This window comes from Lissotriton vulgaris, chromosome 4_1 (assembly GCF_964263255.1).
Source record: "Lissotriton vulgaris chromosome 4_1, aLisVul1.2, whole genome shotgun sequence".
Taxonomy (NCBI): Eukaryota; Metazoa; Chordata; class Amphibia; order Caudata; family Salamandridae; genus Lissotriton; species Lissotriton vulgaris.
This window is the reverse complement of record NC_141691.1, coordinates 1019331773-1019403861: the sequence shown is the minus strand read 5'-3', so window position 1 is coordinate 1019403861 and position 72089 is coordinate 1019331773.

Below are 72089 nucleotides of genomic sequence, written 5' to 3'. Positions count from 1 at the left end.
TTAGTAGAAACTATCCTTACAGATCTATTTGGTAAGGAGGCTTTCACTACCGGCTTCGTGGTGGAGCGCACCCACAGGTCATTTGGCCCCCGACCCAACCTGGGTTGCCCACCCAGACCCATCATAGCAAGCATAATGAACTTTTGGGACAGAGACACATCACTTCGACTGGCACGAGAACATGGTGAACTCTCTTGGCAGGGTACCAGACTGTCACTGTACCCAGATTTTACCACCATGGTTCAAGATGCTCTGAGGAAATAGCTGGGGGTGAAGGCGACTCTGAAGAACTTAGGGCTGATATACAGCATGATTTACCCAGCAAGACTGATGGTGGAGGTGCATGGCATGGTACGTTTCTTCGAAAATCCTACAGAAGTTCAAGAATTTTGCTGTACTTATAAGCAGAATAACAAATGCCCCGCAGAAACGGACACCACCTCGCCTCCACACAGTGGCTCAGCGGTCAGTTTGGATTTGTTTTCGAACTCTGGGCATGGTTTACTGTTGATGGCGGACCTCCTTCCACTATGCCGCACGTTTACTAGTTTACTATGTGGCAAGAACAGCCAGGACTATATGTTAAGTATATTGTTCATTTGTTTTACCAGGCCGTAGAGGGCAAACGCCCCCCCACTTTGGTGAACACCTCGAGATTATAATGGTGATATCAAACTGTACCTCGATTGTTACACTGATTTCTAGTTTTGGAATCTCGCTGGTACTGTTGCATGTTGTTATGCAGTTGGTATTGCCTCTCCTGATGGGCGGGCAGGCTGGGTGAGGGGAGGAGGGTGGGGTATTGTTCACATTGCATTGCACTGTAGCTTTAGTTCTTTTTTCTCATTTCACAACAGAGTGGCAATATACTTGGTTTTGTACTAAGCATAACTGGTACTTTTTGAAATGGCACAGTTAGGTTACAATGCTGGTGCTTCAAGTGTCACATTAGGTTCATTACTTGCTCAGACATGGGGAGGATGTGGCCTGCTTGCAGGAAATATGAATACTGGGGTTGTACTGCGCACTCGATTTTCTCTAGGTAATCTGAAGTTAAGTAATTGTTTTCAATTTTTTGACTACGCGTGCATGGTTGGGAGGAGGGGGCTAGCCTCCTATTAATCAAATGAAAGGTATAAGTGTTAGATAATCACTTAACCCAGCCTGCACTGCAAATTGCTAACCTGTCGGATTATCTCCTTTTTGTGACCTGTTTATATATTATTCCTGGATTAATATATAAACAGGTCACAAAATGGAGCTAATCCGACAGGTTAGCAATTTGCAGTGCAGGCTGGGTTAAGTGATTATCTAACACTTATACCTTTCATTTTCTTGCAGGAAACACACCTCCCTACTAGCGACCACGCCAGGTTCGCCTCCTCTTCGGGCTCGAATAGGTTTTTTCGCAAACTTCAGTAACTACGCAAGGGGGCACTGCCATACTTATACACAAGCGGCTAAAATGTCATTCGGTTACTACTGACCCTGATGGCAGATATGTGATAGTGGTGGGCACGCTAATCAACCAAAAGATAGCGTTAGTTTGCGTGTATGGCCCAAACACTGACTCCCCTGATTTTTATTATGCATTATTATTCAAAATGCCCCATCCGACTCCTACTGGGAGGTGACTCAATATCACCATGCACCCTCCCACTGACAGTACCTCGACTGCCCCTGACGCTAAACCCCGAGCCCATAAAGCTTTGCGATCATTATGTGAGCATTTTTCACCCCGAGACCCGGGACATACCACTTACACCCACTACACAAGTCCACACGATACCTGGACTAGACTTGATTACTGGTTGGTTACTCCTGACATTTCCAAGTGGTTTCATGGACTTCTCATGCTGCCCAGAACGTACTTTGACCACTCCCCTGTTTTGTTGACCCTGCGGATCCCACGACCCGAGGGGTTTGAGAGGATTAGAGGACAAGGTGTTTAGGCAAGAGATCCAGGATGCAATAGAGGAATATTTTACACTTAACACAGGTTCGGTAGACACAGAGGCAGTGCTGTGGGAGGGCTTTAAGGCCTATCTTAGAGGAGTATGCATGGCTAAATGTTCAGGGGTACTTCGTGACATTCGCAGCACTCTTACTCGGGTTGAGAGAGAGATTGGGGTCTTGGATTCTGCACAAATGATAGCTTTTGACCAGGTAACGAGAGCTGCCTTGCTCCTAGAATACAGAGAGACCCCTGAGCTGGAAATTCTATACATGGAGAAGTACCATAACGCAAGGGTGTATGGGGAGGGAGACCGCCCTGGTAGGGTTCTGGCACAAATGGTTAGACTTCCCTACACTAAGGATTACATCACTGAGTTACGCTCAGAGGCAGGGCAACAGCTCACTGATCCTTTGGAAATACAGCAGGAATTTCTCTCTTATTTCAAGACACTGTACTCCTCAAGGCTGGGTTCAGACCACACGGCGCAGGAAACCTATTTATCGGAAATTGCACTGGTGTTCCTTGCAAAATGTATGCAGGACTTCCTAGCAATTCCAATCACAGTGGAAAGCATAGATGAAGCAATTACATCTATGAAATCCTCCTCTGACCCTGGCCTGGGTGGGTATACTGGGAAATTTTCCAAAGCTTACAAGGGACTATTGATTCCTCGTCTGCTAGATATGTATGCTGAAGCGTTGGAAAAACAGGTCCTCCCGCCCACACTCCGCGAAGCAGTTATTATATTACTCTTCAAACCCGGGAAAGACCCCTTACTATATGGCTCCTATCGTCCTCTATCCCTCCTTAACCTTGACTACAAAATACTTGCTAAGGCATTATCATGCCGCCTGTCATTATTCATGGAATCCATTGTCTCCCCGGTTCAGTCGGATTTTATACCCCATAGATCCACTACATTTAATCTACGTACTTTATTCAACACCCTGCATAGAATAGGCCCTGACACCCCTGCAGCTGATGTCCTGTTAGACACCGAAAAGGCCTTTGATTCCCTGGAATGGCCCTTTTTCCTCTCTATAATGCAGCGAATGGGCATGCAGCAAAACTTTATAGCCACTGCAGCCCTACTATATTCTTTGCCCACGGCTAGGCTCCGCCTTAATGGTACGCTGTCTTCGCCCTTCTCGCTATCTCGGGGTACAAGGCAGGGATGCCCTCTGTCGCCCCTGTTGTTCATTTTGGCTATGGACCCACTAGTGAGGCACTTCCAGGAAAAACATCTTTACAGGGGCCTGGTGTTCCGAACGGGCCCATTATTGGTCTCGCTGTATGCGGATGATACAATCCTTTATGTCCATGATCCCAAGTCTAACTTAGATCCACTTGTTTGAGAAATCATACGCTTTGGCACCTACTCCGGCCAGGGGATCAATTGGCATAAATCTGTAATCTTCCCCCTTACGAAGAGAACCACCCTGTGGGCACTAGAATTGCCAATGGAATAGTGCTCTGACTCGGAAGATACTTGGGGTTGCATATCCATAGCGATCCGGACCAAATTATTTGCCTCAATTACGGGGTAGTGATCTTCAGGCTTGAATCACAAATAGATCACTGGCAGAAACTGCCTCTGTAAATGGCAGGATGCGTGGCGCTCATCAAAATGATAGTCCTTCCCAAATTTCTATATTTATTCCATAATATCCCAATCCCCCTGTCTAAGAAGTTTTTTAGCACGCTTCGCACACAATTGCTTAGATGGGTGTGGGGAACAGAAGACCAAGTGTAGGGTGGCAGGTCATGACACTCCCATACTGCAAAGGGGAATATGGCGTCCCTGATATGCAGATCTATTATCTGACTGCACAGTGCAGCTTTGCACAGGCATGGTACAACCCGGACGCCAGAATAACCTTTCTGAGGCCTGAGTCAGACTTTGTTCTACTGGACACTTTGGCTGCAGTCCTGCCTATGGGAATCCCACAAGATCGCACAGATATTCAACCTGTCTCCACTACCAGCTGGGCGTGGGCCACACTAGGGTGTCTCACAAACACACAAATGTTCTACTCATCAGCCATACCTCTTCCAAATCCCAAATTGCTTCCCATACTCGGAGAAAATACCTGCACGAAGTTTGGCATCGTCAAAATGGGAGACTTTTTTCCTGCGGACCACATATTTGATATGGAGGATGCGTCCCTATTTCCTGAAGCATCGTTTATGGACAGATTTGTGTTGGCCAGGCTCAGGGCTGCGCTTCGAGCCCAGCTCCCTGACTTCCCTCTGGAGCCCCCATCATTCGCTCCACTGACATTGGTTATTGACAGTAGCAGAGGGGAGCATTTGATTTCACAACTTCATAGGGCGGGTGCAGATCTGGCTGCACTAGACGATACTAGGGTGCGGAGTGCTTGGGAGGCAGACTTAGGCAATCCGATATCGGATGAGCTGTGGGCTGGGTGCTGCTTTGAGACCAAACTAGTGTCCATTAACAGCAGGCACAGATTGATTCATTTTAAGTTCTTACGCCGAATGTATGTTATCCCTCTCAGGGCACACAGGATTGACCCCAATAGGTCACATCAATGTCAACTGTGCCAGTCCCCCCAGGCAGACTTTGCATACCTGGCTTGGACCTGCCCACAAATTCACACATTCTGGATGGGAGTGCTTAGCACACTCAGCAGGATTATACTGATAGAGGGGAATCTCCTGCCTGAGATTCCTTTATCTGGATATGTGGTACAATTACCCATTAAGATCAGGCGGTTCACGGCCGTCGCCCTGCTGTTGGCAAAGAGAGATGTAGCGATCCACTGGGGGGTAGGAGAGCTCCTACAGTGCAGTCATGGCTCCAAAGCTTAGTGTCCTGCTCTATGAGGTGTGAGAACTACGCAGACACAACTCCCTCAGCCTCCAGACCTAGAGATATATGCGACCCCTTCAAGACTTATCTTATGGCTCAACAGCAGGAACACTCTACACAACAAGAGCAAGGTCTGGTGCCAACTGGTGTGAGCTAGAGCACTGGCCAGTGTGATGATGGGAGTGGTTGGTGGGTTGGACGGAGTGCGCGATGTTCAGGCAGCATAACTGGCAGCTATGTTTAACATGGGCTAGATATGGTCATCTTATGACTTGTGATGTTTACATGTGACCTATTGTGCAGTTAAGAGAATTACTGTGAAGTATCATAAATGTGTAACCAAGATGCCCCTTCACTGTGCTCAGTGCATTGCTTTGTTTTTGCTTAAAATGCTAAATAAAGTTAAAAAAAGGTTTTAAAATAATATCACAAGATTCAAGAGTTCAGCTGTTTCCAGTTCTTATGAAAGATAATCTGCCCCTGATTTAAGACATACCGTCAAAGAAGGTGTAGGGGATTTCACATGAAAAGAGATGGGATTGATAGAAAGTGGGAAACTAGTCAGGATTCAGGTCAAACCTAATGTTGTTTATTCCACACAATATATGTTTTCAAATCAAACAGAAGAAAGAATGAAGCTCATCATAGAAAAAATGGTAGATCTAGCTATTCTACAGAAGGGGCTGGTTAGTCCTAATTCACTTGCGATAGACATTAAAAAAACAAGTGATAAGTAAAGCACAGTGCATGATCTGCAGAAGATAAACCACATTGTTATCCCATGTTGACCAGGTGTACCAAATCCAGCTGTAATATTGTTTCAGATTATTGTATATGCTGAATAATATAGTAATTGACTTATGCCAAGTATTTTTCTCTATTCCTCTACATGAGTATATTCAATATAATTTTGCATTTTGGTTGTAAAATACAATCCTCATTTGGTGCAGAATTCCCCAGGGGTATATTGAAAGTCCCTCAATTTTCAGTCAGATCTTAAAGAAATATTTGGAATATTTGCAGCAACGTTGTAACAATTTCTTTGCCCAATTCATTCATGACCTATTGGTGGTATCAGGAACAAAAGAACACTGCAAACTTGATGCTATTGCACTGTTGAGTCATGTTGCTGACAGTGGTCATGAAGCCTCACCTACAAAGATTCAGTATTGTTAAACTGAGGTGATTTATCTTGGTCATCACATTGAAAAAGTAATAAGGAGCGTACCAAAGGAACATGTTTCTGCAATCCCGAAGATGAATCCACCAACCGCTCAGATGGAGGTAGGGATGATCTTGGGAATAGCTGCCTAGTGTTGTGAGTGAGTTAAAAACTTTTGGCTGACTGTGTAGCTTTGAATAATGCTTACTCACAGTAATATCAAGGGTCAGCTGCCCTTTATTGAAGAATGCATGTTTATCGTAAAGCATCTTTACTTTATTGTCATGAGAAGACTGGGTGCTCATTTCAATCCTCACCCCAAACCATGGAGGGGTAATGAGGATTGAAGCTTATTTTTCAGCTGTTCTGTAGTTCTATTTCTTCTTGGCTGCCTGAAGTCAGTTGCAGCTGTTTAGATTGCAATTGAACAAAATTAGTTGATTGTTTTGGGACATACACTCATCGTGATTGTTCCTCATTCCGTTGAAATTCTGCTGACCTGTGCCATAACTCAGCACAGCTGCCTCACAAGATATGAGAAAATCACATTGGCAGCTTAACACTTCTCAGTCAGGAGCAGTGGCGGCTCACTGAGGGAGTGCTGCGGGACGGGGAAGGGATAGGGTGGGGGGTAGTAAACTAAGACATATGGCGAAATGGAGTTAAGTAAGAAACTAAATTAATAAAGAATTTAAATTGCATGCGCTGCATCCCTGAGTTGGCCACTTCACATAACCATTCCAGAATCTTCTCCCACCTCCCAGAAGAAGGGCACCACAGTATAAAAATAGGACCTTAAGACCTATTCAACAGTTCACTTTTGGACCTGCGGAGGGACTCTCAGAGGACTACTTGCTGCAGTACCTAGCTGTGCCCTCTGCCAGATTGCTAATTTACCTAGAAAGACTGCTGTGCTGCCTGGAGCCTGCCTTGAACCCTCAGAGACCTGCCCTGCTGCTGAGCCCTGTATTTTCATCTGCTTCCAGGACTACCAGAGGTTACTCAAAAGGCTAGTAGACTGGCCTCCTGGTCACAGTCACAGGGACCCAACAACCTCTCACCATCTTGAACCCACCCCTGGACTTGGTCAGACTGAGTCCTGAATACCCAAGAGGTGTCCCACCAGTCCTGGACCTTTAGTTATAGTGCTAAAGGTGCCCAGATGGCCAAATTCCAAAGCTGAGAACTTAGACAAAATGTAGTCAAAAATTGCTCTAAGAACCAGAAGGAGACCAAGACGAACCTGCTCACCTATCTGCCAAAACTGCCTCGCTGGTCAGGTTGACTTTGTGATTTTTTTCCACAACGTCCTTCTCCACAGAAGAAATTTTAGCGGTCCTTTGCCAAAGGTCCGATTGGAGATTATCAACTTCCATGTTGATGACTAAGTCCAAGTGTAGAAATCTTCACCACAGCTTTTACCCAAGACCATCCAACAACGTAATCCCTCCTCAGACACCTCCTGCAGCCTTGCCTGACCTTTTCCTTCTCAGGCATTTTTCTTCAAAACATTTTCAGGTCTGAAAGTAAGCGCTGACCGGGCCCAATCCACTTCTTAAATCAGAACCATGCTGCATTGAGGTGGTCCTTAACTATTTACTGTGACCTGGTCTTGAGCAAATGCATGTTCACGGTTGGCACTTTGATCTTTAACACCATGGCTGCTAAGGGTTTTCCCCCCCGGTGCTGGGATCCCAGATTTCCCATTGTTCATGACGAGCTCAGCTCGTCATGAGTGCAGCTCCGCTGTGCCTCATGACGAGCTGAGCTCGTCATGAGCATGGAAGGAGTTAAGGTGCTATTTTTAACCATAAATGTTAAAAATGTATGACTCCGGTCCTACTAATTGGATTCTTGTAATTTTGGTGTCAAATAATTTACTAAAATGTACTCTTGTTTTAAAAATTGGTTTGGGATTTTTCTTGTGATGTTCTGACACTTTATTGCTGTTGTGTGCTGCATAAATACTTTACACATTGGTTCTAAGTCAAGCCTGACTGCATTGTGTGCCAAGCTACCCAGGGTAAGCACAGGTTAATTTAGTAACTTTTTGTGGTTCAAACTGCAAGGGATTGCTGCTGTTGCTTGACCAAGACTTACATCACAGTCAACAAACAACTACATTTCTCACAGTTCCATTTCTGAAATCATTCAAACATCATATCTGCTTAAACTAATTTCAGCACAGGTGGAAGAGTTGAATGCACTAACATAGGGTTACTGTCCGAATTGTTTTAATGTGATTAATGAAATGTGACCACCAGTATTGAATTGGCGTGGTACTTGATTTGGAAGGTTTTATGGCACCCTCTGGTACTCCCATCAGGAATGGTTCCTATATTCTCGATCTTTTGTAAGCAATACCACAACCTAGGAAAATTGTGGATGTCAAATGCACAGCTCATAAGGCTGGTGGCGTCTTTGTCACAATGGACAAATAAAATATGTTGATCAAGTGGCACTTGACAAAGCAACTGGTGCAAGAGTAAGAACAGAATGAATGTAGTGCAAGAGCTACTGAAAATGAAAATTACACAAATAGTTTATTACCCAAATGCAGACCATATTGCATGAATTAAAGGATCTTCCCTTCCTGAACATAAACACTCAATGGCGTTTTGCTGTTTCTATGTGTGCTGAACAAGCATTTCTCCTTATTTCTCCATGTTAAGACCAGGTTTTCCCTGCTCTTATTGTTGTCACTGCCCCATATTTATGCCACTCTTGTAAATATGGGGCAGCATCAAAATCAATGGGGGTTGTCAAAGGCCACGCCCCCTTTCTCTACCACTCTGCAAATGCACCTCCTGGCGCACTACTGGTTGAAGGAAGTAGCCCACTTTAGTCCTGAGGCCATCAGGAGTAAAGTGGAATTCATTCCTCAACCAGAAGCATGCCAGAAGGAGCGTTTGCAGAGTAATTGAGAAAGGGGGCGTGGCCTTCAAGTCCTCTCAGTAATCCCACTGCCTAGAACTTACTGAAGGTAACAAAAGGGCTTGTTAGCCCCCAAAAACCCTCAGACTTCAAGGAGATTTTATTACCCAACCACCACTGCGCCAGGAGGCACATGTCTAAAAAGGTGGCGAAGGTGGCTAAGAAGCCGTGCCCTCCGGTGCCTTGCCCCTTTCTCTGGGCCGATTTCAGTCCCAAGAACCCCATCCCCCGGGGCCATTCTTTTATGAAATGGGGGAGGGGCAGAACGGCCTTAATCTCCAGGCCCATTACGGCACCGGGGACCCCATTCCTCAAAGCCTGTCCTTTTTCTTTTTTCTAACACTTTTTTTAAAATAAAAGAATGGGGGCTGCGTATCCTCCCTTCCTTAGGCCAATTTTGGCCCGAGGACCCCACCCCCGGAGCCTCCCCTTAAGTTTATCTTTTTACATGGTTGGTTGGGGGGCATTCCTTTATTTCTATTTTTTGTATTTAAAGGAAGGGGGCTGAGTGGCCCAGGACAATTTCCACCCGGGAAACCCATGTCCCTGGGCCAGATTTTTTATTTTATTTAAAGGGAGGAGGGCCAAACTGCCTCCTCCCGAGCAATTTTTAGCCCTAGAGATCCCATCCCTAACCCTGGGTGGTGAACTACCCTCCGCTCATAGAGCTTGCAGAGTTTCCCGCACTCCGCATTACGCGGAGCTCGAGGATTTCTGAAAAACTCTGCTTCGTGTAGCGGAGCAGGGTTTTTTCCCTTGCTTGCAATCATCAACGTCAACTTGGCGACCGCGAGTGAGGAAAGTCAAACTTTCAGCATCAACATCAAGTTGGCGAGCTCAAGCATGAAAAATAAACATCCCGGTGAGATTTCTCAATGCGGGGTCGTCAGGTTTCTCATTGCGAGTGGTCGCGTATTCTTGCGACAGCTCGCAATGAGAAACTGCTTGTTCGCGTTGAGAAAGCTGCTGCTTGAGTAAAAAGCTACTCGGGCGGCAGAAAAGGGAAACAAGCATTGGAAATGCAATAGGTCTCGCATTAGGAAAGTTTGAGCTATTGGTATTGTAAATGACACTTTTTTTATTTATGTGTTGGTTTTGAAAGTAGCAAAATTAATAGCTTTGTCAGTTACAATGTCAATAGTTTTAACTTTTGCAAATGTGACACCTATAGCATTTGTAATGCAATGTGTGTTGTATTTACGTGACTTAGATGTCTTTTTTTTTTTGTTTAAGAAATTTTTATTAAGCATTAAAACAATGATACAAGAAACATGTCATGAAAAATTAGGATAAAGTACATATGAGAGTAATAATAATTGAAAGACATCAATCTACAGAAATTTATATAGAGAAAGGAAAGGCATAAAAGATAGAAAGGAGAAAGAAGAAAGAAAAGGAGTGAAAAGGAGAAAAGAAAAGGAGGAAAGCAGAAGACAAGGAGAGAGAAGAGGAGGGAAAGAGGAAGATAAGGAAGTAAAACTAAGGGATCATAAGGGACAAGGAGCACGCGGTAAGGGAGAAGGATTAGAGGAGAGATAGGAAGTAAAGGGAAGCCATAGTAAGTCAGATTTAATTTTCAAAGGGATAGAGGTAGAAGAGGCAATAGAAATTCTATGTTCATCACATATATAATTCCACCATGTGTGGACCGATAGTTTAGAATTATCTTTCCAGCACGATAAAATGACTTTAAATGCAAGTGCAATAAAAAGGTCAAACAACTTAGCAGAGGAAGGTGTACTAATATCTATATCATCAGCTAAAGAACCTAAAAATATGTGTATAAACGACAATTGCGAAGTAAGAGATAACATTTTCATACAAATATTCCAAACTTCAGTCCAGAAGGATAAAACTGGTGAACAATAATAAAGTTGGTGTTGTAGAGTACCAGGGTCTTTAGAACAGGACCAACATAAAGGAGAGGAGGATGGGGAAAATTTATGGATAGTAACCGGTGTAATAACAACTCTGTGATAAATAAAAAATAGGGATTGGGTAATGCGTGCAGCAATAGAAACTTTAAAGAGTCGAGACCATATACGATCCCACAATGCAGTGTCAAAGGAGACATCCAAATCAGTTTCCCAAGCAGTCTCCACTATAGACTTAAAACGGACAGAGCAATTAGACAATAAGAGTGAATATACAAGGGCAGCTTTAGGTTGTTGGGTGGAAAAAAGAGGATAAAGTGGGGTGACAGGAGTAAAAGAAGAAAAAGAGTCAGAGGAAGAGGGTAACGAGGATAAATGAGATTGAATAGCAGAGATTATAATAGAGTATTCAGCAAGAAAAGAGGAGGGTAAGTTGAACTTATTTTGTAGATCCACAAAAGAAAGAAGATTAGAATCAAGAAAAAATTGATGTACAAACATTATATTCTTTTCTTTCCAGTGTTTAAAGTAAAATGATTTACCTTTATATCTAAGAAATTTGTTGTACCAAACTACAGATGATAGAAAACATTGTAGAGGGGAAAGGGAAGAGGAAAAAACTTTTTGCAAGGTAGATTGGCAATGTTTTAAAATAGGATACTTGGATATAAAGGTACAATTGGACATGAAAGGAACGTGTTGAAATAAGAAATCTTTCAAAAAGGAGCGTTCCAGGAGCACCCATTTAGGAACAGGAGTATCAAGAAAATCATATGCCAAGGAGAAGGATTGTTTGATAAGAAAGGCAGAATGATAGGAGCCAAAATCAGGGAAGCGAACACCACCTTCATTTTTAGGGCGAACCAACTTTTGTAATCCAATGCGGGGATGTTTATTGTTCCACAAAAATTTTGTGCATATTGAATTGATACGGGAAAAATAGGATTTAGGGATTTTGAAGGGGAGCATAGAGACTGTATATAAAACATGAGGGGTAATCATCATTTTGATAGTATCTAATCTACCCCACCAAGAAAGAAATAGGGGAGACCAAATCTGCAGAAGGGATTGAATTTTCTTAAATAACGAATCAAATGTTATTTTGAGAGTATCTTTTAGAGAGGAAGAAAACCATATGCCGAGGTATTTAATTTTAGAAGGGCACCATGCAAAATCAGTATTGTTGAACATATATTGAAAACACAAAGAATTAAGGGGAAGCACTTCAGTTTTAGATAAATTGAGCTTATATCCTGATATTGAGGAGTATAACTGAACTTCATCTAGAAAGGGAGGGAGGGAAGATTCAGGATTGGACATGTAAATGAGGACATCATCAGCGTATGCTGAAAGTTTGGTTTCAACAGAGGGGAATTTTAAACCCGTGATGTGAGGGTTAGAACGAATACGCTGTAAAAAGGGTTCAAGGCAAAGGATAAATAATAACGGGGAAAGGGGACAGCCTTGTCTTGTACCTCTTGTCAAAGAAAAAAATCTGGAGAATTGGTTGTTAACAAAAATACTGGCACGGGGAGAGGAATAAAGGAGTTTGACTAACGCAATAAACTTTGGTCCAAAGCCAAACCAGGTGAGAGTTCGAAACATGTATTGCCAATTAATACGATCAAAAGCTTTTTCAGCGTCTAGGGAAAGGGCTGCTAACGGGGTTTTGACATTTTTGCTGTGAGAAAGGACATTGGAAAAAAGACGGGCATTATCCGCAGCAAGTCTGCCCTTAACAAATCCCACTTGGTCAGTGTTGATTAGGCGAGGGATAATGGAATCAAGGCGAGAGGCAAGGATTTTAGCGAAAATTTTACAATCATAATTTATTAAGGAAATGGGGCGGAAATTCTTACATTGGGAATGATCCTTATCAGGTTTCGGGATGATGACAATGAGGGCTTCCAAAAAAGACCCAGAGGCCTTCGCTTCAGAAATAAAAGAATTAAATAAAAGAAGGAGTTTGGGAGCAAAAAACGAATGAAAAGAGGAGTAAAATTCAATCGGAAGGCCATCAGGACCAGGAGCTTTTGATTTCTTAAGGGATTGAATAGCTGAGGTGATCTCTTGGAGGGTAATATCACGTTCTAGGTGTGAAAATTCAACAGGGAGGGCTGGTGGGGATGGGAGGCCGTCAAAAAAAGTCGTTAAGTTAGCATCAGAAGGGTGAGTATCATCAGTATATAATGCTTGGTAATAGTTGTGAAAAACTTCGGCAATGTCTTCATCGGAAGTAACTAACTTGTTGAGTGAATCATTAAAAATTGGACCGATGGCTTTGCGTTCAGATTTGATTTTCAAGTAGTTGGCCAACATTTTACCTGCTTTGTTCTGACCCCCATGGTATTTAGATTTTATTTTAAGGAGGGTATGACAAGCTTCATTAGTTATAATTTTATTAAGGTCTGATTTGGCATGTATCAAGTCCTTAAGGGCAGATGGGGATTTGGAGGAAAAGTAAGTGTGTTCAAGTGATTTAATGTGTTTGAGTTGATCTTCATATTTTTGCTTATTAAGCTTCTTCTTGGCAGAGACATATGAAATCGTAAAAGCACGAAAGGAAGCTTTAAAAGCATCCCAAGTGTTAGGAATGGAAGTATCCACAGGGTCATTTAGGGAGAAATATTCATGAAAAAATTCAGTACATTTTTTCACAAAAGTGGCATCAGATAAAAGAAAAGAGTTAAATTTCCAACGACTAAAACTGGAGGGACTAATGGATAGATCCAGGGTAGTATAAACCGGAGCATGGTCAGAAATAAAAATAGAGCCAATAACAGATTTTTGAAGGGAGGGAAGGAGAGACTTACTAAGCATAATGTAATCAATCCTTGAGCGTGTATGATGGACATTAGAGAAAAAAGTATATTCTAGTAAATCAGGATTACACACTTTCCACGAGTCATATAGAGGACGAGAGGCAATGGCAGATTGGAAGGCCTTATGGGTTTTGTCAGGTTGGAATTTACTTGAAGACAAACGATCAGAAAAAGGGTCTAACCACTGGTTAAAATCACCAGCAACGATGAAATTAGGGCAGTCAATGGATGCAATAAGCAGTTTAATGTCTTTCCAAAATTTGGGATCTGGACGAACAGGACCATAAATATTCAATAGGACCATTGTTTTGTTATGAATAACCACTTTTGCCATTGCCCAACGACCTTCATCATCATTTTGGGAGGAGATAATTTGTGCATTTAAAGACTTATGAAATAATATAGCAACCCCTCCTTTTTTGTTGACCGCAGGAGAAAATACAACCTGACCCACCCATTGTCTTTTCAATTTAAGAGAATCAATGTCCGAGCAATGAGTTTCTTGAAGAAAGACAACCTGTGAATGAAATTTGGTTAAATGAGACAATACCTTCTGACGCTTGACAGGATGACCAAGACCACGAACATTCCAAGAGACAAAATTACACATGTCGGAAGGAGGAGGGAATTGACGAAGGGCGGAGGCAACACACAGCAGGGAGATCACTATATAGGGGAAGACAAAAAATAACGGTTAAACATTGAAGTGGAAGAACGCTCATTTCAAGAAGAGAATGAGAGACGAAATAGCATGGAAGAGAAAGACGGAAAAGTAAATAAAACAGCAGAGTTAGCTTGAGAAGAAGGAAGGAAGGAAAGAAAGAGAAGCGAAAGAGAGAGGAAAGACACAAAAAAGAAGGAGATAGGATTAGAAAACAGGTCAAGGCACAAAGGCTTGATCTGAAAGGAGAACAGTAACCAAAATTCATGAGACGCGGGTACACCAGGGAGAGGACAGGACCCACGAGCAAACCATAAACGGACATATTAGAAAGGCTAAACACAAGGATGTGAGAGGAAAGTGTAGAACAAAATAGAAGGAGGAGATATGATAAGTGAAGATAGATAAATTAAAGCAATAAACGGTGGAAGAGGAAAAACATTGATAGGAGAAAAGGCATTAGCTGGCAGTTTCCATGGTGGACGGTGTGATGCTCATCAGGTAGTCTCGAAGTTTCTGCGGATCATCATATGACTTGGTGCGACCGTTGTGTGTGATCTTACAGAAACAGGGATGAAGAATTCCATATTGAATATTAAGTTGTCTCATCGTGGGGCGAAGGTTCAGGAATTCCTTACGTCGAGCATTTGTAGCAGAAGAGAGATCTTGGGAAATGAAGATGTTGTGGCCAGACCACTGTAGACGACGTTTGGTCCTGGCAGCTTTTAGAACAGCCATGAGTTCTGTGAATTCCAAGAATAGCATAATGATTCCACGTGGTTTGGATGCGTTGGAATTGATACGCCCAAGGCGATGCGCTCTCTGGATGTTGAGAGGATGAGTCGATGGGGAGAGTTCCAAAAGTTCTTGAAGAAGCTTCCGAATAAAAGAGACCATGTCAGACCCCTCCAAATTTTCCGGAACACCATAAACGCGTAGGTTGTTGCGTCTATTTCTATTTTCCAAATCCTCGGTGTGTAATTTGAGTTTGTGGATTTCTTGTTCCAAAAGTGGAATCTTGTTTGAGAGGTCTTGTACATCGCTGACACGTTGCTCTAAGTTCAAAACCTTATTTTCCATGACCACCCAGCGCTCCTCAATCTGCTGAAGTTTAGCATTAGTAGCAGACATAAACGGTTGAAGACCACGTACCTCGTCAAGGATGGAATCCAAAACAGGATTAGTCGAAGAGTTTATGGGGGAGGGTGGATCATTCTTATGTCTTTTGGGTTTTGTACCTGTTTGCGCTAACTTCGGTGAAGTGGAGATATTTGCCATGATGCTGGATGAAACAAAAAAGCTTTGTCCAGTAATGCTGTTGACTATGAAATAGAGCGTGAACGCCCAAACGTGAAAAGGGGCACACCTTGTGGCAAAAAAGAATGTACTGAGACACACTATTTATCAGTGTGCGAGTGAGGAAGTAGCCACACGAGGACAAACAGGAAGCATCCACTAATTCCGAGGCTTGATATTGTGGCAAACCGACATGGCGATATGGAGTATCAGATTAAAAGAAGCACAACGCCAAGACATTCATATGTAAACATATATAGCGCATTAAGGAATTGAAGGAGACTGGTGGTCACTAGAGGTGAGAAGAGCAAAAAACCTGTAGAGGCGCTGAGGCATTCATCACAATCGTCGAGCAAGAGGAGGAGGTCAGGCATCCAGAGGCACAAAATGGCGGTCGTTCCACCTCAGAGAGAAAATTGCGCTTATAAAATGAAAAGCGGCAGTAGCATCGATAGTGAAAAACAGATCACAGCAATTCAATAATGAAGTAGGGTAATGTACAAAAATGTTGCCAAAGTAGCGTCAGAGCGAAGGGGGAAAGAACAGGAACATTGCAGAGAAAATATCCGGATCGACAGCATACAAAATGGCGGCCATTCACGTTGCGCAGTGAAGGAATATTTACCCAAGCAAATTGTCACTGATAACAAGGTCTCTCCGGTCGGTAAATAGCTTCATTGCGGAGTCCCCACCTTCCGATGATGATAGTTGTGAAGAAAACCGCTCGACAAGCGGTTTTGCTGATTTCTCACGGCATCCGCGGAAAGTCCGTAGCGGAGCTCACGGAGAACACGTCCTCTATCGCCGGCGCGCAAGCCACGCGCCCCGTGACTTAGATGTCTTGATATTACAAATAACAATGGCTTTTAATTTTGTAAATAATTAATACTTAAATAAAAGTTATTGTAATTTATAATGGCAATAGCTTAAACGTTTGTAAATAACTTTTGTGAAGATTATGTTCAGTGTATTTTATTGTGACGAAAATCCAAGAACATTGCATTTGCACCTACACACACACAGAGCCACACACATATAGATGTGGTGGTGGTGGATCTGGGGGATATGGTGGTGGTGGATGTGGTGGTGGTGGTGGTGGTAATGGTGGATGTGGTGGTGATGGTGGTGGATGTGGGGTGGATGTGGTGGTGATGTGGTGAAAGTGGTGGTGGATGTGGTGGTGGATGTGGTGATGGGTGTGGTGATGGGTGTGGTGGATGTGGTGGTGGTGGATGCGGTGGTGGATGCGGTGGTGGATGTGCTGGTGGATGCGGTGGTGGATGTGGTGGTGGTGGTGGATGTGGTGGTGGTGGATGCGGTGGAAGTGGTGGTGGATGTGGTGGTGGATGTGGTGGTGGATGTGGTGGTGGTGGTGGATGTGGTGGTGGTGGATGTGGTGGTGGATGTGGTGGTGGATGTGGTGGTGGATGTGGTGGTAGATGTGGTGGTGGATGTGGTGGTGGATGTGGTGGTGGATGTGGTGGTGGATGTGGTGGTGGATGTGGTGGTGGATGTGGTGATGGATGTGGTGGTGGATTTCATGGTGGATGTGGAGGTGATGGTGGAGGTGATGGTGGAGGTGATGGTGGAGGTGATGGTGGATGTGGTGGTGGATGTGGTGGTGGATGTGGTGGTGGATGTGGTGGTGGATGTGGTGGTGGATGTGGTGGTGGATGTGATGGTGGATGTGATGGTGGATGCGGTGGTGGTGGAAGTGATGGTGGATGCGGTGGTGGTGGAAGTGATGGTGGTGGGTGTGGTGGATGAGGTGGTGGATAAGGGTGTGGTGGATGCGGTGGTGGTGGATGCGGTGGTGGTGGATGTGGTGGTGGTGGATGCGGTGGTGGTGGATGCGGTGGTGGTGGATGCGGTGGTGGTGGATGCGGTGGTGGATGTGGTGGTGGATGTGGTGGTGGATGTGGTGGTGGATGTGGTGGTGATGGTGGATGTGGTGGTGGTGGATGTGGTGGTGGTGGATGTGGTGGTGGTGGTGGATGCGGTGGTGGTGGTGGATGCGGTGGTGGATGAGGTGGTGGTGGATGTGGTGGTGGATGCAGTGGTGGATGTGGTGGTGGATGCGGTGGTGGATGTGGTGGTGGATGTGGGGACGGTGGATGTAGTGGTGGTGGATGAGGTGGTGGATGCGGTGGTGGTGGATGCGGTGGTGGTGGATGCGGTGGTGGTGGATGCGGTGGTGGTGGATGCGGTGGTGGATGCGGTGGTGGATGCGGTGGTGGATGCGGTGGTGGATGCGGTGGTGGATGCGGTGGTGGATGTGGTGGTGGATGTGGTGGTGGATGTGATGGTGGATGTGATGGTGGATGTGATGGTGGATGTGGTGGTGGATGTGGTGGTGGTGGATGCGGTGGTGGTGGTGGATGCGGTGGTGGTGGTGGATGCGGTGGTGGTGGTGGATGCGGTGGTGGATGTGGTGGATGCGGTGGTGGTGGATGCGGTGGATGTGGATGCGGTGGAAGTGGTGGATGTGGTGGTGGTGGATGTGGTGGTGGTGGATGTGGTGGTGGTGGATGTGGTGGTGGTGGATGTGGTGGTGGTGGATGTGGTGGTGGATTTGGTGGTGGATGTGGTGGTGGATGTGGTGGTGGGTGTGGTGGTGGATGTGGTGGTGGTGGTGGATGTGATGGTGGATGTGGTGGTGATGGTGGATGTGGTGGTGGTGGAAGTGATGGTGGTGGGTGTGGTGGATGTAGTGGTGGTGGATGAGGTGGTGGTGGATGTGGTGGTGGATGTGGTGGTGGATGTGGTGGTGGTGGATGCGGTGGTGGATGTGGTGGTGGTGGAAGTGGTGGATGTGGTGGTGGATGTGGTGGTGGATGTGGTGGTGGATGTGGTGGATGTGGTGGTGGTGGTGGATGTGATGGTGGATGTGATGGTGATGGTGGATGTGGTGGTGGATGCAGTGGTGGATGCGGTGGTGGATGCGGTGGTGGTGGTGAATGCGGTGGTGGTGGTGGATGCGGTGGTGGTGGTTGTAGTGGATGTGGTGGTGGATGTAGTGGTGGTGGGTGTGGTGGTGGTGGTGCATGCGGTGGTGGTAGATGCGGTGGTGGTGGATGTGGTGGTGGATGTGGTGGATGTGGTGGTGGATGTGGCGGTGGATGTCATGGTGGATGAGGAGGTGATGGTGGATGTGATGGTGGATGTGGTGGTGGTGGGGGTGGTGAATGTGATGGTGGATGTGGTGGTGATGGTGGATGTGGTGGTGATGTGGTGGATGTGGTGGTGGTGGATGTGGTGGTGGTGGATGTGGTGAAAGTGGTGGTGGATGAGGTGGTGGAAGTGATGGATGTGGTGGTGGTGGATGCGGTGGTGGATGCGGTGGTGGATGCGGTGATGGATGAGGTGGTGGATGTGGTGGTGGATGTGGTGGTGGATGTGGTGGTAGATGAGGTGGTGGATGTGGTGGTGGATGTGGTGGTGGATGTGGTGGTGGTGGATGTGGTGGTGGTGGATGTGGTGGTGGTGGATGTGGTGGTGGTGGATGTGGTGGTGGTGGATGCGGTGGTGGGTGTGGTGGTGGTGGTGGATGTGGTGGTGGTGGATGCGGTGGAAGTGGTGGTGGATGTGGTGGTGGATGTGGTGGTGGATGTGGTGGTGGATGTGGATGTGGTGGTGGATGTGGTGGTGGATGCAGTGGTGGATGCAGTGGTGGTGGATGTGGCGGTGGTGGATGTGGTGGTGGTGGATGTGGTGGTGGATGCGGTGGTGGATGCGGTGGTGGATGCGGTGGTGGATGCGGTGGTGGATGCGGTGGTGGATGTGGCGGTGGATGTCATGGTGGATGTGGGTGAAGTGGTGGTGAAGTGGTGGTGGATGCGGTGGTGGATGTGGTGGTGGATGTGGTGGTGGATGTGGTGGTGGATGTGGTGGTGGATGAGGTGGATGTGGTGGTGGTGGATGCGGTGGATGTGGTGGATGCGGTGGTGGTGGATGCGGTGGTGGTGGTGGATGCGGTGGTGGTGGATGGGGGGGTGGTTGTAGTGGATGTGGTGGTGGATGTGGTGGTGATGGTGGATGTGGTGGTGGATGTGGTGGATGTGGTGGTGGTGGATGCGGTGGATGTGGTGGTGGTGGATGTGGTGGATGCGGTGGTGGTGGTGGATGCTGTGGTGGTGGATGGGGTGGTGGTTGTAGTGGATGTGGTGGTGGGTGTGGTGGTGGATGCGGTGGTGGTGGATGTGGTGGTGGTGGTGGATGCGGTGGTGGATGAGGTAGTGGATGAGGTGGTGGATGAGGTGGTGGATGAGGTGGTGGATGAGGTGGTGGATGAGGTGGTGGATGAGGTGGTGGATGTGGTGGTGGATGTGGTGGTGGTGGATGTGGTGGTGGTGGATGTGGTGGAAGTGGTGGATGTGGTGGTGGATGTGGTGGTGGTGGTGGATGCGGTGGTGGATGTGGTGGTGGATGTGGTGGTGGATGCGGTGGATGTGGTGGTGGTGGATGTGATGGTGGATGTGATGGTGATGGTGGATGTGGTGGTGGATGTGGTGGTGGATGTGGTGGTGGTGGCGGATGTGGTGTTGGTGGTGGATGTGGTGGTGGATGCGGTGGTGGATGCGGTGGTGGTGGATGCGGTGGTGGTGGTTGTAGTGCATGTGGTGGTGGATGTAGTGGTGGTGGGTGTGGTGGTGGTGGTGGTGCATGTGGTGGTGGTAGATGTGGTGGTGGTGGATGTGGTGGATGTGGTGGTGGATGTGGGTGGATGTGGTGGTGGATATGGTGGTGGATGTCATGGTGGATGTGGAGGTGATGGTGGATGTGATGGTGGATGTGGTGGTGGTGGGGGTTGTGGATGTGATGGTGGATGTGGTGGTGATGTGGTGGTTGTGGATGTGGTGAAAGTGGTGGTGGAAGTGATGGTGGTGGGTGTGGTGGATGTGGTGGTGGTGGATGCGGTGGTGGATGCGGCGTGGATGTGGTGGTGGATGTGGTGGTGGATGTGGTGGTGGATGTGGTGGTGGATGTGGTGGTGGATGTGGTGGTGGTGGATGCGGTGGTGGATGTGGTGGTGGTGGCGGTGGATGTGGTGGTGGTTGATGCGGTGGAAGTGGTGGATGTGGTTGTGGATGTGGTGGTGGATGTGGTGGTGGATGTGGTGGTGGTGGAGGTGGCGGTGGTGAATGTGGCGGTGGTGGATGTGGCGGTGGTGGATGTGGTGGTGGTGGATGTGGTGGTGGATGCGGTGGTGGATGTGGCGGTGGATGTGGTGATGGTGGATGTGGGTGTGATGGTGGATGTGGTGGTGGTGGATGTGGATGTGGTGGTGGATATGGTGGTGGATGTGGTGGTGGATGTGGTGGTGGATGTGGTGGTGGATGTGGTGGTGGATGTGGTGGTGGATGTGGTGGTGGATGTGGTGGATGTGGTGGTGGTGGATGCGGTGGTGGTGGATGCGGTGGTGGTGGATGCGGTGGTGGTGAATGGGGTGGTGGTTGTAGTGGATGTGGTGGTGGATGTGGTGGTGATGGTGGATGTGGTGGTGGATGCGGTGGATGTGGTGGTGGTGGATGCGGTGGATGTGTTGGATGCAGTGGTGGTAGTGGATGCGGTGGTGGTGGATGGGGTGGTGGTTGTAGTGGATGTGGTGGTGGGTGTGGTGGTGGTGGATGCAGTGGTGGTGGATGTGGTGGTGGATGAGGTGGTGGATGAGGTGGTGGATGAGGTGGTGGATGAGGTGGTGGATGAGGTGGTGGATGTGGTGGTGGATGTGGTGGTGGTGGATGCGGTGGTGGTGGATGCGGTGGTGGTGGATGCGGTGGTGGTGGATGCGGTGGTGGTGGATGCGGTGGAAGTGGTGGATGTGGTGGTGGATGTGGTGGTGGAAGTGGTGGTGGAAGTGGTGGTGGATGCGGTGGTGGTGGTGGATGTGGTGGTGGTGGATGTGGTGGTGGATGTGGCGGTGGTGGATGTGGCGGTGGTGGATGTGGTGGTGGTGGATGTGGTGGTGGTGGATGTGGTGGTGGATGTGGCGGTGGATGTCATGGTGGATGTGGTGGTGGTGGATGCGGTGGTGAAGTGGTGGTGGATGTGGTGATTTAAAAATTCTTTTTAAACCAATATAGTTGAGAAACATGTACAGTAAAAGGATTTTCCCATTAAAAAAATATATATACATATGTTCTTGAGTTAAGAACCTTCAAAAATCTTTATGGGTAGAGTTAAAATTTCCTGCTGAACTCACTCGTTTGGTGGTTTATGTGGCTGACATAAAACATTTTGCAGGGCTGCTTTTCGCTCCCTGTTCAGGTCTGACAACCTGTCACACTTTCTACACTCACCTTGACTCAGATTTAAATCAGATTTATAAAAACTATTTGCACATTTTCACTACCACTCCAATAAGCATTATTTTACAATTTAAGCATGCAATACACGAAAATAGACTACAGAAAAACTAAAGATTGATTGAGAAGTTGTATTAAGCGAATTACCCAGAAGGGTGTTCTGGCACGAAGAGAAAACAAAAATGGAGAAGAGAGAACAGAAATCATAGTTTGCTGCCCTATGGAAACAGATGGACTTTCAGGTTGTATCAGAACACTGATAAACTACTTTCCTCGTGAAAAACAGAAGGGAGTTCATTCCATAATTTGGGGGTCCAAGAAGAATTAGTCACAACCTCTTACTCTAGTCCTGAGAATTTCAAGGAATAGATGAAAATTCTCAGCAGGTAAGCGTAATAATGCACACGGAAGAGTACATCTGAAGTTTGTCTGGAATGTAATTCGGTCTAGTGCCATAGAAATCTCGATGAGAGAATCAGAGGCCTTTAAATACAAACAGCAGCTAAAGCGGAAGCCAATGTAAGCAAGAAAAGACGTGCAGATGCTGGAGAATAACAAGGAAGTTTAAGCAGAAAGGCTGTTGTGCTCTGCGCAATTTGAAACTGTTTTACAACATAAGGAAGAGCACCCAAGTAAAGAGTTGCCATAGTCCAGGCCACGTGATAAACTAAGTGCGTTGACCACTGTTTTCTGACAGCTGTGAGGAAGGAGATGAGGGTTTTCGGAGGACCTGAACACAATAACAAGAATGGCAAAGAATAAAGCAAAAAACAAAACTGACCCGACCAAGCTAAGATTTATGGAGGTAAATCTTTTGCGTCGTCAGTGCTGAGGGAGGGAGGCGAGGGAGGGAGGAGAAATACGAGACGGCCTGCCGGCCGTGAGACGTGTGAAGGAGGGGGCGGGGGGAACGGATACCTTTGAAGTGAAGCTAAGCTTAACTTCAAAGGAGTGGGAGGAGTGCGGCTGAGGGAACAGACGGCGATTTGGTGATGTGCACGCGCATTTTAGGTCAATGCGCTTGCGCATTGACCTAAAAGCCACGGGCACAGCACCAAATCGCCCAGTTCGTTAAAGTTTGTTTAAAGCCCTATAGTCTCGCTTCTCTATCAATGCGCATGCGCATTGATAGGTCACGAGACCTAAAAATGACCGATCAATGTAATCTACAGATTCAGTCATTTCCGCCAATTAAATTAATCGAAGCATAACTACCCCAGACCTCATATTACATGAGCGTATGGCGCAGCAGATTCAAGCGGTTGGTAGAGCCATTGATGGTGTATAGAGAAAGAAGGTGAGGTGCTTTATAGGGCAAGGTTAATATAATTTAACACTTTCCTAGAGCAATGCACATTGTCTTTCGGTCCATTTATTAAAGGGACAAATAGCCTTGAAATGCAGCTCCTTAAGGAAGGCCAGATACGCTCCAGGCAGAAGAACCACATCAGTAGATTCTTCCTGTAGCACATGGAATTTTTCATGAGTATAGTGCTACATGCACTTGCAGAGTAAAGAATTTAGGCTTTATGCATTTAAGATAGTATGGACCTGACTTCCAGGATAAACTAAGCACTATACAGCGACCATTTATATTTGTTACAATGTGGCGTAATTCTGTAATTTGTAAGAAAATGTTAATAGCAGCAGGGCTGTGTTGCCGGCAGCCCTTATATGTAGTACATTATGGCAGGGATGACAACCTTTGCAGCTACCATTTTCAGGCTCTGGTTGCTGCATTGTACACTATGCTGCAATGAACCTAGCCCAGTTACATGAGGAGCTTTCCAATATTAAACCACTGGGATACGTTTTGTAGAGTGCAGCTCTATACAGCACCAACAATAGAGTCCAGCACCCACACATTTAGTAAGCAAACAACTTCAACATTAGACTCAGTTGCTCTACCCATATTTAAGTTATGCAGGGCGATAGAGATTTGCCCAGAAACACAATTTTGTCATGCATTAAGGGAATAAATGGAACAGGACTGCAGCAAAGCCCTTTGATCACTGATCATATAGTGAGAGGGGAAAAATACAATTCTAAGAGGTATTTGGGCTTTAAATCCTAAACTTCTGTTCAAATATTTATGCAGCCAATTGCAAATTGTGTAGACAATTCACTGCACTTAAGTGTAAACTGTAGAGACCATTTAGAACGCTGGTTCCACAAGAACCAGGACAATATTGGACAGTTCCAGGGTTTCCTTGTTTCAGGGTTAGTTGTGGGTGATGTTAATCTGGAGGAAGGGGGTGGTGCAAGGCCGTTTGATACAGAGTAATTTTAGAGAGAAGGGTATGGGACAGTGGGTTATATTTACTTTAAGTCAGAACGGGGCAGCTGTTAAGAAGTCCGACAGTGTAAGTCATCAAAACAGTGAAGGTCAGTATAGGGTCAACAGTACGGAGGAGATTTAGATTTTTTTAACGTGAGGGATTCAGAGTAGGTCTGTTCAGAACTAGAATATGGATTTGTCAGCCAACCGTGTCTGATAGGAATACATTGTGTTACCAGGAGAATTAAGTTTGACTAAGTAAACTTTATTCAGCATTTGAGATTATGCAATTAAAATGCAAAAAGCTAAATTTGGTCCCAAACGATGATTGCCACTAGTATCGATGGCATGTTCTGCAGAGGTCAGAGTTCCCCTCCACACATCTGCATAGAAAGTAGAGTTGCAATAACAGCCTGGAGTGTATTAGTGTAGCAACTCTGAAGCGAGCTAAAGCAATGGTTAAAGTTTGCTTAGATATAGAGTATTCTAGTATGGAACTACCCAAAAGGCAAGCATACACTGAACTGTAGCAACAAGTCCCGGGCACACATAGACAAGGTGTCAATCAAATGAAAGTTCATAAAAAGTTCCAAACATAAAAGTCTCAAAGTTCAATCCTCTGTAAATTCTTGTTGTTTATTCAAAGCAGCACACGAAACCAGCCGACCTGTGTTTCGTCGCCAATGGGAGTTATCCCGCGACTTCCTCAGGGCTGGGAAAGATACAAACAATACTGTCACCATTTGAAGACAGTAATAAATTACACACACCGGTCAGTTAAGTGTCTAAAGCAGAGTGACTCACCTATAAGTGGAAACCCTTATAATGCCAATTGTAGCCAAATATCACACATGACTCAATGATTTTGAGTAACAGGAAGGAAAAACACAAACAAAATGGAAGTCAATCATGCACAAATTGTGTGTCTACAGAGTGTCTTACAATAAAATTTAGTGACATTGTGAATTCATCCAAGATAAACCATATAAAGGGGAAGATGCGCCTCGCACTATTTGTGAACGTCTCCCTAGTCACCAGAACCTAAGAGCCTTATGGTGTGAAAGAGAATAAAATAGAAATTATACAACCATGAAAGTTATTTCCAGAGAACTTAGGCCAGCTGAATGGGTGTAAGTACCTTAAAGAAAGTGGTGATGGTACCGTAGAAACTGAAAGAGTAAAAAGGTTTATAGCAAATGTATCAGCATCTATAGGTAGGGGCACAAGAACTAGGAATAACTGTCAAAGATAGACGAGCATTTACTGCTCTGCCGGTAATAATTCCAACCCGTCTGGTCAAAGATGATCCCAATTATCAAACAACAATATCCGTGTTCTTCAAAAGAAATAGTTAGCACATAATGCCGCCCTCGTATGGATTGAAGAGAATGTGGTGTATAAGTGGCTATAGTTATACACTAAGCATAGTCAATAAAGTCCCCTCAGTTCCAAGCACTTATCTAATGACGAACCGCTCACCAAACTCTTGGTGTGGAAATCACTAGTCTATGTTGCTTAATGTTTAATAGTGTGAAAAACCCACAAGTGTGTGTATATATATATATATATATATACAAACTGTGGGATAAGAAAAATATAACATCAAATTTTGGTCCCAGAGAGAACCATGACAGTATAACTTAAGTCTACAGTAATTTGGAGAGACCCTATATAGTCCGCACAGTCTTTCTGCCGTCAAGGTTCTGTGATATATATATATCACAGAACCTTGACGGCAGAAAGACTGTGCGGACTATATAGGGTCTCTCCATATTACTGTAGACTTAAGTTATACTGTCATGGTTCTCTCTGGGACCAAAATATGATGTTATATTTTGCTTATCCCACAGAATATATTATAATATATATATATATATATTATAATATATATATATTATAATATATATATATATCAGCGTGAACAAGGGCTTTCCGCCCGAAACGCGTCGCTGGTTCTGTTCTGTTCTGTTGAATAAAAATACCATCTTGCTGACTCTGCTGGTCCGGTCCTCATTCTTTGCTGGCGTGGAGGCGGTGTCTGCGAGCGCAGAGCAAGCTGAGGAGGAACTTCCCTTTTTCATATATATATATATATATATATATATATATATATATATATATATATATATATATATATATATATATATATATATGATCCATCACCTCTGCCACCGCCAAAAGTGAAGAGGCCACAGCAGGGGAACAAGTGAGAACAGCCTTTATTCAACTGCAGCAGGTAGGAAAGCAGTACACCCGCTGTCAGGGCGAATGCATTTCAGCTAAGGGTTAGCCTTCATCAGCGCCACGGGTGTAGGTGCATCAGGTGGCGGCAAGATTTCTTAACATACTGTCCCGCCTCTTCTGATTATTCCAGCTTTGCTCCACCCCCATCGGCACAAATGCCTAACGCAAATGTCTCTAAGGAAGTCGTATTGAGTGTAACGACTACCGGTCCCAGAATGCAGTTCCTAGTGCCTTATACTGGAAAACGTTGCGTGGGGATGACAAAGCGCTGATATGGTGAAAACTGTTTCCACACCTGTTTGCCGAAGAACATGCCGTCCCCTCCGGTCCCCAACTGTCTCTCCCTTCGTGTACAAAATGTCCATTGAGTGGGGGCAAGGCAGACATGCTGAACCTCACCAACGTGAAGCCAAATGACTTCAACTCCGCCATAATTTCCACATGACCAGAAGGTGAGCTTTGATAAATCCCGGCACCCCGGGCCGAATCCAAACGCTGCCGAAACAGCAACCAGTAATTTCAGAGCCAACTTTAGTGAGACGGAAGCCTCTTTGCGCGGTACTGGAATCCGCTCTGAAATGTACGATCCATCACCTCTGCCACCGCCGAAAGTGAAGAGGCCACAGCAGGGGAACAAGTGAGAACAGCCTTTATTCAACTGCAGCAGGTAGGAAAGCAGTACACACCCGCTGTCAGGGTGAATGCATTTCGGCTAAGGGTTAGCCTTCATCAGCGCCACGGGTGTAGGTGCATCAGGTGGCGGCAAGATTTCTTAACATAGTGTCCCGCCTCTTCTGATTATTACTAGATAACAACACAAGAGCCAATGCTGAGAAATTCCTTTGGCCAACACGGCTTGATAGACATGGAAGTTTAGATTCAATCATAAACAACCTGCTCCACTTTTTAGCAACTAAAGAAATTTATTATTTTTCAATATTTTTACCTTTTTCGAGACACAATATTTTAGTGCATGGAAAAAAAACAATTTTTATGTACAATATATACAACAATATCGTGAATAACAAAGAAAGCATTTACACACTTCAAACATACATGGCCTTTCAGTCATACACAACACATTCATACACAATGGTCAAACCAACAAAAAACGTGAGTCCACGTATCGGTCATGAGTACATTGAAGGAATCCTTTGTGATTTCACTATTTTAAAGTCTTTAAACAATTCAAGACGAGAATCCACTTCTCTTGAAGATGGTGAAGGGACTTGTTTTAACGCAAAGCGTGTAGACCAGATACGGGGATTGGGTGGTCGACGCGTTTCGAACCCCTATGAATAATGGGGTTCTCCTCAGGACCTATATTGGGTCTGTAAAAATAACAGAAAAGAGTGCTTAGGGCGGTGTTTTTTAAAAAACAAGGGAGAGAGGTGAGAGACATTGCCCGGGTCAGACAAAAGCCTACCTTAGCCACTGATCCAAACGTCACAGTAATTGCAGACGGAGAATCAAGAAATTCAAATGCGGAGATTCAAAAGATTTCCAAAGTGAAGTGCACACAGGGGCTGTAAACAAAAGAAATAAACAAGCGCGCTGCACTTTGTCTCCTAAACTTTGTCTAAATCGGTGAGTCTAGTCTAGTGTGTGACGGGGGGGGGCTGTTACCTGCAGTCGCGTTGCCTGCTAACTTGCCATCAGTTCCATGCTTCTCCTTAATCACGAAGGGAAGGGCTGCTTCGCCGCTGAAAAATGAAGCGCACAGTGGCAGTCAGTATGTCAGTTACACGGGGCTGGCACTTAGCACCGTAGCGGGAACCGCGATTAGCTTGACACGTACCGGTGAAAAGAAAGGCATCCGTCCTTGATTCCAGAGTGCGGGAAGAATCACATTTGTTAGTCGTTGGGACTTGTACTTCCTGGTTTAAATACCTCCCGAGTATTTCTGGGACTTGTAGTTCATTGTTGTTGGAAAGCCGGAGACCGGTGAGATGGAGTGCCAGGGGGTGTGTCCACTGAGAGCTTGTATTCACACACTGGCCTGGGCTGTTCAGGTGTTAGATTTATACATTTCTGAAATTTCATTCAAACCTCGTAATGCAGTGTTAAATTTCATTATTAACAATGCCTCACGCTGAGCTAGTTTCGCATCCAAGTCGCCTCCCCTTGGATCTTTTTCAATCTTGGAAAGCACTGTCCATTTTAAGTCAGTCTGCTCGTGTTTTAAATTCGCCCAATGATTGACTAGCGGAGCATTTTCAACTCCTCTCCGAATTCGGGATTTGTGCTGTGTAATCCTACTCCTCACTTCTTGCGTGGTTTTTCCTATATACACCAAAGGACACGGGCAAACGATGGCGTACACCACATTTTTGGTTTTGCAGTTCGTAAATGTGTCATGCTTCCAATAAATATTTTCAAAAGTAAACACAGTCCTCAATGGCTTCATTGCAACAAGTACATGTTCCACACTTATGGTGACCTTTGGTGGGAGGTAGTCCAAATAAGCTTTTCAATGTTGGTGCCTTGACCGTCGGGAGTGCAGCTCTTACGATGTGATTGGCTATACTTTTTTCTTTTTTGTATGCAAACAGTGGGGGTGCAGACAAGTCTTCATGAAGGTCTTTCAATAGATGCCAGTTGGACAAAATCAATTTTTTATGTTGGTTTCCTGCTGGACAAAAAGTGGTGACACACACCATTCTTCTCAGATCTTGTTTGACTTTCTTTTCGAGTAAGGTCTCTCTGGGGGTCCACCAAGCTCGTTTAAGGGAATTCTTTAATAGTTTTTTAGGGTAGCCTCTTTGTATGAGACGGTCTTTTAGGTGGCCAGCATGTTTGAAATATTCCTCTTTATCCGAACAGTTTCGACGGATCCTAAGGAATTGTCCGTAGGGTAGATTTTGTTTCAGATTGCGCGGATGGTTGCTGGTAAAGTGCAGCGCTTTATTTCTGTCAGATGGTTTACGAAACAAAGTGGTACTTAATCCCTGTGCATGGGATTCTACTTTCACGTCCAGAAATGTAATAGATTCGTTGGATGCTGTGGCTGAAAATTGGATATCCACAGTTCTTGAATTCAGCCACTCCACGAATTGGTTCAGTTCCTCATGGCTTCCTGTCCAGATTAGGAACACGTCATCTATATAACGCATATAGTTGGAAATGCAGTGACTATGTGGATTATCATTGTGTATGAATTTCTCTTCGAACAGTCCCATGAACTTCTGATTATTACAGCTTTGCTCCACCCCCATCGGCCCAAATGCCTAACACAAATGTCTCTAAGGAATTCGTATCTAGTGTAACGACTATCGGTCCCAGAATGCAGTTCCTTGTGCCTTATACTGGAAAACGTTGAGTGGGGATGACAAAGCGCTGATATGGTGAAAACTGCACACACACACACACACACACACGATTGTCTAAGGTAATCGAAAATAATATGCGGGAAAGTAAGTTGGGTTAATATCACTCAATTGTTGTGGAGATCCCTCGTATTTGGAGAACTAAAATAGAGAAAAAAAAACTCTTGTCAATGTCCGCAGTGGGTTTAGATTGCGGAGCAGTCAAAACACTCTATACAAATGTACTTACCTTCAGTGGATACGCTGAGGTTCTGTGTTAGAGATATCATGAAGGACGGCTGAAGCGTTGGAAGCGGTTAGCTGCTGTGATTGAAACGGAGGGTGATCCATAGTTCTGAGGTAAAAAGGAGACTTCGTTTTCAGCTGAAAATGACCAGGACATCGTAATGGACCCAAAGTGGTGTCCAGAGGGTTAATACACTAATCTACTGGGACACAAATCTTACCTAGAAGCAGGTGTGCTCTATTGTTGAAACAGCAAATCGCAGTAGGGCAGTGTCCGGGTCTCGGCAAAAGCTGAACCCGTAAGTTGATTTATACGTAATGCTTAAAGGAACACTAGAGAGGTAACTTCACCGTGTTTGAAGGGAAAAGAAAAAAACTGTATTGAACATACAGCCCCTGTGCCTCAACAAACGATCGTTCTTACTGAGAATGATGCAAGTTAACATACACGAAAGTAACTGAAATTATGAATAGACAGACTATAGTACTCGACTACTCAGTCTGTCAAAACCGGAGTATAATAAGCACATTTATTTCGCAAGTGCAAGGTGCCGGGGCAGACGCATAGTCAGTAGGAAAAAAAAGACGCTTTACTATGGGCACGTCTGATCATGCTGCAACAATAAAGAACAATTTCGGTTGGGAAGAGATATCCGGACAGCGAACACATCTATTGTTAAAAAGCCACATATTCGGGTCAATGTGATACTAAGACAAACATTGCTACTTTTCTAGTCAGCTAATCTACCAAGTTGAGGCAAGCATAAAAGGTCAAAGGTAATCATGTCTTATGAGCCCCCCAGTCGATGCGCACATAGCGGTCAGGGGTAAATTTCAAGAGTAAGAATGTATCTAGTGTGTGTCAAACATCTATACACATTTGTGACTTAGAATTTCATTCCAGTATTTCGCACTCTATGGGCCACAATAAGAGAAAAAATAAATAAGGTTCGCAAAGTAATACAGGTTGTCATAAATGTCACAGACATGTATATACAATCTATTGATCTGCTATGTCTAAATCCCCCACTTATAGGTGAGAGTCACTCTGCTTTAGACACTTACCTGACCGGAGTGTGTAATTTATTACGGTCTTCAAATGGTGACAGTATTGTTTGCATCTTTCCCAGCCCTGAGGAAGTCGCGGTATAACTCCCATTGGTGACGAAACACGTGTCGACTGGTTTTGTGTGTGGCTTTGAATAAAGAAGAATTTACAGAGGATTGAACTTTGAGACTTCTATGTGTGGAACTTTTCATGAAATCTCATTTGATTGACACCTTGCCTACGTGTGCCCGGGACTTGTTGCTATGGACTCGGTGTAGGGATTCCTTACACACACATAGGGGTTTTAGGGAATTATCCCCTTACCTAGTGGCACCATACACACACCATCTTCTAACCCTACCGCGGATAGAGCAGTGTGCCTTTTTTGCCTGAATTACTTAAAAACCCTCCGCATACATTATAATTACACTGATCTGTAGATGGGTTTGGCGTAAACTTGTATAGATGTGTACTCATGCCCTGGTATGGTATACAGATGCGCAGTGAGGGAAACCATCATACATAAGCATTGATCGGGCCTCAATCATGTAAGCAGATTCAGGAACTATTGCAGGAGAGGATCATGTTGGCGAAATAACATTTTCCACCCCCTACGTAGCTACTCCACTCATACACACTACGCAACCAGAACACACAGAGCCCTTCTGGCTCATCCCAAATACGGTGAGTCAATGTTGCTTCCCTCTTCCACCACATGCAACGGGACCTATACCATTGCTGCACCTAACCCTAACCCACAGCAATTACATTTCCTCAGAAGAAATGTAGATTCTTGGAGCAATAGCTAGCAGATTTCAACACAACAGTCGTCTCTGCAAGTAACAACGTTTTAATACAACAGAAAATATTAAAAGTCGGAAAACTTGGCCTAATGGAAGAGGTCTTGCATAGTACGTCATGGAGAAGTGATTGCTTGTGAACCATGAGAATTTCACCTCAGAGAGTACTTTTACACAGTACTGAAAAACTGCCTCAGATATTTAAGTTGCAATGAGACTTTTTTTTTGTGTTTTTTTAATCAATTACATTTTAAAAAGAGGTCTGCAGATTGCAGTAACTGCAGTGTCTTGCATAAACGTCCCAAATAGAGCACACGCATAAAAAGCTTCTGCCACAAATAGGTTTTATGTTTACTTAAAAAACAAAATTATACCATTGACAGAAACATCTGGGTCATTTTTGGTGTGCATTAGGCTATCAGCTGCACTGCTCTTCGTCTCATGCGGCAATAAGGGTGCAAGTAAAACTGAAACCCAAATCCTGTTTTGCGAGCTTGTGACAGAATTTGTTGCGGAATGGTAAATGATTTTCTGTGAAGGTGATACAGTTTGATGCCATAGTTATTTCACTGAAAACCCACCTTGCGGACAGATCCTGTAGACATGCTCCAGAAAGGGTTCATTACTTGCTCTCCCAGCTTGGAAAAAGATTTTTCCCTACCCACGCTTCTGCCAGCTTCTCAGGTCCACTTATTCTAAAAAAAGGTAATGGAAAGAAAGCAAAATACATCACACCTATTACTTTAACTCCACTGTAGATAATTTTTCCTATTCATAGTACTACTTCGAGAGGTAGTAAGGGGACCGTAACATTTCTCCTTCAATCTTTTCAGAGACAGAAAATTCCATTCACTTCTAACAGCAGATCTTTGTTTTGCTGCACAAGTTTTCCTCTAAACTGGAAAGACATTGTGAAGTATTTGCCATTCAACACAAATGTACAGAATTTCACAATTGAAAAGAAACTCCAATGTCAACTCTGCAGAGCAGCCATCTAGTGAGACTAAACAGCTTTATTTGCCAGCACTGCAAAGTCTAACAAACGGCCAACTCCATTCTATGGATGGCTACAACAGAATTCTGAATACGAAAAGAGACGTACCCCTTAAACTAATCAAGGGAAGTAGGGTTACACAACCAGAGAAATGAAAATTCCCTTGAACAGCACTATATAAAATATGGCAGAAGCAATCAAGGCCTAAATAACAAAAATTCATAAACGAAAGAACAAATAACATTTTTGTAAAAAAAGAAAATTACAGTTTATTATGTATACATACAAGAATAAAATTCACGTTGAGTTATTACATTACACACCAATAAGACATAATTAAAAAACCATATCCACACAAATGTATAAAAGTTATATCATTCAATTATGACCCGCATAATTGGCACAAGAAAAGACAGAAACAGTAATACATGAGAAATTGTGCAATACTACAAGTATATTCAGACTCCTAGATTATCACATCGATGTCGGGTATGCAAAGATCAATATATCTACAACGATGAGGAAGTCATGAATTATACAAATTTAGGAAAGCGTCGACGCGTTTCGGTGGAATTCCTTGATTCTTTCTACCTTTTTCAAGACGACATACAATGTCTGTCAAAACCAGGGGGTCATACAGTTTCCCCTAATATATGCTACAAACACGCTGTGTCCAGAGTCGCATTTCTTTGTTGTCACGGTTTAACAAGATGCACGAGGTTAGAGCTTATAGCCCGAAATACAATCTTTAGATTGGTCAGAAATGACGAGCTAAAGCTTTGGCTCCTTAGAAACGGTGTTGGAGGCACAGCTCATAGCAAATAGAGTCTTGGCGCCGAAATTTCTCTCTTGTGCGTGGCATTACCCATGGGTAACGCCACGCACAAGAGAAATTTCGGCGCCAAGACTATTTACCAGGGGTCCACTCACGCGGTTGAGAACCACAGACTCGAATGAGCTGTGCCTCCAACACCGTTTCTAAGGAGCCGAAGCTTTAGCTCGTCATTTCTTTACCTTTGTAACAACTATAATCAGAATACAGGGCTACATCCCAATCAGGAGAAGGTGTTAAGCATCCTATAAAAGGCGGAGGGTGCATTGTTTCACTCGTAAGACATTACAAGATAAGAGAAAAATAGAAAAAAAACCTTGACCAATCTAAAGATTGTATTTTGGGCTAGAAGCTCTGACCTTGTGCATCTTGTTTAACCGTGACAACAAAGAAATGCGACTCTGGACACAACGTGCTTGTAGCATATATTAGGGGAAACTGTATGACCCCCCCTGGTTTTGACAAACATTGTATATAGTCTTGAATAAGGTGGCAAGAATCAAGGAATTCCACCGAAACGCGTCGACGCTTTCCTAAATTTGTATAATTCATGACTTCCTCATCGTTGTAGATATATTGATCTTTGCATACACGACATCTATGTGATAATCTAGGAGTCTGCATATACTTGGAGTATTCCACAATTTCTCATGTCTTACTGTTTCTGTCTTTTCTTGTGCCAATTATGCGGGTCATAATTGAATGATATAACTTTTATACATTTGTGTGGATATGGTTTTTTAATTGTATGTCTTATTGGTGTGTAATGTAATACCTCAACGTGAATTTTATTCTTGTATGTATACATAATAAATTGTAATTTTCTTTTTTTACAAAATTTTTATTTGTTCTTTTGTTTATGAATTTTTGTTATTTAGGCCTTGATTGCTTCTGCCATATTTTATATAGTGCTGTTCAAGGGAATTTTCATTTGCTCTACAACAGAATTCTAACAAGTGCGCACCGTATTCAAGAGAGGAAGAAACTTAGTCAACCAATATTTCCAAGGTCCAGGTCAAACGAAACTTCATTTCAATGAGGGTTTATGAATCATGTGTGATTCTACTCATCAACTCAGCGTCATAATGCTAACCCAAATATTAAATAGAAGCTTCTTACAATCTCAATTGAAATTGTGGGGTCTGCCACCTACCACAGCCTTTGGCAGGCAAAAAGGAAACCACAATGCCTACCCCTTAGGCTTTCAATATCTTCAAGGGGACTTGTTTTTTGAGAAAATGATCACCTCATGTCGACGGTGCATGCTAAGAGTAAGGACATCACAAAAATGGAAACAAAGGAATGTAGGAAGACAAAGGCAAGGATTAAGCCTTTTATGTGCACATGATCTGCAGCATTCCCAATGACATTCGAACTATTCTGCCACTCTTGCAACTCGGAAAGAAACTTAAGACATCTCATTAAAAACAAATCCGCCACACACAAAACAAACTTGTAACCTACCTCATTATGAATGAGCCAGTCATACCAACAGGCCCTTCAGTGTTTCATTGCTTTGTACCTAGGTTTGTCATTCACAAATGCCATTTTATACAAACACAATGAACCTAGGTGCAAAAGCTCAAAGACGGATGAAGTCAGGTGTTATTCCAGTTCGACAATATGTATATAATCCCAAATAATAAAAAACAAATTCATAGCATCATGACAGTTTACTCCGTAAAATAAAAATAACTTAGGTAATTTTAGAATAAGGTGGTCTTAGCAGCACTCTAGTTTTGAATCATGTGATGCAGTGTAACCTGGTTCACTAGTTAAAAACAAAATTGAAAGTGGATGATACCCAACAAGTACAGTCAAATTAATGTGCCCCTGTGCAAATATCTGCCATTTTGTACTGGTCTAAAGTTGAAGCCCTGCTCTCAACCCATCAGTGTAATAAGAGATCCTGTGAAAGCTGCTCCAGCTTTGTTGGAAAAATACAATTGACACTGCTTGGCGATCATTCGAATTACTAGTCCTGCAAGTCTATGAACATTTAGGATTGCTTCTGAATTACTTTATTTAATGTGCTTTTCCTTATTTTATCTGCAATCTACTTTTCTTTCCCATTGTACCAAGCTCTCTGTAAAATACTTTTGTATTTAATGTGCAGAGATTTAGGATAGAAAAGTTAAGGCTGGCCATTGTGATTTGGTCGTGCTACCATAGGATTCGGTAGATAGGAAACTTCGGATTTAGATTTAGCTTCCCTTTACACCCACAAGAACTCTATTATCAGTAGGTAATCTAAAGTACCGCAATCACCAGATAACATCTTTAGAGTAGTTAGGTTATAACTTTCAGTACTCCATGACAATCTTTTTCAAATGAGGGCTCATCACCGGTAGTTCGCAATCATCTTGGCATTGGTACAACAGGAATTCAATGCCTCAACTGTTTTATAACTAAAGTGGACTTGTATGTGGCCCATGTTGTGCAACTTCTGCAACATAACGGACTAAGATATGTGCATGGATTACCCACTTTCACAAGCAAAATCAATACAAACTGCACAACTTTGCGAGTGGTCAGAATTACACAGCTGGGGACATGGTTGAAAGGCCCAAGGGCCAAAAGTGCAGTTTGAGAGTTTGAGAACTAGTTAAGACACCATGAGAACTGACTGTTTGCTACCTATATCCCAAAAGAACACAGGTTAGCTCCAACAGCTAGCAAAAAACAGGCATCACACAAGTCATTTTGTAACTCAAATAATATATATATATATATATATATATATATATATATATATATATATATATATATATATATATATATATATATATATATATATATATATATATATATATATATATATATATATATATATATATATATATATATATATATATATATTACCTACTGGCTATCGCCAGTAGGTATATATAGTTAGAATTTTTTCTCTATGGGACTTTTGAAAATTCTATGTCTAATAACTTTGGCGTTTGTGGACGGAATCGGCTGAAATTTTCAGGAAAATGGCACATTTTGTTTCTGAGCAGCCCCTAAAAATTTGGGGGGGTTTCGTCAAGGGGGGGCCGAGAAAAAAGGGGGGTCCCAAAACGCGTTTTTCCCATGTTAATTTCCATAGGGCGGTTGGACTCACTTTTAGCTCGAACGGCTGAATGGATTTGCACGAAACTTGGCAAAATTGTAGGGACTGTTAGCCCGATGTGCCTTTGCTAGGTCTCAATATATGTGCTCCAGTAGTTTTTGAGAAATTAACGTTCAAACCAAGATATATATCTGTAACAGCGCTCTGGGCAGCGATCCGGTCCGCTTACTTTTCGCTTATCGGAACTTTGCGCGCAGAAAGCTGATTGGCTCTCCGGTGTCTGTCAACATTCTAAACAGTCCGGTGCGGCCGCCATCTTGTCTCTCGGTAGGATCGAGAGACAAGAGGAGGAGAAAAACGAAGGGGGAATTTAATGAAAGGGGGCAAGGTATCCCCCTCTTGACCCCCTAGGATTGTTGTTGGGGTTATTAAAGGGTCCCGTGGGGAAAATAAAAAAAAATGATTTTTCACGGTAGAAGCGCGGCCGCGAACTGGTAGCGAAACGGGAATTCGCCATTTTCTGCTTCGTTAATTAAATTACTAGTTATAAGTGGGTGCGGGAGACGTATCCTAATCCCCTATGTTTTCTGAGGGTGGCTGAGGAGGCTGATATATGTTGATACATCTCTTCCAGCGGCTGTGCGTGAGCTTTTTTTTTTTTTTGCTGCGTGACAGTCCGGAGCGGCCGCCATCTTGTCTCTCGGTAGGATCGAGAGAGAAGAAAAGGTGAAAAACTAAGGGGGAATTTAATGAAAGGGGGCAAGGTATCCCCCTCTTGACCCCCTAGGAATGTTGTTGGGGTTATTAAAGGGTCTCGTGGGGAAAATAAAAAAAAATGATTTTTCACGGTAGAAGCGCTTCACGGGCCGCGAACTGGGCCGCAAACTGGTAGCGAAACGGGAATTCGCCATTTTGTGCTTCGTTAATTAAAGTACTAGGTATAAGGGGGTGCGGGAGACGTATCCTAATCCCCTATGTTTCCTGAGGGTGGCTGAGGAGGCTGATATATGTTGATACATCTCTTCCAGCGGCTGCGCCATCTTGCCTTTTTTCGAATGCCACAATTTTGTCGTGCACGGCAGCCATTTTAGATGCCAGGCTGGTCCCAGGCTATCACCTAACCCTGCGGATGTAGTTTATGGCCCCAGCTGTAGAGAATTCAGACATGCCAATCCTCCTGATTCAGGCGTGTGAGTACTGATTTCAGTGCTAGTCTCCCGCCTCCCGATTTCTGCAAGCAAAAACCCGGGGGCATATTATGAACAACTAGCGATAATTTTTGTCTCTAACTTGTTTAGAGACAAAAATTATCGCCGCACATCGGCGATTTTTATCGCAGATAAACCTTGCTATTATCGCAGAAAAGTCAGCGATATTCATGTATTATCGACCTAATGCTCTTAGCCATGTTATCCACCTCCCATTGGATAACATGGCTAAGAACTGCTCAGGGCAGGTGTTAGATTTTGGAGATATTCGCGCTTAGCGCGAATATCTCCAAAAGTTGGTAATAGAAGGTAGCGATGTTAGGGACTGTTTCCAGTCGCTAACATCTTGGCACGCCACTTTGCATGTCATTAGTGATAAGTATCACTGACATGCAAAGCGGGGCCCAAGATGGTCGCTATCTCCTTTTAGCTGTCACTAACTGGTGTTAGCGACAGCTTGGTAATAGGGAAATAATTTTATCTCCGCTTTCATGGCTTTTAAAGCCAAAAAAGCGGAGATAAACCCCCTTGATAATATGCCCCATGATTCCTTGGGGGTTTCAGCTGACAGGGCTTGGTATTGTGTTACAAGGTAATTTTATATAAGACAGGGTAAGTGGCCCTGTAATTTTAAATAAGACAGGGTAAGTGGCCCTGTCTTATTTTAATTACAAAATGTACGTCCACCGATTCCGCAACTGTTAGACACCTTAGTTCTTGCAACCTAATGGCCCGCTCGTTACGTTCCTCTACAGTGTAAATGTCTCCTCATCATATACGATTTCAGTTTGCTCCGTGGCCGGCCCACGTGGTTATAGGCCCGTATTTGTATACTGATATTTTCACAATAAAGGTTTTTAAAACAAAACACGGTAGTAGTATTTACATTGGTAAAGTTTTTACTTTTAGTCACTGTTTTCGAATCAGTAAAAGGCAAGTGAAATAAAGCAGTCCAATTACATGACGGATAAAAGGTATAATATGTAGGAACGCAGTAAAGATAAATGGTCAAGGGCAGTTGTGTTTTTCATTTCTGCAACATAAAGTGATCGATAAGAATCTGATAATCAGGCGTATCGGCGACTAAGACAGCAGGCCGAGTCTCTCTTACTCAACGGCTCCGTCATGGAACGAAGAAACGCCCTTTTTCTCGAAAAAGGAATATATTTTACTTGCAGGACAGTTGTAAATTTTCCGGGAAAGTACATTAGCCTGGAATATTATAACATATGTTTGAAAAAAAAATAATGTTCGAAAAAAATAAAAAGCGTAATTTTTAGGTCATATGACCAAGCTTTTCATCATTAAATTAACAAAAGTAAAATGAACCAATGAAAAGTTTTATTAACAAGTCACATGACCTGTTATGCTTACGTTACGCGCTGCGCGCCGCGCCTCGGATCACTTCCGGGTGCGCTAACGCGGCGTGTCATAAAACGCATTACGCGACAACGTAGGTCAAGAATATAGTCTAAATGTCTCCACCAACCAGCGTTCAGAACACAACCCCTTTCAGCAGTCCAAAAAGTTCTGTTAAATGACAACAGAGGGGACAGGCAACAAGAACCATCAGTCAAAGAGGGGAGGGCAAATTCTTCTCTTCCGGGTCATGTTGGGGCGCTACCGGAACTGATCGAATTGGTAGTCTATAGTGTTTCTGGATGTTTCAGACTAAAGCTGGCGTCAGCATGAGACCACTACCATCTCGTAGCTCCGTCGTGGCCATTCCACGAGCAATCATGGCAGCCGCTCCCCACCAGAAGCCTGCGGGAGTCGGAGGCCCCCAAGACTTTTGTAGAATCTTCACGGCTGAGGGGATGCTTTTCGAGAATGGGACCCAAGCCTTATCAGGGAAGCGTCCGAGTTCCAAGGTGTCCCAGGGCCATTTTAGTGGACCAGGCCCAAAACCGAAGAGCCGGCCGCCATTTTGAGAGTCCTGTGGCAGCCGCCTATCGCTGCACCGCAAGAGCGGGAGCAACTTAACTACATGGTGAGCGAGACGCTGTAGTCGCAAGAGCGGGCGGTAAACAGCTGAATGGCGGAAGAGGCACAGTGTAGCAAAAGCGGGCGGAATGGCAACTAAAACGGTAAAGGGGCGCCCCACTACAGCGTGTCTTCAGGTCAAACGGATTGTGGGACAAAGTCCAGAATAGAAGAGTCATCAAAAGGTAAAAAGTTCCGCCGGACCCCGGGAGCCGGCCGCCTATGTCGGGGGCGATCTCAGGCTACACCAGTGCTATAAGACTTGGGGAGGGGGTCGGAGCCAAGCGTCTTCTCCGAGTCCGTGTCATCACACCGCCCATCGGGGGCCTCCGTCAAGCGGTTTAGGGAGGTACCATATAACATTGTTTTCAAATGCAGTCAGATCCACAAACGACCCTCACTTACTTTGGAATAGTGAAGCTGCAGTAGGTGGAAATAAGCTTCAGACAGTCTTACAAGCACTGCTTTTGTAAACATTTTTTGTTTTTTTTGTATTTTTGCACAGTTTTATATATTTTTTTTGTTTTTGATGGAGGGGAAACAACAAAGCACAGGCATTGAAAAAGGCTCAAACTCAGAACTCTGAACTATGGCACCCAATATCCAGGACTTTCCATCCGGATCTTGGCGCCTTGTGCTGCTTCCGACCTATTCACACATCGGTCCACTACTGACATCATCTTATAAACCAACGTTATGTAAATAGTTATTTAATAAAATGTTTTACCCTGTTTCTTTGCTGGTGTGTTGTCTATATTTTTAATATTTGCATAGGGTTTGTCGTTATTTTGGGCGGGGTGGGTGACGGAGCCGAGCTGTCTTGCAGCCCTCATGGTGTGGAGCTCAGTTCATCTCACTATTTTCGTATTTCTCATGAAGGGTTGTTTATAATATTTCTATTTTAGCGAGGTCAAAAAGAGATCCAATTAGTGGCCTACTGATTTTGCTCGATTACTTTTATTTTTTTACACGATTTTTCACGATCTGCAAAGACTAAACAGAGTATTGCGACTTTGTGCTTGTTTGTAAATAGAGAATGAACCAAAGAGAATCAATTGAAAAACAGTAAATGCTTGGATAATAATCAATCAAATGGAGAGACAAGCAGGCACGACGGATTACAACGGGGGTAAAGGCCTGCGTTAACTACCCTTCAGTATCTGCAAAGAGAGAGTACTATTAAGACAAAAGATGGGAGGGGGGGGGGGTGCAGCGTTCAAAGCACATCAGCGTGCATAAATACGAAAATGTTTTTATCTATCACGTACTTGACATTTTAAAGCTTTTCATATTTGCTATTAAAAAACCAATGAAATTCACAGAAAAAACCATAGGTTATAGTCCATATATAGTTAGGAATTTGCATTTACAAAACCTTGAAAATTCAATGAAAAAACCATAGGTTATAGTCCATATATAGTTAGGAATTAGCATTTACAAAACCTTATTTTACTCGCATAAAACCATTGAAATTCCATATATAGTTAGAAGCGCTAACTATATATCGCGCACCCGCAATCCACTGCTGATGATGTCACATATTACATCATTCATGACATGGTCAGTGACATCACTGATGACATCACTGATGACATCTCAAATGACATCACTGATGACATCACTGATGACAACTCAAATGACATCACTGATGACATCTCAAATGACATCACTGATGACATCACTGATGACAACTCAAATGACATCACTGATGACATCTCATTTGTCATCACTGATCACATCACTCATGTGATAATACAATGAACCTCTTCAGACTCTAATATAACCTTACATACACTCAGTATAAACAGACACTCACAGACTGTCACTCATCCATGGAGTTACTCACACACCTAGTCAGTCATGCAAAGAATCAATCACACCTCCATTTCCTCAACTATACAGTTATACACATCTTACTTATTCAAACATATAATAACACATATTTACTCTCTTATATAATCCCTGATACAAGCTCACAGTGATCGATACAGCCACTCACACATTCACTGGCTCTTATGTTCAGTTATTTATATATGTCAACTCTCACATGTATTGTGTTTTACATACGTACTTACTTGCACATGTAGCAATGAGAAATCCATTCACTCACCAACACACCCATGCACAGTCAACCGCCCATATAGCTGTTTCCACATGCACTCTTGAACTCATACTCCTAGTGAATCAACTGCTTACACATCTATGCACAGAGTCACGCACCTCCCAGCCACCCACACACACACTCAGCCTCCCATTCAAATACTTGGGCAACCAATCAATAACCCATATGGCCACTCTTATAGCTAATGATCAACACATGCAGCAGCTTACACAACAACAAACATACTGATGCACAAATTAAGACAGTTTAGTCACTAACCCATGCACTCAGTGAGACACATTTAATCACTCTTTCATACAGTCAGTCATGCACCTACTAAATTCTTCATCCAGACATTTATACATCCACTCATTCTTCAAAATGTAAGACATATTTTAACTTTACAGAAACATACAGTCACTGGATGTTGTCATCAGTGATGTCATCAGTGATGTCATTTGAGATGTCATCAGTGATGTCATCAGTGATGTCACTGACCATGTCATGAATGATGTAATATGTGACATCATCAGCAGTGGATTGCGGGTGCGCGATATATAGTTAGCACTTCTAACTATATATGGAATTTCAATGGTTTTATGCGAGTAAAATAAGGTTTTGTAAATGCTAATTCCTAACTATATATGGACTATAACCTATGGTTTTTTCATTGAATATATATATATATATATATATATATATATATATATATATATATATATATATATATATATATATATTCATTATTTAAAGTCTTAATCCAAGTCGTGGTCATAGCACATAAGTTTAATATCAAGACATGTACACAACTTGCTTTTCCTACCAAACATTTGCCATTAATCTAACTACTGCACATTGTACTATCAGGCTAGGACTAAGAAGTGTACAGAAACTACAGAGGACCTTATCCCACTTTACAAAACAAGGGTCTTACTTGCTGCCTTAGGTTAAGCTTTGCTGTCTGACAGAAATTAAAAGTTCCTTCCTTCAACCACAGTGCCCTGCGTTATTGTGGATAGACGTTCATTTTTCTTCAGCTGAAATAGTGGAATTAAGCCAACTCTGGGGGCAAGAATGTAATCTCTCATGGAAAGCTTCAAATTATCTGATAAGTAATCCTACTCCCCCTTCATTGGCTATGGGAGGACACAGTGGACATGTCTCCCTAGGGCAAATTAGTTTAAGTTCAAAATCCTAGTGTTAAATTAACGGCTTCCCAGCCACCCTTTCGAAAGAAAAACAGGACCACCCCTTACTAATTTCATTTCATAACAAAGCAGGTAGTGTGCCATAATTCGCAAGTCTCCAATGGTAGCATAGTTTCACAAGAACAACCTCAATGGCTAAGAATTGTTTGAGACAGACACTAGCCTTAGTTGTGACAGACTGAGTTAAGTAAACAAAAGACTTTCATATAAAACTAGAATTATCTAGGCATTCCCCACTCTGCCCACATGCAACATTTTAAAAAAGGTAATGTGAAATGTGTGACTTCTAATATTGGTTTCTCAAAAATGTCAATCTATGCTAAACACAGGACAACAAAAGAAACTGCAATTTCGTTTTTAAGTGGGTAAAAATATATCAGACCGTTCAGCCAGACCCCCAAAACAACCATTTAAATATGAGAACCGTCAAACCTCGGCTGAGTCAGGCGTTGCATTCTTGTTTTAAATTCTAATTGAAATGGCCTCAACTATGATTTTCCATTCATCTATAAGGGTTTGGGTAAAATTACATAGTACAGGCTGTTAGTATAGGTCAAAATGCAGGACAAACAGGAGTCATCTGGCCTTTCTTGAGCAAGTGGATTCCGAAAAAGTTAATTTAGATCAGATCATAGGCCAGAATAAGACCAAAAGTGCCGCTTTCTGGCCTTTGTACCTATATACTAAAACACCCAAGAATAATAGACAAGTGGATTACAGTTTAGTAGTCAGAAAAATAGGAGAAAAAAATGCTAAAGAGGACAAGAAAGAAAGGGTTTCAAGATTATGGGTGTTCCGGTTGTAGGAAGAGGCAGAGTGCTCCGTAATTGCTCTGATGGGGATTGACCCCAACCAAACAGTAGGACAACCACACAGCCACCTCTCCAATACACCAAACAAAAAATTAAAGCTATCTGGGAAATCAACATAAGAATATTTGTGATTAAAAACTTACATTTTCTTCCATCCTGCCTTTTCCAGATCAGTGGGCACTCAGCTCCCGCTTTAACTCACTCCTTAGCAATCAATTTACAGCCCCTGAAACTCCCATGGGGGACACCAAAGTGTACAAAACCTGCTGAGAACATAAGGGGGGGGGGGGGTTCTAAAGGAAGGATAAACTACTGAAGAACAGATCGTGAAGATGTCGAAAAAGAGATGTTGGTTTAACGTGGGCACGATTAGCATCATCCTTAGCAAAGATAAAGGATTTGCCGAAGATGGCTAGGACTGAACTTAAATGAATTGTTGCCACTCTGATGAGAACCCACAAGCGTGGGGGGGGGGGGAGGCACATCATGGGGAGAGACTAACACTAATGAATTAATCTTATCATGAAATATTGCGTGGTTGGAATATAGACAGTTTGATGGAGATAAACTAATGTTTGTTAGTAACTGTAGGAGATCTTGTTTGCAGGAAACATGGAGTTTACAGTTTTATGGCTGGCTACACTAAATCCTATTATCTAACTAATCGCTTAAAATAGGTAAGACCAAGAGTGTCTCCCAATCTGGAGATAATACAAACGGAATTGCAAACTGCAGCAAATTGATGTAGGACACAAACGAAGTCTCGTGGATGTCAGTCATGAGACTGGTACCACTGACTTCTTAATGTATAACCCCTCAGAGGGTTAACACGTTTGGTCAAGTCCAGAGAAATATGTGCCCTCAGAGAGAATGGATCAAAGGAAACTGATTGAAGGGCGTGCTCCCTCTAGATCTGTGGTTAGCAGAGATATTTGTTATTCATTAGTCCATATTCCACACAACTCAAGCCGACAGATCGTTGCTCCTTGTTTTGCCTCATTTCACTTCTTACCGTGGAAGTTAAGATCAGGGCAAAAGTGCTCGCAAATTAGTTCATGAAATGTTGGCTCCATGATACATCTAGATCAGTTGAGCTTCATGCCCCAATGAGCTACAAGACATAACATGAGATGTGTTTAGAACACTAAGCTCTGGCCGACAAGAATGCGTGGGCCCCCTGTAGCCTGTTGGCTGACTTTCATAAGGCCTTTGATTGAGTTGGCAGATTCATTAACTATATGCACCTTTTATGGGGACATGCCTGTGAGGGGCAGAATAGGATGCACATTGTCCCACACTTTTCAGGTGTCGCAAAGCACCCATTAGAAGTGTCAACTCTCTATTTCACTCTTTGCATTTGCTATTGAATCCCTGGACGTTTGGTTACAGATTTATGCCTTTGTTAAAGGATTTCAGTGGACTTTGGGTTGGATGACAAAGGGTGGTGCTCTATGCAGATTAAGTCCTGAGCCTCCTGGAGTACCCGCAGGTGTCGGGCCAAGGGTACCAAAAATTATTCAAATCTTCAAGAGATTCTCTTTGTGGACTATTAACTAATTTATATCTGCTGTATACAACATTAAATGCCCCCCGCTCACTATTGGAATGGGCTGGAGACCTACAGACCCTGACTGAGTGATTTAAGTACTTTGGCGTGTATGTTACAGGGGACAAACAGCAGGCATAGACATAGAACATTCAGTGTCAGATAGAACACTCAACCTGGAAATAGGGGTTCAGGTCATCACTACCTTTGTCCTTTCAGGAGTGGTCCTTGATACACAAAATGGTAGTCCTGCCTAAATTGACATACAACTAAACAATTACACATTATCTTGTTCCTCGCCCCTCCGACAAGATTGAACAATTACTCTAGAAATTTCTTTGGCATGATAGACCTTCCCAATCACCTTCTAGAAATATTTTAAATCCACCTACAAGGGTGGCATAGCTGCCCCAGACATAACTTCCTACTATAGATCAGCCGGCTTACTAATCTTAAATGAATGGCAACTTGGCCTTAGGGATCTGCCTGAGCCTCTAAGAGGTAGGAGGCTCAAGATTTCACTTGATTTGCGATGTGATGACTATTACATTTCTTCCACCTACCACAAGAGTGGTGCTTCCTGCCTGAAGAGACTCCTCTTGGGCTCTGGGTTGGACCAAGTATCCCACTAGGCTGATTCTACTGTGGATAGGATGTTTGCTCAGGGACGTAACCACGCTGTAGGGATTTAGGGAGTGGGATGCCACTGCATTGGCATTTCAAAGCTGGGAGATGTTGGCGTGTACATTCAGGAATTAACCCCTAGATTCTTCAAAGTCCCGTTTTGCGAGTCCTTAATAGCGATTATTAAGGAATTGCTATTAAGGACTTGCAAAACGGGATTCATGTAGGAATCGCTAAATAAATTGAGATTCCTACACATTCCTTATTTGCGATTAGCAAATTGCTAATCGCAAATAAGGAATACCTCCCCATTCATTGCTATGGGCCTAAAGGCCCATAGGAATGAATGGGAAGTTATTCCTTATTTGCGATTAGCAATTTGCTAATCGCAATTAAGGATGCGATTTCAAGGGTGCTAGGGGTGTCCAAAGGACACCCTGTAGCACCCTTGAAATGCAAATTTAGACTTATGTTGCGCGCACACACATGTCCAAAGGACATGTGTGTGTGTAACATACAACTGAGAAAAATGCACAAAGGTGCATTTTCCTCAGTTTTCGCCATTTACCACCAAGTCAGACTTCGTGGTAAATAGCGGCAAAAAATAGCGAAATCGCAATTTATTAATGGTTCATGAATAGCATTTAAGGAATCTCAAATTGAGATTCCTTAAATGCGATCGCAATTTGAAAAATCGCAAATTTTTGCGATTTTACAAATTGCGAGTTCATGACCCATTGATTAATTCCAAATACCATTTTTGCGGGCGCAAACGGCCGAATTCTGCGATTCGCACCGTTTGCGCCCGAAAAATGCTTCATGAATATAGCTGCAAATCTTCACAAAAGCCAGTTCTTTAGAGATTTACACCTCAAACACGCGCCCCTGCCACATATTACAAACCTGGTCGAGCTCCCCGACTGCAGCCCAATGAAGGAGAGGCGGACTTGTTGTCCACTATTGTAATTTTAGGGATACAACATGTCTGATGCCATTATTTTGAAAACATTTACAGACCAGAGCCATAGAGTTGCTCATAAAAACAAATATGCAATATTTTACAGTGCTCTGGCTGTGATAAGGAAGGAAGGAAATCGGGGTAAAGTGTTCACGTGTTGGCAGGGGACAGGGAAAGGTGATTTTATATATATATATAGATATATACACACACACACACACACACACACACACACCAACATTATTTGTTTTATACGTTTTCGTGAATGATCAAATGTTCCCAATATCATACATAACTCAAGAGCGCCCAAAATTAATCCTTTATGGTGTCGCAGGAGTTTGTATTGCGGTGTTGCCAACATTTCGACCCCTCAAGTTGGGACCAGTTTTAGTCCTAGGGGTGGGGGCTTCATCAGGGCAATGGGAGCACTGGTATATCGGACGGGGGACAAGATCCGCTGTGCTCAATGTGATAGTAGGGCTTGAAACGCTCTTCAGTAGGAATGGTAGCAGTCCTTAATGACTGGTACATAACATTGAATGAAGTAATATATGGCAAATCTGTAGCATGGTCCGCTTACAGATCTCCGGAAACAAATTCCCTTGGTGCCTCTAAAGACTGTCTCAGCTCGAGCACGGCGGATCTTGTCCCCCGTCCGATATACCAGTGCTCCCATTGCCCTGATGAAGACCCCACCCCAAGGACAACAAGCATTAGAAATGCAATCGGGCTCGGATTTTTTTGAGTTTGAGCTAATGGCATTGTAAATGCCAATGCATTGTTGTTATGTGTTATGGAGTGTGTTCATGTGGTGTGTACTGCCAGTGATCTCCTTGTGAGTGTGCGAATATTGCACCACTTGCCTGTGATGTTCTTCTTGTGAGTATGAGAAGCTTGCACCTCTGCTGCCTGTGGTCTCCTTGTGAGTGTAAGAAGCTTGCACTGCTGCTGCCTGTGATGTCGTTCTTGTGAGTGGGAGAAGATTGCACCTCAGCTGGCTGTGGTCTCCTTGTGAGTGTATGCACTGTCATCGCTAGCCTGTAGATATGCACTGTCATCGCTAGCCTGTAGATATGCATTGGCTTCACTAGCCTGTAGATATGCACCGTCATCGCTAGCCTGTAGATATGCACTGTCATCGCTAGCCTGTAGATATGCGCTGTCATTGCTATCCTGTAGATATGCGCTGTCGTCGCCAGCCTGTAGATATGCATTATCATCACTAGCCTGTAGATATGCACTGTCATCGCTAGCCTGTAGATATGCTCTGTCATCGCTAGCCTGTAGATATGCATTGGCTTCACTAGCCTGTAGATATGCACTGTCATCGCTAGCCTGTAGATATGCATTGGCTTCAGTAGCCTGTAGATATGTGCTGTCATTGCTATCCTGTAGATATGCACTGTCATCGCTAGCCTGTAGATATGCGCTGTCATTGCTAGCCTGTAGATATGCACTGTCATCGCTAGCCTGTAGATATGCATTGGCTTCACTAGCCTGTAGATATGCGCTGTCATTGCTATCCTGTAGATATGCTCTGTCATCGCTAGCCTGTAGATATGCGCTGTCATTGCTATCCTGTAGATATGCGCTGTTGTCGCTAGCCTGTAGATATGCATTATCGTCGCTAGCTTGTAGATATGCACTGTCATCGCTAGCCTGTAGATATGCACTGTCATCGCTAGCCTGTCGATATGCACTGTCATCGCTAGCCTGTAGATATGCTCTGTCATCGCTAGCCTGTAGATATGCACTGTCATCGCTAGCCTGTAGATATGCATTGGCTTCACTAGACTGTAGATATGCACTGTCATCGCTAGCCTGTAGATATGCATTGTCATCGCAAGCCTGTAGATATGCACTGTCATCGCAAGCCTGTAGATATGCACTGTCATCGCTAGCCTGTAGATATGCTCTGTCATCACTAGCCTGTAGATATGCACTGTCATCGCTAGCCTGTAGATATGCATTGGCTTCACTAGCCTGTAGATATGCACTGTCATCGCTAGCCTGTACATATGCTCTGTCATTGCTAGTCTGTAGATATGCGCTGTCATTGCTATCCTGTAGATATGCGCTGTCGTCGCTAGCCTGTAGATATGCATTATCATCGCTAGCCTGTAGATATGCACTGTCATCGCTAGCCTGTAGATATGCACTGTCATCGCTAGCCTGTAGATATGCATTGGCTTCCCTAGCCTGTAGATATGCATTGGCTTCACTAGCCTGTAGATATGCACGTCATCGCTAGCCTGTAGATATGCACTGTCATCGCTATCCTATAGATATGCACTGTCATTGCTATGGCTTCACTAGCCTGTAGATATGCATTGGCTTCACTAGCCTGTAGATATGCACTGTCATCGCTAGCCTGTAGATATGCTCTGTCATCGCTAGCCTGTAGATATGCACTGTCATCGCTAGCCTGTAGATATGCATTGGCTTCACTAGCCTGTAGATATGCACTGTCATCGCTAGCCTGTAGATATGCATTGGCTTCACTAGCCTGTAGATATGCGCTGTCATTGCTATCCTGTAGATATGCACTGTCATCGCTAGCCTGTAGATATGCTCTGTCATCGCTAGCCTGTAGATATGCACTGTCATCGCTAGCCTGTAGATATGCATTGGCTTCACCAGCCTGTAGATATACACTGTCATCGCTAGCCTGTAGATATGCTCTGTCATCGCTAGCCTGTAGATATGCGCTGTCATTGCTATCCTGTAGATATGCGCTGTCGTCGCTAGCCTGTAGATATGCATTATCATCGCTAGCCTGTAGATATGCACTGTCATTGCTAGCCTGTAGATATGCACTGTCATCGCTAGCCTGTAGATATGCACTGTCATCGCTATCCTATAGATATGCACTGTCATTGCTATGGCTTCACTAGCCTGTAGATATGCATTGGCTTCACTAGCCTGTAGATATGCACTGTCATCGCTAGCCTGTAGATATGCTCTGTCATCGCTAGCCTGTAGATATGCACTGTCATCGCTAGCCTGTAGATATGCATTGGCTTCACTAGCCTGTAGATATGCACTGTCATCGCTAGCCTGTAGATATGCATTGGCTTCACTAGCCTGTAGATATGCGCTGTCATTGCTATCCTGTAGATATGCACTGTCATCGCTAGCCTGTAGATATGCTCTGTCATCGCTAGCCTGTAGATATGCACTGTCATCGCTAGCCTGTAGATATGCATTGGCTTCACCAGCCTGTAGATATACACTGTCATCGCTAGCCTGTAGATATGCTCTGTCATCGCTAGCCTGTAGATATGCGCTGTCATTGCTATCCTGTAGATATGCGCTGTCGTCGCTAGCCTGTAGATATGCATTATCATCGCTAGCCTGTAGATATGCACTGTCATTGCTAGCCTGTAGATATGCACTGTCATCGCTAGCCTGTAGATATGCTCTGTCATCGTTAGCCTGTAGATATGCACTGTCATCGCTAGCCTGTAGATATGCATTGGCTTCACCAGCCTGTAGATATGCACTGTCATCGCTAGCCTGTAGATATGCTCTGTCATCGCTAGCCTGTAGATATGCGCTGTCATTGCTATCCTGTAGATATGCGCTGTCGTCGCTAGCCTGTAGATATGCATTATCATCGCTAGCCTGTAGATATGCACTGTCATCGCTAGCCTGTAGATATGCACTGTCATCGCTAGCCTGTAGATATGCTCTGTCATCGCTAGCCTGTAGATATGCACTGTCATCGCTAGCCTGTAGATATGCACTGTCATCGCAAGCCTGTAGATATGCATTGGCTTCACTAGCCTGTAGATATGCACTGTCATCGCTAGCCTGTAGATATGCATTGGCTTCACTAGCCTGTAGATATGCGCTGTCATTGCTATCCTGTAGATATGCGCTGTCATCGCTAGCCTGTAGATATGCATTATCATCGCTAGCCTGTAGATATGCACTGTCATCGCTAGCCTGTAGATATGCACTGTCATTGCTAGCCTGTAGATATGCGCTGTCATCGCTAGCCTGTAGATATGCTCTGTCATCGCTAGCCTGTAGATATGCATTGGCTTCACAAGCCTGTAGATATGCACTGTCATCGCTAGCCTGTAGATATGCTCTGTCATCGCTAGCCTGTAGATATGCACTGTCATCGCAAGCCTGTAGATATGCATTGGCTACACTAGCCTGTAGATATGCACTGTCATCGCTAGCCTGTAGATATGCATTGGCTTCACTAGCCTGTAGATATGCGCTGTCATTGCTATCCTGTGGATATGCACTGCCATCGCTAGCCTGTAGATATGCATTATCATCGCTAGCCTGTAGATATGCACTGTCATCGCTACCCTGTAGATATGCTCTGTCATCGCTAGCCTGTAGATATGCACTATCATCGCTAGCCTGTAGATATGCATTGGCTTCACTAGCCTGTAGATATGCGCTGTCACCGCTAGCCTGTAGATATGCTCTGTCATCGCTAGCCTGTAGATATGCACTGTCATCGCTAGCCTGTAGATATGCTCTGTCATTGCTAGCCTGTAGATATGCACTGTCATCGCTAGCCTGTAGATATGCATTGGCTTCACTAGCCTGTAGATATGCACTTTCATCGCTAGCCTGTAGATATGCTCTGTCATCGCTAGCCTGTAGATATGCGCTGTCATTGCTATCCTGTAGATATGCGCTGTCGTCTCTAGCCTGTAGATATGCATTATCATCGCTAGCCTGTAGATACGCACTGTCATCGCTAGCCTGTAGATATGCTCTGTCATTGCTAGCCTGTAGATATGCTCTGTCATCGCTAGCCTGTAGATATGCACTGTCATCGCTAGCCTGTAGATATGCATTGGCTTCACTAGCCTGTAGATATGCACTGTCATCGCTAGCCTGTAGATATGCATTGGCTTCACTAGCCTGTAGATATGCGCTGTCATTGCTATCCTGTAGATATGCACTGTCATCGCTAGCCTGTAGATATGCTCTGTCATCGCTAGCCTGTAGATATGCACTGTCATCGCTAGCCTGTAGATATGCATTGGCTTCACTAGCCTGTAGATAGGCACTGTCATCGCTAGCCTGTAGATATGCTCTGTCATCGCTAGCCTGTAGATATGCGCTGTCATTGCTATCCTGTAGATATGCGCTGTCGTCGCTAGCCTGTAGATATGCATTATCATCGCTAGCCTGTAGATATGCACTGTCATCGCTAGCCTGTAGATATGCTCTGTCATCGCTAGCCTGTAGATATGCACTGTCATCGCTAGCCTGTAGATTTGCATTGGCTTCACTAGCCTGTAGATATGCACCGTCATCGCTAGCCTGTAGATATGCACTGTCATCGCTAGCCTGTAGATATGTGCTGTCATTGCTATCCTGTAGATATGCGCTGTCGTCGCTAGCCTATAGATATGCATTATCATCGCTAGCCTGTAGATATGCACTGTCATCACTAGCCTGTAGATATGCTCTGTCATCGCTAGCCTGTAGATATGCACTGTCATCGCTAGCCTGTTATATGCATTGGCTTCACTAGCCTGTAAATATGCACTGTCATCGCTAGCCTGTAGATATGCATTGGCTTCACTAGCCTGTAGATATGCGCTGTCATCGCTAGCCTGTAGATATGCTCTGTCATCGCTAGCCTGTAGATATGCACTGTCATCGCTAGCCTGTAGATATGCATTGGCTTAACTAGCCGGTAGATATGCACTGTCATCGCTAGCCTGTAGATATGCTCTGTCATCGCTAGCCTGTAGATATGCGCTGTCATTGCTATCCTGTAGATATGCACTGTCATCGCTAGCCTGTAGATATGCACTGTCATCGCTAGCCTGTAGATATGCATTGGCTTCACTAGCCTGTAGATATGCACTGTCATCGCTAGCCTGTAGATATGCATTGGCTTCACTAGCCTGTAGATATGCGCTGTCATCGCTAGCCTGGAGATATGCATTATCATCGCTAGCCTGTAGATATGCACTGTCATCGCTAGCCTGTAGATATGCTCTGTCATCGCTAGCCTGTAGATATGCTCTGTCATCGCTAGCCTGTAGATATGCACTGTCATCGCTAGCCTCTAGATATGCATTGGCTTCACTAGCCTGTAGATATGCACTGTCATCGCTAGCGTGTAGATATGCATTGTCATCGCAAGCCTGTAGATATGCACTGTCATCGCTAGCCTGTAGATATGCACTGTCATCGCTAGCCTGTGGATATGCTCTGTCATTGCTAGCCTGTAGATATGCACTGTCATCGCTAGCCTGTAGATATGCATTGGCTTCACTAGCCTGTAGATATGCACTGTCATTGCTAGCCTGTAGATATGCTCTGTCATCGCTAGCCTGTAGATATGCGCTGTCATTGCTATCCTGTAGATATGCGCTGTCGTCGCTAGCCTGTAGATATGCATTATCATCGCTCGCCTGTAGATATGCACTGTCATCGCTAGCCTGTAGATATGCACTGTCATCGCTAGCCTGTAGATATGCTCTGTCATCGCTAGCCTGTAGATATGCACTGTCATCGCTCGCCTGTAGATATGCACTGTCATCGCAAGCCTGTAGATATGCATTGGCTTCACTAGCCTGTAGATATGCATTGGCTTCACTAGCCTGTAGATATGCGCTGTCATTGCTATCCTGTAGATATGCACTGTCATCGCTAGCCTGGTAGTAGTGGTGGTGGTTGTGGTACTGCTAGTAGTGGTAGTACTGGTAGTACTGGTAGTGGTAGTACTGGTGGTGGTGGTACTGGTAGTACTGGTGGTGGTGGTAGTACTGGTGGCTGTAGTAGTGGTAGTACTGGTGGTGGTGGTACTGGTGGTGGTGGTACTGGTAGTGGTAGTACTGTTGGTGGTAATACTGCTGGTGGTAGTACTGGTAGTGGTGGTACTAGTGGTGGTGGTACTGGTAGTGGTAGTACTGGTGGTGGTACCGGTAGTGGTACTGCTAGTGGTGGTGGTACTGCTGCCCGTAGTACTGGTAGTTGTAGTACTGGTGGTGGTGGTACTGGTGATGGTAGTACTGGTGGTGGTAGTGGTACTGGTATTGGTAGTACTGGTAGTGGTAGTACTGGTGGTCGTGGTAGTGGTAGTACTGGTGGTGGTGGTAGTGGTAGTACTGGTGGCTGTAGTAGTGGTAGTACTGGTGGCTGTAGTAGTGGTAGTAATGGTAGTACTGATGGTGGTAGTACTGGACGTACTGGTGGTGGTGGTGGTACTGGTAGTGGTAGTAGTGGTAGTGGTAGTACTGGTGGTTGTGGTAGTGGTGGTACTGGTGGTGGTGGTAGTGGTAGTACTGGTGGCTGTAGTAGTGGTAGTACTGGTGGCTGTAGTAGTGGTAGTAATGGTAGTACTGATTATGGTAGTACTGGAAGTACTGGTGGTGGTGGTGGTACTGGTAGTGGTAGTGGTAGTAGTGGTAGTGGTAGTACTGGTGGTCGTGGTAGTGGTAGTACTGGTGGTGGTGGTAGTGGTAGTACTGGTGGCTGTAGTAGTGGTAGTACTGGTGGCTGTAGTAGTGGTAGTAATGGTAGTACTGATGGTGGTAGTACTGGAAGTACTGGTGGTGGTGGTGGTACTTGTAGTGGTAGTAGTGGTAGTACTGGTGGTCGTGGTAGTGGTAGTACTGGTGGTGGTGGTAGTGGTAGTACTGGTGGCTGTAGTAGTGGTAGTAATGGTAGTACTGATGGTGGTAGTACTAAAAGTACTGGTGGTGGTGGTGGTACTGGTAGTGGTAGTAGTGGTAGTACTGGAGGTGGTAGTACTGTTGGTGGTAGTACTGTTGGTGGTAGTACTGCTGGTGGTAGTACTGGTAGTGGTGGTACTGGTGGGGTGGTACTGGTGGTGGTGGTACTGGTAGTACTGGTGGTGGTGGTAGTACTGGTGGCTGTAGTAGTGGTAGTACTGGTGGCTGTAGTAGTGGTAGTACTGGTAGTGGTAGTACTGGTAGTATTGATGGTGGTAGTACTGGTATTACTGGTGGTAGTGGTAGTGGTAGTACTGGTGGTGGTGGTAGTGGTAGTACTGGTGGCTGTAGTAGTGGTAGTACTGGTGGCTGTAGTAGTGGTAGTACTGGTGGTGGTAGAAATGGTAGTACTGATGGTGGTAGTACTGGAAGTACTGGTGGTGGTGGTGGTACTGGTAGTGGTAGTACTGGTGGTGGTGTTACTGGTAGCACTGGTGGTGGTGGTGGTACTGGTAGTGGTAGTAGTGGTAGTACTGGAGGTGGTGGTACTGGTAGTGGTAGTACTGTTGGTGGTAGTACTGCTGGTGGTAGTACTGGTAGTGGTGGTACTGGTGGTGGTGGTACTGGTAGTGGTAGTACTGGTGGTGGTACCGGTAGTGGTAGTGCTAGTGGTGGTGGTACTGCTGCCCGAGGTACTGGTAGTGGTAGTACTGGTGGTGGTGGTACTAGTGGTGGTAGTACTGGTGGTGGTAGTGGTACTGGAATTGGTAGTACTGGTAGTGGTAGTACTGGTGGTCGTGGTACTGTTTATACTGGTGGTGGTGGTAGTTGTAGTAATGGTAGTACTGATGGTGGTAGTACTCAAAGTACTGGTGGTGGTGGTGGTACTGGTAGTGGTAGTAGTGGTAGTACTGGAGGTGGTAGTACTGTTGGTGGTAGTACTGTTGGTGGTAGTACTACTGGTGGTAGTACTGGTAGTGGTGGTACTGGTGGTGGTGGTACTGGTGGTGGTGGTACTGGTAGTACTGGTGGTGGTGGTAGTACTGGTGGCTGTAGTAGTGGTAGTACTGGTGGCTGTAGTAGTGGTAGTACTGGTGGTGGTAGTACTGGTAGTATTGATGGTGGTAGTACTGGTATTACTGGTGGTAGTGGTAGTACTGGTGGTGGTAGTGGTAGTACTGGTGGCTGTAGTAGTGGTAGTACTGGTGGCTGTAGTAGTGGTAGTACTGGTGGTGGTAGGAATGGTAGTACTGATGGTGGTAGTACTGGAAGTACTGGTGGTGGTACTGGTAGTGGTAGTATTGGTGGTGGTGGTGGTACTGGTAGTGGTAGTAGTGGTAGTACTGGAGGTGGTGGTACTGGTAGTGGTAGTACTGTTGGTGGTAGTACTGCTGGTGGTAGTACTGGTAGTGGTGTTACTGGTGGTGGTGGTACTGGTGGTGGTGGTACTGGTAGTGGTAGTACTGGTGGTGGTACCGGTAGTGGTAGTGCTAGTGGTGGTGGTACTGCTGCCCGTAGTACTGGTAGTGGTAGTACTGGTGGTGGTGGTACTAGTGGTGGTAGTACTGGTGGTGGTAGTGGTACTGGAATTGGTAGTACTGGTAGTGGTAGTACTGGTGGTCGTGGTACTGTTAGTACTGGTGGTGGTGGTAGTTGTAGTACTGGTGGCTGTAGTACTGGTAGTACTGGGGGTGTTGGTAGTACTGGTAGTGGTGGTACTGGTGGTGGTGGTACTGGTGGTGGTGGTACTGGTAGTGGTAGTACTGGTGGTGGTACCGGTAGTGGTAGTGCTAGTGGTGGTGGTACTGCTGCCCGTAGTACTGGTAGTGGTAGTACTGGTGGTGGTGGTACTAGTGGTGGTAGTACTGGTGGTGGTAGTGGTACTGGAATTGGTAGTACTGGTAGTGGTAGTACTGGTGGTCGTGGTACTGTAAAGTACTGGTGGTGGTGGTAGTAGAGAAATCTGTGCACTGCCAACACCATGTGTTAACCTCCGAAAAAGCTGGTGCAAGCCCTTTAGAGCGATTCACATTTATTGCATGAAAGCTGGGAGCACTGTTGAGGTATCAGACCAGACTGAACAATAGATCACTGTCTAAAACTACTCTTCACTGGAACCTGGTTCTTAGTAGAATTTTTTACCTAGTCTGTTTAGGTATGTTCTACTCGTATTATTGGATTTAAATCATCTTAAAATTGCCCTTAACAAAAACTATTACAAATACATCTTTCAAGCATAAGGGCTGCAAGTGTATGGTGTTTGTGCTGGGGGTCAATTGGGATAATAAACCAATGGGGTGCGTGGGGTAGTTTAAGATATGCCTAGGCTTAGGCACGTTGGAGAAGACCTTGTGACTTAAGAGCAGCTACCCCCAGAACTATGGCGTGTGCTAAAAAGTGTAACACAATGGCCTCTGTGGACACTCCCAAGTACAGCCAGAAGGGAGAGCAGAAAAGGCTACACAATGTAATGACCACTGGTGTCAAACGAGCAGTAAAAGTTCACGACAGGACACTGAGGTTCAGACCACAGAAAGCACAAGATGTCGCCATCCAAATTAGCCCATCTTAACTTGAGGGCCTGCCACCCCGCCCCCTCGCCTCCCCCAACACTCAAAAAAACACCTTGACCGCGTTTCCCGGGAAGCCTCTGGTAAGGCGGTTAAAGAAATGCATTAGTGAGGTAACAAGTCCTATATGTTAATATACAGATTACCATAGCCGCAGGGGGCGAAGGACTAAAGAGAACACATTTCCTGTCGCCTCGCCCCACCCCGTGCAGCATCTCTGTCAGCGCTCCTTCCCAAACAGCCGGACTCCCCTGCAGGGAGCGTCGGGGCCTTTTGTTATGAACGGGTGACTGCGCGGCTGCTCCCCGCAACGCCCCTCTGCTATTCATTATCCCCCCCTGCCCAAGTCAACTGCTGAGAGACGACCTGAGCCCCCACCCCGTGATGCATTTCTACAAACAGACACATATATGTAGCTTCCAGGAAATATATATATAAAACAAAATCACATGTCTGCTGAACACAAGCGCTCCACGAATGCGTTCTGCCTGGCTGGACGCTAGCTTTCATCCGATGTAAACAGCCCTACACAGAATGTCCGGGGAAGTAACATTTTTCCAAACAAAACCGGCCTTGTTCAGGTCCGTCTGCGCGCTGCCAAAGGCGAAGGGGTGCAAGGGGGGAGGCAATGTGGACGACTCATCGACTATATGCTAGATGGTGAACGCGCGCACATCTGGATTGCATTACACGGGTACTCTGACAGCTCCTAATTAAGATTAATCACTCTCCGTGCTCGTTCGCGCACACAATATGCCACATCGGGCACGCGTAAATTACTTACAGCCTATCACGTCAACGCTACTAAATACACAGCACAGCGAAGACGAATCACTAGGCAGATGCCATAAAAAACTAAGGAATTTGCCAGCCGGAGCCTTTTCTGAATTTTTTTTCTAAATACTAAAGAGCTCGCAAGCTCTGCCTCTCCACTTCGTGGAAGGCGAGGCCCGAGCCCTAAAAAGGGGCCGCTTGCACTGTGCAAGGTGCCGTTTGCGAGGATTGCAAAGTGCGGACAAGCATCCACACTGTGCAATCACCGCAAACAGCATTTTTCTTTTGAACTCTGCCGCTTGCGGAGTTGTGCATAGCACAACTCCGCCCAGGCTTACACATCCCCTGGTGGCAGGCCATTTTGTTGGTGACCATGGGGAGCCTCAAGCCCCCACAATCCCTTCTGGTTCCCCGCATACTGCGAGACCCGGCATTGCTTATGGACAGAGGGAGCTGCTAACATGCAGCTCCTTTTGCCCAACAGCAATTGTACTCCACTTCTAGCAAACGGTGCTCCCGCCATGCAATAACAAACTGCAATGTCCGGGGTGTGCACCCTGGGACATTGGTGGAGCTGGTTCTGGTGTTGGTGGTGGTCCCAAGGGCCATATACGGCTCCAGAAGGGAAGCCATGCACCCCTCTCTTTTGTAAATTGAACCCGAGAAGGTGGCTGGCCCTGTGGCTGCAGGGGGTTGTGTGCACCCCGAAACAGTATAAAATCATTAATTATCCCTGGGGAGGTAGTGGTCCCCAGGGCGCCGGTTAGAGCAACCCCCGCATCGATATTTAAAAAGGTCCCAGTGAGGTGGAGGTCCCTGGGGCTTTTACCAGCCCGAGGAGGGGGGACCCGTGTGCCTCTCCTTCTATATTTTAATTATGCCCTGGGCCTCCCGGGGCCAACATTAATTGAAGAGTTGAAGATTGTGCTTTTTTAAAATTTTCGTTAGGAGTCTCAAATCCAACATGACTCCAGATGAATTTAGTTTTTACAAAAAGGCGTCTTTGGCCCCGTGGGATCTTTGTGGAAACCGCCAAAAGCCCTAGGAGGTCAGACGCTCTCTACCATGCCCCTTTTCTTTTCTTTTCATTTTTTTTCTTTTCATTTTTTTTTCTTGTGACTCGGTCCAACCGAGTCACAAGATTGCTGCCAACACTTCCTGGTTTGAAGTGTTGGCAGTCAATCAGATTTCAGGTACGTGATCAGGAGGGTTTGCGGATCCTTCGCATACCTATATATCTAACCTGGAATTTCTTTACATTTTTCAGTAACAACTGAACGGATTTACACCATTCAACAAAGGCAATACTTTCTTGCTACATTTTTTCCAAACTTGGTGTAATTCCGTTCAGCAGTTAGGGCTGTAGCCGTGTCAAAGTTTCCTACGGAAATAAACTTGGAGAAAAATATTTTTAGGACCCAACTTTTTCTCGGCCTCCACTTGAAAGATCACCACAACATTTTCAAGATAGCAGCTGAAGTAAGTGTCAAACTAGTTTTGAAAATTTAGCGAAGATTCGTCAAACAAAGTCAAAGTTATTTGCAAATATAAAATACATCCTAACTATAGCTATTTATTGGCAACTGTATGTCGCCATAACGTTTTGGCTTGTTCGAGCCTTGTTCACATAACAATCCAATAGTAGTGACCTCCAAATTTAAAGTGACAGTGCTAATTCCAGTCCAACCACGTGGAAGGCATTATAATAGACATGAAATAAATTCTGGCCATGATTCGAATTTGCGGGTTGTCGGGATTCACATTGAGACTATCATACAAAATTTCATACGGATCATCGTATTGTCATACGTGGAAATAAATAATGATAAAACCATGATAACTTATATACATTATAAAATATAAAACAGATTGTCTAGCATAATCGATAATAGCAAAAAACTGTGCAAACATGCAAAATGAGTGCAAAATTGTTTATGTGCAAAGACCGCTTGTATTGTCCACAACAGCAGCATAATTGCATACAATTCAGTCTAGTCCCTAAATCAATGACCGGTCATAAGAGAACACCACAACCGGATCTGACTGACAAGCTTTGTATCCCCCGTTGCGGGACTACATGTTTAACAAAAACCAAAATAATCCAGCAAGGTGGGAAATTTGCTAGGTTGAGCTGGCATCACTGAGAGATGTTGTCTGTTCCAGCCATGGCAATGGGAGATTCAGCATCCTTATTTCAGCTTACCCTCCAACTAAATATGCATGTAATAAACATTGTATCAGAAATCTGGGCATGTCCCCCAACACAGTGCTATTTCTCAGAGGAGGTCATCTTACCATAAGTTGTGGTCTACTCAGCATGTTAGAAACTGTGGAACCAGGAAGCATGAGTTAGAATCCCACCCTCTTCATAGGACCAGATTCTGTGTTTTCTAGCATTAAGTATTTAAATGTAATTCTCCACCACCATACTTTTCAGCTTACTGAGAGCTTACATTCACACTACAAGTTGCTACAACTGTATAACTGTGAGGTAAAAACAATGATCTGGAACTCATTGGCTATTACCCTGGGGAAGACAGCACCCAATCTTGTACTAATTTACCAAATTGTGCTTTAGTGTGAAAGTTACATCCCTTACTTCTATTGCATTGTACTTTTTTGGGACTAATTTACTAGTTTGAAGTTTGACAAATCCTATGCGCCCTGTGCCTTGGCTCCTAATCTGCCAATTTGTTTGAGAAATGATCACCCACAAGCTAATTAGCAAGAATCACCTGTTGCTATTATAGACACTGACAATTTAGGACTTCTTTCCCACTGTTCCCCCTCTACTCTGCACATAGCCATGCACCAATATACAGATTATCTTTCCAGCTAATTGACATTTAAATGACAAGTGCTCACAAATACTTCCTGTTTGCATACAGAGCAGACAGCACACTTTTAAAAAATGCATTGGGCACCGAGGGGAAGCAGGGCATGTGAATGCCCCTTACACTGAACCTAGCATCGAAATGCAGAGGCTTCTAACACCTCCTGGTGGCAGTGTAGGATCAAGAGCGTTGTTTTGGTGACTTGAGCACATCATCATCCTTCGAATGATGCAGGGTGTCATCTTCTTCACAGATCCGTGTCAATCCAGTGAGGAAACTGATCTTCATGGCTCCTGGGCAGATTGCCTTCCTCACTTCTTTGTTTCAGATAAATCCTTTTTGCTAAATGAAGGCTGCATTCTAGAAAGTAAACTAGGGTGAACATTGTATAGGTTATCTGGTATGCAGTCCCTGTAGGCTGGTCTAATAATATGGCCTTGACCTTGATACAGGGAAATAACATTGTATGCAATGTGTCATTCCAGAGAACATTGTACTTCTTTTACAGCCAGGAAGGGACTGAAAGTTTTAAGTTAAGGAGCAGCAAAGACTTTACCAAGAAGGTTGATAGATACCTATCAAAGTGTGTATGTAAAACATGAGAAGCCTTTGCACTTAGAATTAGCTTCTGCAAACTGTCAGTCTCCGTATAATCTAGTGAAGGGATAACAGTTTAACAGTTAACCTTCTCTCTGTGGGCAAGGGGGAGACTGTGTTACCAAACCCAGTAAATTCTAGTATTCGCTGAAAGAGCAACAAACATCATGCAGCAAATCCAGTGGGTTATAACCTTCCAGATTACTTGTTTAACATAATGTTACCATGTACATCAATGAGGGACTTTGATCTTTACTTTGATCACCATTGAGTCTACATTCCTTTCAGATGGGATGGTTTACTGAAGTCCCTGTTTTCTCTGTTGCCCTAATTGTGCGCTTGAGAGAGAGCCCTACCTCTTGGCAGTGTGCATAATGGAGCAGTTTGTGGGGTGTTACAAGGGCTACAAATTCCAGCGATTCCTCAGTAAACAGTATAGATGGGTCAGTGGCTTATTGTGATAAACCTCTTATAACCAAATATCGATAACATCCTGAGCACAGTCTCTTTGAAAAAGAAGGGGCATAATATCAAGACAGGCGATAAAATTATCGCTGCTTTAGCGGCAGAAAACTGCCGCTAAAACGGCGATAATGGGCTTGATAATATGCTCTATGGAATTCCAATTGAAGCCCATGTTAGATGTCCTTCATATCTAACATCGGCTTCAATTGGAATTCCATAGAGCATAGTATCAAGTCCATTATTTCCGTTTAAGCGGCAGTTTTCTGACGCTAAAACAGTGATAATTTTATCGCCTGTCTTGATAATATGCCCCTGAGTGTTCACCTGAACTAACTAAATCTCTTCATGAGCGCACGTTAGTTTCAAGTGGGGTGCTCTGTGGAAGAATAAGCTTTCAATGTGACCCGGCCCTGCTTTTGCCACGTCCTGTGAAATACTTCTAAAGTGGAAAATCCAGTCATGTGATGCACTGGAAAGGCAATGGGTCTATTTTCAGACGTGCTTCACAGTAGGAGACTGAGGGGCATATTATCAAGCAGGGCGTTAAAATTATCGCTGTTTTAGCAGCAGAAAACTGACGCTGAAGTGGCGATAATGGGCTTGATATTTATGCCCTGGAGAATTCCAATAGAAGCCCATCTTCACATCAGAACATGGGTTTCTACTGGAATTCACAAGGCCATATGATCAAGCCCATTATCGACGCTTTAGCAGCAGTTTTCTGCCGCTAAAATGGCGATATTTTTTAATGCCCTGCTTGATAATATGCCCCTCAATTCCTGGTGTGTCCTTGAAAGGCTGTATATTTCAGCTCTGTTACGTAATCGTAAGAGATCATAAAGAGCTTCTCACCTGTTAAGTAGGGGCATTGTACTGTGTGCACCTAATGGCCTTCTGCAAGGGGAGGGGTGGAGAAGAAATCACAGTACCCATGCAGATTAAAGAGAAAATAGGTTTTGGTTAGACCCCGTTTCATCAATTTAATTGGTAAGATGTACAGAGTTGGTGCATTTTCTAATAGAGATATGCTTGATGAGCAAAAATTGGAATTGTTTATATGACGAATTATATTGCAGATCATGCTTGTTGTGCTGTAGAATAATGCAACAATGTATTGTGGTCAACCAGGTTTGTGTATGCATAAGTGTAGATTAGTACGTGTGCTTGGCTAACCGCCAAACATGGCAGTCGCAATTTAGCCGAGCTCCTAGTCCGGACTGAATATCCTGCAATATCAAATGCAGCTAGGGGCTATCCATTAATGCAACACCCCCCAGCATATAGCGGCACAGAAGGAGCACCAAGCGGTTGATCCAAAAAACACCGGCGACCTACTGATTCCTGGAGGTGGTGGATACCGGGTGCCGCACATGCACCAGGGCGAACGCGCCAGGGGACAAAGAGGCAGCGTTGTACTGGAGCTGAGTGGCACCACTGGTGAGAACAAAATACAGCTGCTGTGACCCCTCCACTGCCAAGAGGTGAGGTAGATAATCTTTCTGAGGGACCCGGCATTGAGATACAGTGACGAAACAGCGGAGGCTTCCGGTCCACCATCGGAGCTGACCTGCAACCTACCTCCCCCATGCTGTACTGCTGTGGTGTCCTCCCTAACTGGCTAGCCCCCCGGTGCTCCATCAGATGACTGTGGCTGAGGGCTGTGAAGCGGGAATGTCTTCCCGGCCCAGATCGGGCTGACCTGGTAAACAGCCCACTGCCTGAAGAGAACTGGGCCCGGAGGGCCGTCTGGAGGGCTGGGGCATCCTGAGCCCACTCGCGGCGGTACTTGGAGGTGACAGATACAGATTTTGGGTGTGTGGAGTGATGCTGTGGAGCTGTGAGTCTGGTGATGGGGGGGGGAATCGGACAAGGAGCCCCGCCTGTGGGTGTGTTCTGAGCCCCACACTGGGGAGAGGCCGTTGCAGAGGCTGACTCCTGACACTGGGCCCTGAGCTGCGGCCTCATAACCAAGCACCCTTAACAGGCTTGGAGAGGCACCTCTGTGGGGCAGAATGTTAATGGGATGGCGGATGGGAGCAGCAGCCTAATATGGAGGTATAGGCACTTTGATGAGACCCAGTGCCACTGCAGGGGGGATCCACAGCTGGCAGGAGCAGCTCAAGGTGTGGTGGACCCGCTGGTGCACATCTCCGAGCCCTGCGGAGCATAAACTAAGGCCTGTGCTGATGCCTGGGCTCCACATCGTGGCCTTCAGCTCAGATCAAAAAGGTGCCACTGGAGGCCTAAGTTACGGCCTAATACCCAAGCCCCCTCATCAGGCCTGGAGAGGCGCTTCAGTGGCACAGAATGTTAATGGGAAGGCATCTGGCAGCAGTGACCTAATACGGAGGCATGGGCACCCTGACGAGAACCGGCCCCGCCCAGGGATCCAGAACTGGTGAGAGCGGCTGGAGGCATGGTGGGCCCACTTATGTGTATCTCTGAGCACTGCGGAGCATTAATTGAGACCGATGCCAATGCCAGAGCCCACGCCACGGCCTACAACTCTGTCTAGAGAGCTGCCACCGGAGGACAGAGATGACGCAGCACGGTATTGTCTTAAAGCATTCTCAGGGGCAACAAGTCCAGAGCCCACAAGAATAGAAGTAGTTGGCCGCCAGCAGGTGGATGGTGGCTCATGGAGCGCAGTCCTGGGCCCTCCCCATGGGCTCTATACCTGTTTAGTGACTGGTAACCTGGTCTGCATACCTGAACACCAGAAGAAATAAGCCTACAAATTAATTCCACTCCCAGCACTCCCAGCACTGCATGCAATATAAGGACAGGTGCATGTGGCGGGAGCACCTGACACCCCTACCCCTAACACAGAAGTAAAAAGGACGGTAACTGTGCCTTGATTAACGCACATGCCAGCACCAAAAACCTCAAACACCGGAGGGCATGGCCACCCTAAAAGTCCAATAGAGCCTGCTCACTACCAGAATTGGCAACTGCGACTAATGGTGCGACACAAAGGAAAGCTGCCAGAAGCAACCACCACGAGCACACAACAGCCAGAAGAAGCAGACAACACCAAAACCCCTCCATTCAGCTGCATCCCACCTACAAATATGGAGTCATCCCCAGATAAGCTGGACTTAGTCCTGCAGGAAGTCAGAGACTCACAAAGGCAATAGAACAGCAAATAGGCTGACTGACTACCAGATTTACCTTCCTCAAAGCGGACCACGACAAATTAGCAACCACGGTAAAGGCCAACAACTAACCCTGACAGAAATGCTACCACAACGAGCATACGGAACAAATAGCTCAGCTGCAACGGCAAATGACAGTACTTCAGGACAGGGTCGAGGATGCCAAGGGGCAAACTAGAAGGAACAATGTCTGCATCATCATCTCTGAGGGCCCCAATGCCACCAGATTAATGGAGCAGTGGCTTTGTGAGCACATGGACCAGAGGGCCTTTCTGACCTCTTCTGTGTAGAACGAGCCCACAGGATGCCCACGGGGAGGCCGGCGGTGGGTGCCTCACTACGCTTCATGATCACCCTTACACTAAACTTCAGGGATGAGACACTACATTACAGATGGCCAGGGAGAGATCTCCAATCCAATATGAGAATCAACGGATCTCGCTGTACCTGGATTACGCAATCCTTGTCCAATGCAGGAGATCCTTGTATCAAGCGACTAAAAAGAAACTTAGAACCCTGGACCTAAAGTACGCCCTGTTGTTCCCTGCCCACCTGAATGTCATCCATGACCAAAAGACATATTTCTTCAACAGCCCAGAAGAGGCGGATGAATTGCTCGAGGCTATGTTCCCACCTACAGCATTGACAAACTAGTTGCAAAGCGCACAACAGGAAGGCAGACATGCCGCACCAAACTAAGACACAAGTCCCACTCAAACAGCCCTACACCTGAGCAGCCCTAATAGGAAGAGTTGGCGCTTGCAGAAGCATCTACATTCAGGGACTCCAACCCGCACTCCACATCGGAATCATCTGAAGAAAACAACATGCACTCTGACTCTGAGAACAGAAACGCCCTATTCCGCACTGTGACCCCCCAAACAGCCGACAAATTCCTGGGCTGAAGAGGCACCTGGCCAGAATGCCACAACATCTCTGAACCATCCACAACTGGGACTAAGGAAGGTTACTGCCGCCAGCGGCGCATGTATTCCCCCAGCTTCAGTAACGTCCTAGAAAATGAACATGGTCCGGACACTTAGGGGCTAATGCACCGCCTACCGCATCAGGCCTGGCACAAGAGACCCCCCCCCCCCTCATTGCAAAAGCAAACCATATTATGAAAAAAAGTAACACAGTTGTGTTTTAGTTTAGACCAGCACAGTTCCAGGGCTGGACCTAGTATTGAATGCTACAAGGGTTTTGAGGAACACTGGCTTGCCCCGTCATACAACACATATTGCCAACCTTGCTGCCTGAGACAGGTCTAAGAAAAACTCACAGAAACATAACCACATGCCGGGTGTGTATAATATGATAACCTGGAATTGTAAGGGGATTGGGCTCAATTCACAAGCACCACAGGATACATGTGCAACTAAATAGGCATAGGGCACAGGTAGTATTCCTGCAGGAGTCCCACCTTACTGACTCCAAAGCCACAAAACTATGGAAAAAGTGGAGCGGACAAGTGTTCACCACATCATTCTCCACCTTTGCTAGAGGGGTGACAATATGGATCAGGCATGAGGTCCCGTTTGTGGCACTGGAGCAGCGTGCAGACTCACAGGGTAGATACACCCTGGTTCATGGCACGCTAGACGGCGCACATATAATAATAGGGAGCCTCTATGCCCCGAACTTTGAGCAAGTCAAATTTCTCACAAGCCTCAACACAAAATTGGCAGACTGGGAGGTCTACCCATGGATACTGGGCAGAGATTACAATGCAGTACTGGACACCCAAATATATTGCTAACACCCCCCAGTTCAGGGCGAAGGGCCCATTAGACAGTTGAAGGCACTGCGCAGATGGTATGAGGACTGGGCACTGGGAGACATATGGCACTTAAAGAACCCGACCAATAGAGAATATTCCTTTAATTCCCTGAGCCACCAACTTCACACACAAATAGATAGAATATTCTGCTCCCTCTCCTTAACTACACAAGTGACTCACACCACATATTTGCAGTATACTTTCTCAGATCATAACCCGTTGGAGATCACTCTAGCATTGGGCAGGATCTCCACATCGGTCCCCACCTGGAAACTATGGCCCCAAACACTAGTAGACGCTGTCTTTCGAGATACTATGGCATCGGCCATTACCAAATATTTCACGGAGAACACCAATTTGGCCTCCTCACGCCTCAGAGAGTGGGACACGTTGAACACATTTATACGGGGCACTGCTACCAGTACCACAACAGGGGGGTGACAAGAAATACATGCATATCTCAAATCTGTTGAAAACAACATGAGCAAATTAGAGCAGGAAGCAACAAGCGACCCATCTAAAACATCGCTGCTGCAGGAGGCACATATACAGCATGCCAATCTACTAGGAACGCTTCAGGGTCATGGACTACAGATCCTATACCCAGATGAAACAGGCGGAGACAGACAAATCAGGAGCGCTACTTGCAAGGCTACTGAGAAACACCCCCACCCCAATACTTGAAATAACCATGCCTGTAGGAGACACCGTGAACACACAGCAAGCAATAAACGAGGCATTCAGTGTGTACCATAGGACCCTATACCAAACCCTGACCGAAGCAGTGAGTGAACCCATGGTCATCTTTTTAGTGAACCTAATCTATCTCTAACTTACACGGGAAGCCCATGATGACTTGTCAGGCCCGATTACGGAGCAGAAATTAAGGAGGCCATTCGGGAGATGCAACATAATAAGGCTCCAGGTCTAGATGGCCTGCCAAGAGAATTTTTCGACACATTCTTAAACAAACTGGTCCCCCATTTGAACCGACCTCAACGTGGGAAACCTCTCACTCTCCACCATGCAGGCCATGGTGGTGTCCCTCCTGAAGCCAGGGCGAGCCTCCAATGACATAGCAGGATACCGCCTACTGTTGCTCCTTCCCACAGAATATAAGATATTAAGCAAAATATTGGCACACTGGTTACTTCCCCACCTACCAAAACTAATCCATTTGGACCAATGCGGTTTAGTTCCAGCGCACAGTACATCCCTAAATATCAGACGCCTGTACAATGTCATAGAGTCCACTCCAATAGCACACCTGGATGCAGGATGCATTTCCCTGGACCCGAGTCAGGCCTTTGACAGCCTCAAATGGAAGTACATGTTAAAGGCCATGGGAAAGTTTGGCATACCAACTGCATTTCTGCAAAGGGTAAAGCTCCTGTATACGGCCCCCACAGCACAAGTGCGCACCAGAAACCACATCTCGTGCCCATATCTTTTGGGCAGGGGCACTCGCCGAGGATGACCCTTGATGCCGCTACTCTTTGACTTGCATTAGAACCTCTAGCTCTCAAGCTGCGGAGGGACGCAGGACAAATAGGAATTAGAATCGACAACACTGCACACATTCTGTTAGCATGAGCGGATGACCTAATAACACACTCCCACGACCTGACTGGCGACCTAGAGAGCCGGTGCCAAGTATTTTTCAACACTTTGAACATATTCCAGTCCTCGCAATAAGTTAAATTAAATCAAAAGCGTTCTTCTTTCACCCTGGCAAGCGCCCAGACACAATTCGGTTTGGGCATCTCTCTCTCTCTCAGTTGCCAAGCACACGTTCAAATACCTAGTCATCCACATTTATAGGACCCTGCAGGACCTATTGGAGGGCAATCTGACCAGAGCAGTGAGGGCGCTGCACTCCCAGACAACCTTCTGAACCTCATTACCACTCTCTGTTATGGGCCGTAGAGTCATCTCTAAGATGGTGGCTCTCCGTGGTCTGATATATTTCATTACAAACATACTGATACTGATCTTTACCTCCCTGTCTAAAACACTAGATACACTACTATTGGACCTCATCTGGGGGAACGGCCACAATAGGGTGGGACTCACCAAACTACAACTGGAGACAGACCGAGATGGGTTGGGGGTGCCTGATTATTACGCCCACTATTGCGCTAGCCAACTTCAATGGCTATCATACTGGCTCGCCGGGCGCAACCTGCATGAACTGGGTTATACTGCACCTGCCAATAGCTGTGGGGCCCTACATACCCTGTTACTGCTCAGAGCACCATGCCCAAAAGAGCCCCGATGCTTCTCTGCATAGCACTCACATACTGGAAAAAGGCACTACACTATACGCATCAGTGGCCCCATACAGTGATAACATTCCCTTACTAATAATCTCCACACCCACTGTTTTGATTACTACATGAAACATACTCAGATGCACTGAGGAAAGGGTCACCACAGTAGGAGTGCTGTTTAATAATGGTGTCCTAATGGACCATGAGAACTTTGCCACATAGAACGGGGTCCCAAATAATTTGTTCATGATGCACATGGTCATATCCCGCTATGTGAGGAAACACTGGGCTCCAGATAGGGAAGAACCCCTGCCAAATGATTTGGTACATGCTATGTACCTAATAGGTGAAGGGCGCCACCTCATAAAATGGCCATACAAGGGAACCCTGGCACACAAAGGAACCTCCCTCAATGGACTACGTGACAAATGGTCCAGAGACCTGGAAAAGGAGTTGACAGATTAGGAGTGGGCCGCCTTCTTAGAATACCCAAAAAAGGTATCACACAACGCAAAACTTACAGTACATTTAATTCCATAGGGCCTACCTCACCCTGCACTGCTTACAGTACATGTTTCCAAACACACAGCACCACTGCCCTAGATGCCAGGCAGAAGAGGCTGATATTTTATATATGTTATGGTCCTACTCAAGTCTTAGAGTGTTCTGGTCGGAAGTCGCACCCATCATAGGAAATTTCACAGGCCTCACTGTGTGGGACACAGCCAAAGGCTGTATACTGGGACTGCATCGGCACCCAAAACACAGAAAGTGCAGTTCTGCTTCACCAACCTAGCCTTTCTTATAGCTAAGTGTGCATAACAATGAGATGGAAGTTGGCCCGCCCCCCAGTGGTTCACATTTTGCATGGTGAGGTGGCCTGCTGGGGGGGAGCAGAGAGCCCAGTCATAAGGCAATAGGAGAGCCCGGACTATGGAAGAATCTGATCTTGACGGACTGGGACCTCATACTTGAGGCGTTCAAAGCCATCAAATCCACCCCCTTCCCCACAAAACATGACACAGAAGAGAGGTCTTTATGCCCTGTTATCACACGGTAACAGGTAGGTCTGGGTCAGACGCATACTAAACACAGGCCTCTACATGAGGCAACAAGGTAGTCAAGGTAGAAATGCAGGCCAATATAATCAACCAGGGGTGAGCCAGTTCAGAGAGTGGGGAAAGGGAGGGGTTGGATTATTCAATTATCACTTTGTAATTGTATTCAGATATAATAAGCCTGCACCAGAAGAATGACAATGAAGCCTGTATACATGGGTACATTATGCAAGATAACAACGTAATACTAGCTGTAACTTGTTGGTATACAATATGTATAATCCAACTATGTACCAACTGTATACAGAATTGTACAAGGCTCGACAAAACAAAAGTCAATTAAGTGTGTTTGAAAAAAAAGGTGTAGATTAGCACAATGTCCTGAGAGACAGCATGATCTACAACATTAACTGTGTTATACTCATCTTTGTATTGAATGTAAGGACAGTAATCGAGTGGTTTAGGCACTCATGGAAGACTTTGAGTGCACTCTCAACAATCAATATAGTGGACATGTCTTCTAAGAATGTTATGCAATAAATTAATGTTTCATTGGAGTTGGATCAACTCTGAAAGAACAAAGACCCACTAATAAAGATGAGGTAGGTCGAATAGTGGTTGCACCCAGGCAGAGACGTACAAAAAGCTGTGGAAAAAAGGAGAGCAAAGGAAATTACTAGCAAGCAGGAACTAAAAGTAATGCTTACCTTCTCTCTATTTTCTCCAGGTACCTATGGGTCAAACCAGGGAACATTTTCTAATACAGTAGGGGAGACTCTTTCCATTTATTTTATAGTGTGAAATGTTTTGCAGTCGTCTGTCAATTTTGACATTGTATTTTTAGACACTTCAGAAAACAATCCCCCACCTTTGTCCTCTGGTTTCATGATGTGCTTCAGTTCGTGCTGGGAATATGTATGATTTATACTTTTTGGGACATATTATCAAATGTTACTGTTAGAAATTGGGTTACTGCTTGGCAACAATAATTCTTCTCTGGATGAAGTCACAAGCAATCCCTATATTAACCTGTGCTCATCTCTTGGGTAGCTTGGCACAGAGCAGTCAGGTTTAACTCAGAGGCAATGTGTAAAGTATTTGTGCAACACTTCAAACAATAGCACAGTGAAACCCATCCACAAAAGGATCCCACAACAGAATGAGAACATCAGTAGAACCAGAGATTTCAACTTTTAAAGATTTTAGTAAAAATAGCACTGAAAGGCATAAAGCACCAACTTTAAATATTTGTTTGCACCTGTCCCTGGATAAAGTCACAAGTTCAGGCCAACCGCAAAGGGGCACAGGGTGGCCACAGGATCGCAGTTAGGCACGCTGTACAAAGTACTTTCAACCCTGGTATGCGCTGATCCACATCAAAGATGTGTCATGAAGCCAAAGTCTGGAGTCGGGGTGCATCATGCAGTTGAGGAGATGCGTTGGTCCTGAGGAGCTGTGATACAGAGTCTTGCATCGAGGCTGCTTTCGACAAGGGATGTGCAGGCCTGCACCAATGATGTGTTGTGCATCAGCGGTATTGATAGGAGCTGCAATGAAGGGTCTTTGCTGTCGATACGATCCACACAGCTGTGGTGATGCATCGATTCTACTTGGGGTTGCATCATGCAGCAGGAGATGTGTTGGTTCCTCTGGGTCCACAGAGGCTGGCAGAGCACCTTTGGCCCACTTCCAAGGGTCCAGATCTAGGATGAAACCACTTGGCAGGGTAGACTAAAAGATGGCAGAGCCCAGGTGCAAAGTTATTTGAAGTTCCTCCCCCTGTGGTCTAAGTCAGGAGGCCATCCAACTAGCCCTTGGAGTCACTCTGAG